Source organism: Lathyrus oleraceus, chromosome 3, assembly GCF_024323335.1.
Source record: "Lathyrus oleraceus cultivar Zhongwan6 chromosome 3, CAAS_Psat_ZW6_1.0, whole genome shotgun sequence".
Lineage (NCBI taxonomy): Eukaryota > Viridiplantae > Streptophyta > Magnoliopsida > Fabales > Fabaceae > Lathyrus > Lathyrus oleraceus.
The window spans coordinates 303323827-303395915 of NC_066581.1; the positions used below are offsets into that span (position 1 = coordinate 303323827).

Below are 72089 nucleotides of genomic sequence, written 5' to 3' on the forward strand. Positions count from 1 at the left end.
TAATAGCAAGTTCCCAGTCTCGGGGTCCTCAGATTGATCAGCGAGAATGCGCCCACCAGAGCTAACATAATCACGTCTCGGAGGAGAGGCCTCGACTGAGTTCTCAGGAAATGGTCACCAGAGTCGACGATTTCTAGAGGAACATCTGTCGTTATGGAACACCCATAGGACAGAATATATCCAAAAGAAACCTCGTCTGGATGTGGGTCTTCATGAACGACTTAACGTAGCAACACGCCACGCAAGCCTCATGACTATCCACTCTAAAACCTGTGTGTACACTCAAGCCTGGGTAATGGGCTTATCTCTCATAGAACACCCCATCCCAACAAACAAACAAACCAACAGTAGAGCCAACAGATACAGCAATGATATGTACACAATGCAATGAAGCAGGTAAATGCTGAAAAATAAATAACTGTACAAAAAGACTGAACACCCAATAAACAAACAACCTACAAAAGCTAGGAGGGACTCACTCAGGGAAACCAGGTTCCCCAGCAGAGTCGCCAGCTGTCGCAGCCTGAAAAAAGGAAATACGAAAAAACAACCGGCGAGGAAGAAATGACAGAAGAGTGGCCACCTCGCGTTATTTATCCCAAAGGAGGGAAAGGAAACGCTCGAAGTAAACCTGGAAATAGGAAAGGAAAAGACGAGGTCTCGCAACCAAATCTTGGGTTCGGGTGCCGATTATGCGAAGGGAAGGTATTAGCACCCCTACGCATCCCTAGTACTCTACGGGATCCACTTTTGTTGTTCTTGTCTAAAGGGTGTGGGGTTATCTAATGTATTGTTTACTAAAAGAGGGGTTAAAATAAAATGACTCGCACGGATGTCGCATCCACTGCATACGTATCTCATCTGAATATGAGAATCAGAGTCTTCGTAGCTCGGCTACCTATGGGTTAAAGAGGAGTGTGCTCGCTAAGACATCGTGTCTTATGCCTACGTATCTCATCTGGAATGAGAATCAGAGCAAGCCGTAGTTCGGCTACCTACGGGTTAAGGGTTGTGTTTTTTAGGTGAACGACATTACTACGCAATCTACCGGATGCTCGACCTTTGGAGACTTACTCGCTTGTAGTAGAAGGAGTTAACGTGTTCTTAGGAGAAGAAAAATCAATGAGTTTGTTTGTGTTTTAGGAATGCTCATGCAAAAAGAAAGTCCTAGACGAAGGAACAGTGCTACCTTAATTGACATGCAAACGAGAGACTATACGAAGCCTATCAATCCTATGGGGAGACGATCACACCACACAAAACATGTATCATGAAGGAAACACACCAACAAGGGGGCTCAAACATACATGGGTAGGGCTTTAGTCAAGAGGGGTCATATCAACCTCGACAAACAAGCCATGAAAAAGGTAATCAAATGGGCTCTTAACCACTGACATTGAATGTCAGGGTGAGCAAATCAAAAGGGTAATGAGGATAAGACCTCATAGCTCTTAACCCTGGCCAGGGTGAGCTCATGACAAAAAGTGGGGATTCAGAAAGGTGGAACCCTCTCCACTGACTGACCGGACAAAAGATCTTGGGATTTTGTTCTGAAGCATCGACACGTAGTGTGATCTTAAAGAACGACACACTGAATAACGGGGGATTGACTACTAATCCCTTTAATCCGTCAATTGCCTCTTCAAGGAGGTCTTTAGCACTGATGCCTCTTCTTGGAGGTCTTTGGGCACAAAAGTAAACAAACAAAAGAAAACATTGCCTCCTATTGAGGTCTTCCAGCTAAGAAAGCAGTAAAATGCGGGAAAAATAAAGGGATCAAGAGGTCTACCGCACGGATAAAGATCCGAAGTAATAACAGCTAAAGAAATAAGAAACCCAGAGATCTCTCGAGCTGGCACCATCAAAGAAAGCAAGTCAATACATGTAATCGGAATAAATCTCCAAATGGTATCCCGCAAATAAAGTGGAATGCCAAGCAAGCTATCCTTTCAGGAGTCATGTGAGCCCTCACAAAAAACTCAACAAACAGGTTAGAGTGACAAGATGGGGCACAATCAAGAGTTGCCCCAAATCAAAATGTAACCACATGAATCATGCCATTAAAATTCACAAAAAGAGCTCACAAAAAGCAACCAAGTGTAGGAGGCCTAAACCTCTTGTGAAACACATGCATCAAAAGGGTATCAAAATTCAAAGGTTGAAAGTATAAAGTAGTGGAAATAGGGCAAACCTGATTGGAGAGATCGAATGAAATTGAATTGCCCGGTTGGGTTTGCAAAGCAATCTGAGGGTTTATATGAGAGGGAATTGGTTCTTTGCAGATGAGTTCCCTTCAGTCTCTGGAGGTTGCTCTGAACTCTGTTAGCTCTTCTCTCACTATCTTTTTCCCCAGGGTTTTTTGGGAGATGGAAGTCTAGAATTTATAACCTGATTTTTGTGACTTTGTGGGCTCAAAAGAGAGAGGTTCAAGTCCAAGATTTTTCTGTTATATTTTATTTATTTATTTATTTATTTTGTTTTTTTTTTGTTTTTTTTGTTTTTTTTTTAATTATTATTTTTAATTTTTTAATTTTTAATTTTTTTTTTCGAAACGCGTGGGCTTCGCCTAGCGAGCATGACAGTTCAAGAAATTCCTCTGAGTGTAGGTGATTCTGGTGGCTTTTCTTGGGACTCGCTAGGCGACCCATTCTGCTCGCCTAGCGAGCATGACAACTCATGACCAAACTTTTGCTCCTTCAAGATTAACGTTTTGACTAATGAATAAACCCAATTTGAACATGTTAGAAGTATCTCAAGACATTCCCTTGTGTTGACTGATCACCCAGATAGGGCCCACAAAGTGTCTTGGATGATATTCAAGCTTCTTGGATCTAATTCCGATTGACATGATGAAATGCAATATGAAATGTTAAATGACCTAAAAATGAATGCATGAATGAGGGGGGCAAATTTTGAGGTATTACACCAAGGCCCAACAACACAAGTCAAACTTCCAAAGTCAATCAAAATGGCTCTACACAATTTATTTGGCATTTATTCAATTAAAAATACTAAAAAGAATACATTAAATTAAATACGGTTGGTCAATTTCCTAAAACCTCCTCAAAACACCAAAGAAATGGCCACGAGATTTGTCATAGGTCAAACAAGGTCAAAGGACCTTGGAGAAAATTTTTCAGAATTTTTGGTAACTTAAAAGTATTTTTAAACAATTAAAAATATTCAGAAAATCAATTAAATCATGAAAAATATTAATAATGACCCAAAAAATCATTTTAATTCATAATATGAAAGAGGATTTTATTTAAATTTTTTTGGTGAAACTCTCATATTTTTTGGATCAATATTACAATTAATATGAATTAATGAAATCAAAGGAATAAAAAATTAAAATAAAAAAATCAAAAAAACGTGGACCACTTGATCTCCCTCATTAATTGAGGTGGCAGATCAAGTGGATCTGAGCGCGCGTTCCACCATGCACCAAGTCAAATGTTCCACACGCGTGGTAATCACTTTGGATGTCCCAAATTAAAACATTTTAAAATGAATCAATGGTTCTGAACCGTGCCACATCACTGTCGAAGCCAAAGGTTGGTCATCTTCTCCGATGACCCTGGCCGGACTGGTTCAATCATCACCATAACATAAATGAAAAAGGAGGACATGATCTGAAAGATAAAATGGCGTAGGTCACGAATATCACCTCAATTTCAACTAACTCCAAATATATAGAGAGATATGTGGAGTTGAATTTTGAGGTGTGTCAACTGAGTTGCTTAGATTTGAACTCAAAGCAACTCAATCTTCTTGCCTACATTGGTAGGACTTCAGACAACCAAAGATCCAAGAGAGTTGATGAGAATTGAGTGAGAATCGAAGAGAAGAAAAAACCTGGAAAATACCTTCAATGTTATGCAGAACTTGATCTCTCTTGCTTCAATTCGTGTTTGATTTTGCTCAGGTAGCTTGCAGAAGTGACTTAGGATTGGTACAAAGCTTTGGATCCTGGAGTTTTTGAATCTCCAAATTCAAACTCAATTTTCCAATGAAAATTATCAGGTTTTCCTTTCAAATGTGAGGGTTTCAAGTATGGAGGCAAAGCTGGCGCACAATGGTCCCTTGAAATGAGCATAGAGGGTCTCTATTTATAGCAAAATGAAGTGTTATTTGCACACTTGAAATTTTGTCCAAATTTGGCAATGTGAATGACACGCGTGCATGGGTATGTACAGGCCTATGAAGCATCTCAACAAGATCCAAAATCCAAGGAAATGAAGTCTGAATGAAGCTTGAATGGCAAGGCAAAGTTATTTGATCATTTGAAGCTTGAATCTTGCCAACTGATACAACCCTGATTACACCATGGGCAAACCCCTCAAACTTCATCCAAAATGAATGAATTAGGACTCTTTGGAAAGCTTAGATCAATAGGAACAACTATTATGTTGAACACTTTTCCATTTGGAACTTGTATCATGGTGAATTTTGAGGTGGAAGTTTGGAAATTTCAACATGTTGGAAAAATTTCTAAGTATCAAGTCACATACTTCATTATTCCACCTTGCTTAACTTTTTATGTGAGCTCCAAATGAGAAAAGTGTCTTCATCAAAGTTGTAGATATTTCAAAGACATTTAAAATGGTAACCAATTTGACATCATTTGGATTTGTAATGAGTGAGTTATGCATTTTTGAAGTTGAGGAAAATCACTTGTTCAATGGTATTGGTCCAAAATGACCTAAAATGTATCCTCATATCACATGCTCATAAAAGTTGAATTAGATTTTCCTCCAAACGTCAAAGTTGAATTATACACCTTGAATTTGATTGTGAAACTTGGAAATCTTTCATATCATAAAAATTGAGCAAGTTATGGCCTTGGGAAGTTGACTTTCAAATTAGGGTTTAGACAAAATGACCTATAATGTTTCAACATAGAAAATGACTTTCCAAGCAAAATTAGCTCTAGACCTAAACATGAAAGTTGTTTGGGATGTCATATAGAGTAACATTTATCTTGAAGTCATTTTCATATGATGAAAATTGTAAGAGATAGGGTCTAGGGAGACCCAATTTTGAACAAATGAATTCATCCGGCCAACTACCATCAACCAACTTGGTAACTTGCAATTCTCTTGACTTTTTAGGCTCATGGTAGATCATATATGCATGAGATGATGGAATTTTAAGTGTCCCTTGATAAATTTGATCAATTGGCGAGGAAGCTTGTGTTAGAAGTTACTCAAGATACCCAAATAAATTAGGGTTTCCAAGGCAAACCAACTCCAAACTCTTGAAGAAATCTTGATCAAAATAACATGTAAAGATCATTGGGACTCATATATGATTCTTAGAGACATTATGGATCAATCCTTGGTTGTGCTCTTAGCCATGAGGGTCTTAAACCCTAGATGTGAACTTGATAGATCAAAGGTGATCATGCCCTACCTACAAAAGAGTTAGACCAAGGCAAAGACATATTTTTGGTATTTTGGTTAGAAAAAATGATACTATACAAGTATGATACAATCACATGGTGCTTGGTGATCTCTCCCAAAACAAACCTAATGAAAGAGGAGTAAGGAGGATGCCAAGGTATGATCCCAATGCTAATGTATATGATGAAATTGCATGAGGGATCTTAGGGTCAAAATTGGGGTCTTACACCTTCCCATTTTGGTGACCACTTACCTTCGGGTTCGATCTCGACGATCCATAGGCAAAATTACTTTCAAAACGTAATCATTATCAACAAAGGTTTTTCCCTTTATTTTTCTATTGTATACCTTGGCTACACGTTCCTTTTGCCAGATCAGCATTTCGACCGCAACCAACCTTTCTTCGTCTAAATCAACCAACTCGTTGAACATCAAGTTCCAGTATGGCTCTAACTGAATATCATTCTGACGATGGACTCTTACGGACTGTAAGCATATCTCCACCAGCAATATGGCGTCATGACCAAACGTTAGTTGAAATGGCGTCGAATTTGTCGCCTCTTTGGGGGACGTTCAACATGCCCATAGAATTTGGTCCAAAGTCTTGTTCCAATTATTTGGCTTTTTAAAAACGTGCTTCTTAATCAGACTTATTATTACTTTGTTGGCTACTTTTACTTGGCCATTTGCTTGTGCATAGTAGGTGTAGAGGTAACCAGTCTGAAACTGTCTCGCCAGCAAATTCCTGCATCTTTTGTCCCACGAATACTGACCGTTGATCCATTGTAATGGTCTCTGAGATACCAAACATATACACGATGTGTCTTTGAATGAATTCGATCACCGCCTCTGTGTCCACCTTTACCAGAGGGATAGCTTCAACCCATTTGGTGAAGTAGTCTATCCCGACTAGGATAAACTTCTGTTGCTTCGACGAAGCCGGTCGAATTTCTCCAATGATGTCTAAAGCCCGTCCCCTAAAAGGCCATGGTTTGAATAATAGCATGCAACTCACTTACTGACATATGTTGGATACCCGTGTGCCTTTGACATTCCTGACATCCTTTGGAAAACTCGATGCAATCTTTTAACATGTTGGGCCAGTAAACCCCTTGTCGGAACAAAAACCATTTCATCTTATGGCCTGCCTGGTGGGCCCCACAGGCCCCGCTGTGTACTTCGTAGATGGCTAAATACACTTCGGTATCTCCCAGGCATTTGAGTAGTAACCCTTCTGGTGTCTTCTTTAGCAATTCGTTGCCTGACCACATGTAGCTCAAAACCTTATATTTGGTTTTTCTGTCAGTACTTCCGACTGGATTCTCCAAGTAGTCGATGATTGGCTTTCTCCAATCTGTCGGTGATGAACTGTTGATAGAAAAAACTTTATGTTCTCATGCCTCTTCGACTCCATGGGTTTCTTGACACTCTTCATCGGGCTCCCACCACGACTGATGTTCTCTTCGAGGACGTCCTCTATTGGGGGCATACTTGACACCATTTTTCCTCGAACCTCGATCATATCTTGTAACCTCAACTTAGATATATTATACCCTGAAGCGACTTGGGCCAGCTCGTTGGCCTCTTGGTTCCCGCTTCTGGGAACATGTCTTAGGTTCGCAACTTCAAAGTGTTCTAATAGCCGCGTTGCAGTCACAAAGTATTTCAGCAGACTCCTCTTGATGCACTTATATTCGTGTGTGACTTGCTTTATTATCAACTCCGAGTCCCCCCATCACTTTGATTCGACTGGCTCCCAACTCTTTCAAAAGCTGAAGGCCGAATATTAAGGCCTCGTATTCGGATTCGTTGTTGGATTACTTCTCACTGATCCTATACTTAAACTTCGTCGGACCTACCTGAGGGGAAAATATCAAAACCCTGACTCTTGTTCTGTCTTTGTGACTCGATCCATCAAAATATAGACGCCATGGTGTGGTGTCGACCACATTCAGGGATGATTTGACCATGGCATGATCCACTATAAAATTCGCCACGATCTAGCCTTTCATGGCTTTTAAAGGCTTGAAAGTTAGAAAAAAACTCTGCCAACGCCAGTGCCCATTTCCCAATTATACTATGTAGAAAAGGCTTAGACAACATATGTTTAATAATATCGTAATGAGACGAAACATAAACATAAACTGGTTTAATATATTGTTTTAATTTCATACAGGAAAAGTACAAACACATACATAATTTTTCTATGAGATCGTACCTAGTTTCAACATCTACCAACATTCTATTGAGGTAATATATGGGCCTTTCGACACCATTATAATCCTCTTGGGCTAACATGCTCTGTATAGTTGTATCAGATGCGGCAATATATAAACTCATACTTTTATTTCTACTGGGGGCAACATGAGAGGAGGCTTGGTAAGATACTCCTTGATCACATCGAAATCCTCTTGTTATTCAGGACCCTAATGAAAATCACTTTCCTTCTTAATTTTTATGGAAAAAAGACCTTTGTTTTACCACTTAGGTTCGAGATGAACCTTCTTAAGAAGTTTATTTTCCCCAACAAAGACTGGAGATGTTTCTTTGTAGGTTGGATTTTGAGGTCTAAGACCGCCTTCATCTTATTCTGATTGATCTCTATACCTCGTTTGTGTACCAAAAATCCCAGGAAGTCACCTGCGTGTACCCCGAAAGCACACTTCAATGGATTCATTTTCAATCCATATTTCCTCATTCTATCAAACGAGCGTCGAAGGTGATCCTGGTGTCCTTCTTGAGATGAAGATTTCACCATAATGTCGTTGATATATACCTGCATGAAATTCTCAATGAATTCATGAAAGATGGCATTCATGGCCCTTTGGTAAGTTTCTCCTGCGTTTTTTAAACCAAACGGCATGACGACCCACTCGTATGTCCCCAGCGCACCAGGGCATCAAAATGCTGTCTTGGGGACATCTTCTTCGACAATGAGAATCTGATTATAGCCGGAGTATCCACCAAGTAGGCTAAGATACTCAAAACCTGCGACCGAGTGGACCAACATTTCCGCCACTGGCATGGAATATTCATCCGTTGGCGTGGCATTATTTAGATCTCTGAAATCTATACAAATCCTAAGAGTTTCGTTTTTCTTGATGGCACTATGTTGGCCAGCCATTCGATGTACCTTGCCTTTCTTATGAAATGACTTTTTAGGAGTCTTTCGATTTCTTGCTTGATCTTCGAAGTAACGTTCGGATCAAACCGTCGAGGGTGTTGCTTCACCGACTTCTTCCCAGGTTGGATAGGAAGTCAGTGTTCTACTATGCTTCGATCCAAACCTGGCATTTCATCATAATCCCAGGAAAATCAGTCCTTGTATTCGGTCAATACCTCGAATAGCTTTGCCTTCATCTCTGACCCCACCTTAGTACTTATGTAGGTTGGTCTTTTTGTGGTTCCATTTCCCAGGTCGATCTCTTTGAGGGAATCTTTCGCTTTCATCATCTAAGACTCATTTTATGGGTTATTCTCGAACCCCAAAGGCTCATTGTCATAGATACAATCAAGCCTTCGGCTTTCTGAAGCTGTTGTTTGGTATAGTCGACCATCCTCTAGACTTTCGGCCTCACATGCCAAATTATGGAGTCTCTTCCTTTCTAGAATTGACTTCCTCTTGTTTTCAGCCAAATAGGCAGAAATTTGAGTCAGGCTTTTTGACTCAGCAATCATCTTTGTCGACTGCTGGCCACCCCATAGGTGGAATTCCTCTCTCTGATCCTGTGTCTTCCTCGTTATCCCAAATGAAACCATGATCAGGGTCCAAGTTCGGAACTCGACCAGTATTGACAGAAGTATAGGATCCCGATTCATCATCACATGGCGCTATGTTCGCCAAATGTTGTTCAAACAACTTCTTGGAACCCCTGTCATCGACCCGGTAATAGCTTTGGTTGGCTTCAATATTCTCTATGATGTCATCTTTTCTCCAGATTATAAGCCTCTAGTGGATCGTTGAGGGAACAACCCTTATCCCATGGATCCATTCTCGACCCAGGAGTAAGTTGAAATTGGCTTTTGAATCTAATACCATAAATAGTGTTAAACGTGTTGTCGTGCCTACCGCGAGGTCGACCTGAACCACCCCCATTATATTGTTTGTTTTCCCTTCATAATTTGAAAGGACCATGTTATGTTGTCGGAGATCTTCATCGATGTTTCCTGTCTCCTTGAATAGAGTATAGGGCATTAGGTTGACTGCAGCACCTCCGCCGACAAAAACCTTATTCACTGCCATTCCATCCACCTTAGCTCTTATGAACAATGGTTTTAGATGGTACATCATCCCAGGATTGAGCCTTTCAAACATTGCTTTTTGCTCCTCCACCACGTCGTTATTCATGACATAGTAGCATAAAGGCTCTCCTCCCTCTGTTTCGTCTGGTACAAAGTCTCCCTCTATTTCAGAAACTTCAGATACCATGTCGTATACGGATGGTAGTACCGACATAATGCCACAGTTTACGACGAAGTCATCGCCATAGATATCGTCGTTGTTTTCGTCGTACATATCCTCATCGAATTCCTTATCATATTAAGGAGAATATTCAGGCTCTTCTTCCTCTGGTTGGGGGGAATACTCTGGCTCCCCCGCCTTCGATTTTCCCTCACTTCGTGGCAGTCCTTCGATCTCTGATGAACATTCCACATTCTAAGTAGCTATCACCGCCTTCTTTCCCATCGAGTCGACGGTCATGGCCATTGTCTGATTGGCCACCATTTTTGCAAGTCCCTTGACCTTTGACATTTGTTCCCTCTGTCCAGCAGTCTCTGAAGTCTTCGATTATGGAGTGGTGACGACTTTACCAGCTTTTTTATCTCGCTGGTGGCGCCTCCACTATGTCCTAGTGTAGCACCTCAAATTTGCACCCCCCATTTGTACATTCATTTCATCTTTAGGTCATTGACATTACACTAACATCACATTAACATTACCTTGTAATTGCATATCATGTTGCATCTCATCAGTCAAGACTGGTATCAAGAGGATTCATCTGTGTAAGAGACCAAGCATTTCCATGAGATGAAGGCCCTATGTTTGTTCTAGAGACTTTGTGTGAATCAAGGATCATTTTGAAGCAACTTGACCAAAGGCTAGAGGCTCAAAAGTCATCAGTACATGTCCAAGTCATCTGAGGCCCATAAAAGTCAACTAAAAGTCAACTGAGGGCTAGGAGGTGGAGAAATGGTTTGAGACACTTCATTCATGTCCCAAAGAGGTTCATTCATCATGACAAGTGTCTACATTGAAGATTTTGAAGCCAGATCAAAAGTTTCCAAAAATGGAAAATGACCTATAATTTCAAGTTTCCAAAAATGGCAAGTTTTTAGACCAACTTCAACTCAACTTTCCAACATCAAAGAAGCTTCAAATGAAATTTTGTCCAACATGAAAGTTGAAAATCTTTCTCTTCCATTTCCAAAAAGTCCAAGATCATGAATTTATGATGAATGGTTAAGGAGTTATGATCAAATCATTGCAAAGTGTGCTTGAAACTTCAAAATGCCATATCTTTTGAACCAAAACTCCAATTTGAGTGCCTCTTCTTGCATTGTTCTCCTCATGACTCATATTTTCCAAATCATTCATTACATGGCATGAAATTCATTCACACAATCATTTGCTCATGCATGTTATTTTTGAAGGGAAATTGCCAAAATCAAAATTGGTTGATCACATGAACATAATTCCATTTCCAATGTGTGCATGGGCTGATTTTGAGTGAGTTTGGGCTTTGTTATGCACTGTTCACGTGGGTTTTTCATGCATGAGGTGAAAATGGCAATTGGTGCATACATCTTATATCTTCCTAATCTCCATTAACCTTGGCTTAGTGATAATTTCAGATTGATTAGGAGGACATATATAAGGTTAATTGTAACTGTATTGGAGAGAGGACAAGCTTTCAGATCTAGAAATCCATTTCCATTCTCATTTTTCTCTTCATTTTGATTTCTCAAATTCCATGCATAAACACCATTTTTCTTGGTGGATTGTTGATCCTGGTGAAGTTTAGAGCAAGAATCAACTGTTATTTTGTCCAATTCGCGCCAGAACCATACACACCACAAGCTTGAAGATGGAGATGAATTTTGAAGATTGAGCTCGTTTGAGTTGGTTTTAGCTGCAAAAATTCACATCAAGCTTCAGTATACTAGTTATGAAGAATATCTGGAGCTAGAGAGAGCTGTAGCACGCGTTTTCATTGCACTGTTCTTCAAGAAGGTGAAGTTTCGATCTCCATTATTTGCCAATTTATGTACATAGACGTGTAGAACTTTTAACACTGATGATTCTGGTATGAATTTCATGGAAAATGGTGAAATATTGCATGAGTTATGCTTAGTAGAAGTTTGTATGATCATTTTGTTTTTCTTCGATTTGACTTTGTTATGAGGTTTTAGACTGAATTAATCATTGATTTGGAATGTGTGATGTAAGAGCTTTCGATTGGTATGATTCTTTCGTGTTTCTGGAAAAATATTTTGAGCTTCGTACTGTTCATCATCGTCTTCGCGAGGAAGACGATGTAGCGTCCGCCTAGCGTCCATTTTGCGTCCGTCTGGTTCAAATCTGGGATGGCGCTAGGGTTCTTGATGAAGAACATGCTACAGGACTCGTTTGATCCATATACCTCACTTTGATTCCATGCTGTGACGTTTTTGGATTTCTTTTTATGCAGCGCGCTTCATTTAAATGTGAACACGGTTCGATCCCAGCGTGCAACATTTTTCAAATTCATTCACATTTATGCCTTTCCCTCCATATTTTCCATGCTATGATCATTTTGATTTCAAATATTTTTGCCAACTTCCAAAATTCATAACAATTTGAAAAATGCTCCAAATAATCCCTAGTTTTTTGCTACTTGATCATTGAGATGTCCTCTATTTTATGATGATAAATTCTGAAGTTGTGCATGGCTGGATTATGAATTGTGTTAGAATATGTGAACATGTGTACATTTGTGACCTTGCTCCATTCATCTTATCATGAAATGCTTAATATTGATCCAAATGCCATGAAATTTTGCATGATGATTCCTAACATGTTAATGGATGTTTGAGGCTTGATTGTGCATTTTTCTCATTTTCCATTTCTGTTTTACACACATGTTTGCATGGTGTGACAATGTGTGTCACACAATTTGATGATCAACTTGTGCAATTTCATTTCCATATCAAATGACCTCTGTTGATTCTAATTTTTTGTATGATGATTGTATTGGATGTGTTGAATGCTCATAAATATTTCCAGAATTATTTGAATCATTTTTGTTTTGATTTGGAATTTTCATTCTCAATGTCCAAATGTATGCCTTGAATTTGCCTTTGACTTCTCCTGCACATGAAATGGATTTGCTTGATGATTTGGACTTGGTCCTTTTTAGGACATGTTAGTATGTGTTTGAAGTTGCATTGTGTTGAATATTAGCTCCTGTTTTGAAATTTTCCTTCACCTTTGACCCTAGGCTTTGACCTAGTGGTTTGGACTTACATGTGAGCTTTGAATTTCAGGTTCAAGCATCCAATTTCCATGGTTGATGTTGCTTCATCATTTGAATGTTGATATTTGCTATTGATTGCTAACATTTGTTTGTTTTGTAGGCTTTGATGATAGCTCACTTGAGTTGTTTGGCTTATATGTTGTATATTGGGATTTCTGTTTGTTGCTAACTGTTGTCTGTTTGTCTGAACACTATACTGATTGTTTGGTTGTTTGCACAGATACTTTAGTAGCTTTAACTCATTACTTGAGTTGTGTTGCTTTGCTTGTGGTTGGCATACCACTTAGGTATTTTCCTTGATCTCCATGTAGTCTGGAAGACCTGTCATGTTATTTTGGCAGGCACCTGTCTGAAGCCCTCCTTAAGAGGCCATGTTCTTGTTTGTTTAATTTTGTGCCAAGCAGGTTAAGTCCTCTTAAGAGGCAATTGGCAGATAGAAGGGATGTACAATCCATACCCTTCTATTCAGTTGAGTCATTCATATTGCTCACACCATGTGTTGATGCACTTGAATAAACATCCCAAGATCTTGTATAGTCAGTCATGTGGAGTAGAGTTCCCCATTCTGGACTCCCACACTTTCATTGTTTCAAGCTCTCCTGGGCCAGGGATAAGAGCTGTGAGGTCTTACCCTCACTTCCCATTTCATCTGCTTCACCCTAACTATCAATGTTAGGGTTAAGAGCTAACAACACCCCTTTCTAGTTGGCTTGTTTGTCGAGGTTGATATGACCCTTTGACTAAAGCCTAACCTTGTATGAGCCACTTGTTTGCATATAGTGTGTGTGCTTGCTCTCTGGTGCTTGTGTGTGCTTGTTTAATTGTTTAGGCTAGCTTGCTCCCTGTGCAAGTTAGGATTAGAGACCTCAACATAGGGATCGTATGCATGACAACTTCTAGGCTCGAGTCGTAGTCTCCCTAGTAGTCTGTTAGCTCCCTAGTCTCTGGTTAAGATAGAAGTTCCTTCCCTGTTAAGGGGAACTACGTCGCCCTGATCCTCATACCAGATGAGGTACGCAGGCAGGAGATGAGCTGATCTCTTCGGGCACCTTTTTTCTTTTTTAACCCTCTTGTGTGTGTGGAGTCTGACGTAAGTCTAGCGATTGGCAGTTGGTTTCCTGTTTGTGGTTGTGTGTTTGGAGTCTGATGTAAGTCCAGCGATTTGCATTCGGTTTCCTGTCCGTGTTTCTTTGTTTGGAGTCTGACGTAAGTCCAGCGATTGGCAGTCGGTTTCCTGTGTGAGTTTTGGTTTGGAGTCTGACGTAAGTCCAGCAATTGGCAGTCGGTTTCCTGTTTGTGTTTTGTTTGGCGTGTGTTAGCCGAGCTACGAGTGCTCTGATTCTTTCTCTGGTTAGAGAAGATACGTATGCATAGGATGCGACATCCTAGCGAGCACGTTTCCCCTGTCCCCGAACTACGTCGACTCTGATGTTTGTGTCTGACAAACTACGTAGGCCCAAGATGCGACATCCTGCCGAGTCCGCTTCTGTCTTCTTTCATCTGTGTTCTACTCCAGTGTTGTGTGTAGTGTTTGAGCAGTTATCTATCAACCTTTCTTCTATTCTTTCTGAGCGTGGATCCCGTCGAGTACGACGGATGCGTAGGGGTGCTAATACCTTCCCTTCGCATAACCGACTCCCGATCCTATCAATCTCTGGTCGCAAGACCATTTCCTTTCCAGGTTTACTTCGAGCGTTTCCTTTCCCGCCTTTGGGATAAATAACGCACGGTGGCGGCTCTGTGTTTCTTTTTCCCGCCGGTTTTTCGCGTAATGCGACAGCTGGCGACTCTACTGGGGATTATCCCGAGAAGTTGACCTCTTGCTGGTCCATCTTCCCTAAGCGAGTCAATCCTAGCGCTCTTTAGGATAGGGTTTGGTTGCTTTTACTATTTTATTTATTGCATTTATGATTATGCTGTGATTGTCTATGTTTGCATTTATGTTTGCACGCATCATACTTTCGTTGTGCTGGCTGTGTATCTGTCTCTCTGTGGGGTGGGAGTTACAAGAGGTAAAAGGCCCAATACCCAGGCTATGAGTGAACTCTAGGACACCTAGGAATAGAGTGATTCATGGGAAGCGGGTGGTATCACGCCACCTAGCGGAACATGATATCACGAGCAGTTCAGATCCTGATGGGGTATTATCGTTGCATACATCTGGTGTGTATATGATGATATTCTTGAAAGGATCGTTTATCCTGCGTTTCTCTTGACCTTACCCTGGCCTAGATGACACCCGTGAGTGGGGAGGGAATGGATCATTACAGGTACCGTTGGTGACTTGATCTATTGGTGACTCTTGGTTCCTGTTGGTGACTTGGTTCTGAAGTATGGGTTCCAGATGACTTTGGGTGCCAGATGACTCTGATTTGTGGTTCCAAATTCATGCCGAAGTTCTGATCCTGTGCTCCGTGATACACAGCCAACCAGTCATCATTGCATCATTTGCATCATAGCATGTTTATTTTCAAAAAAAAATAAAAAAAAAGAAATGAAAAAAGAAAAGAGAAAAAGAAAAAAGCTAATCTCCTCATGCATATCATTTCTCAGGTTCATTCAAGAGTCTGTTCACTGTGAGAGATGGCAGCCATCCCAGAGTTGAAGAGGAAGACTTGCACCTACAGTTTTCACCGTGAACCACTGACATCATTGGTAGAGTTGAGCAATCTTGTGACCGGCGGTAATCAGAAGGTGTTTGATGATCAGTATGGGGATATTCTGGCATTGTTGAAGATATTGGTTGACCCAGTACCGTTGCAGACCCTCCTACAGTTCTATGATCCAGAGCTCCGCTGATTTACCTTTCAGGATTATTAGTTAGCTCCCACCCATGAAGAGTATTCTATCCTGATGAATGTCCCGATCAGATATCAGGTGCCCTTTCTGGATGTGCCAAAGGAGGTTAATTTCAAGGTTGTTGCTAAGGCTCTTTATTTGAGTATCAAAGAAGTGAGTGACAATTGGAAGTCGAGTGGTGATGTTGTGGGTTTGTCTTTGAAGTTCTTGGTGAGAATGGCTAAGGAAGAAGCGAAGAAAGGAAATTGGGAAGCTTTCAATGCTAAGTTAGCTGTCATGATCTATGGAGTTGTGTTGTTCCCGAGTATGCCTAATTTTGTGGATCTTGCTGCTATCACTATTTTCATTGGAGGAAACTCGGTTCCTACCTTGTTAGCTGACACTTATTATGCTATACATAGCAGGCATGGCAAGGGTGAAGCTATCAGGTGTTGTCTCCCATTGCTGCTCAGATGGTTCTTGTCTTTCCTGCCAACCGGTGGACCTTTTATGGATACTCAGAACACTCATAAGTGGACTCAGAGGATCATGTCTCTCACATCCTATGATATCAGGTGGCAAGCTTACAGGTTAAATGTGCGTAATGTCATCATGAGTTGTGGAGAGTTTCGTAATGTGCCACTCATAGGGACTAAGGGTTGCATCAATTACAACCCGGTTCTTTCTCTTCGTCAGTTGGGATTTGTTATGAATGGAAGACCGCTAGATGCTGAGATAGTTGAGAGTGTGTATTTTGAGAAACGGAGTGACCCAACTAGATTGGAGCAAGTGGGAAGGGCTTGGAAGACTATTGGTGTCAAAGATGGATCTGTTTTAGGGAAGAAGTTTGCTATTGCTATGCCTGCTTACATTGATTGGGTCAAGAATAGAGTTGAGACCTTGTTGTTGCCCTATGATAGGACGGAGCCATTGCAGGAGCAACCGCCTTTGATCCTTTCTGAGAATGTGCCTGCTGAGCATTACAAGCAAGCCTTGATTGAGAATCGCCGGTTGAAAGAGAAGGAACAAGATATCCAGATGGAGCTGTACAAAGCCGAAGCTGATAAGTTGAGTCTGGCCCATAAACTCAAAGGAGTGCAAGGTGAAAGTGCCAGCAGATTGGGAAGCAAAAAGAGGTCCTATGAGGAAGTAGAAGCAATGTTGGATGAAGAACACCGTGAGCGATTGAGGTTGCAAAGAGCGGAAGCCAATTACCAGAAGAAGATACGAGACTTGGAAAAGTAGCTTAAAGACAAGGATATTCAGTTGAAGAATGAGGTAGACCTGAGGCATGCATCAGAGAGCCAGCTTGGAGAAGAAGTTGTGGAGCTCAGAAGGCAATTGAAGGAGAAGATCACCCCTTTACCCGAGTGTTCAGAGTGTGACCGATTGGTTGATCAGTGCCAGTACCTGAAGACTCTCATTCCTGGAGGACGACTTTCTTAGTTTTTCTTGTTGTTTATTTTGAGAATCACCTCCAGGATTGTTGGATGGGATTCCTTGTACTCGGATGATTTGAATTTGTGATTGAACTATGTTGTAGGATCCTTGTTGGTCATGTATATAGATGAGATTGTTGATGTTTCACCTTGTGCACATTATCCTGTGTAGGTTGCTTCTTTGTTGTTTATGTTGCAGGTTGCCATTTTTCAAAAGTGAATAAGGCTCTTGAATGCTTGAGAAATGATAAAACATATCATATGCATCATACGCATCATAAGCATCATACACATATCATTCTTGCATTACAGGTATTCTTGAGGAAGACTTCTCATTCTGGTTCCTGTTTCAGGCAGGATTGTTGATCGTCGTCCGCACCGCTACGTGACCAGGTTGAATCAACAGAATCAACAGAGAGACATGGATCAAGTTCAAGCTGAGTTGGCTGAGATGAGGGCTAACATGGCCCAGTTTATGAATATGATGCAAGGGGTTGCGCAAGGTCAAGAGGAACTTCGAGCCCTGGTTCAGAGATAGGAAGCTGCAATTCCACCCGTCAACCATACTTTGCCAGAGGGAGGCCCAATCAATGACACCGTTACTGCTGTTGTTCCCATCAACAACTACGATGTGGGTGATGAGTTGAGGGGTATCAGAATCAACGAACAACCTATTGCTCTAGAGACTGCTAATGCCAGAGTGACCCGTGCTCCGGTTCGTCAGCCTGCTCCGTTAGTTGACAGACAGGAAGATATGTTTACTCTCCTCAGTGATGATGATGAGGTTGGAAGGATTGAAGAGAGGGATAGAAAGGTTGATGCCCTAGCTGAGAAAATCCATGCTATGGAATGTCAGAACTCTTTGGGGTTCGATGTTATGAATATGGGTTTGGTGGATGGATTGAGGATTCCTTACAAATTCAAGGCGCCATCTTTTGACAAATATAATGGCACTTCTTGTCCTCGCACTCACGTGCAGGCTTACTACAGAAAGATCTCTACATACACTGACGACGAGAAGATGTGGATGTACTTTTTCCAGGACAGCTTGTCTGGAGCTTCCTTGGACTGGTACATGGAGCTGAAGAGAGAATCCATTAGAAGCTGGAGGGATCTGGGTGAAGCCTTCTTGAGGCAATATAAGCATAATATGGATATGGCTCCAAGCAGGACCCAACTGCAGAGCTTGTTTCAAAAATCTGGTGAAAGCTTCAAAGAGTACGCCCAGAGATGGCGTGAATTGGCCGCAAGATTGCAACCTCCGATGCTGGAGAGAGAGCTGACCCATATGTTCATCGGGACCTTACAAGGAGTGTTTATGGACCGTATAGGGAGTTTCCCGTTCGGTAGCTTTTCTGACGTTGTTATCTGTGGAGAGAGGACTGAAAGTCTCATCAAAGCAGGTAAGATTCAAGATTCTGGTTCTTCATCTTCCAGTTCTAAAAAGCCATTTGCTGGGGCACCCAGAAGAAGGGAGGGTGAGACTAATGTTGTGCAACACAGAAGGAATACGAACAGAGCACATTATCGCCAGATTGCTGTTGTAACTATCCCAGCACCTCAACCACGACAACAGCAACAACAAAGAGGTCCACCACCACCACCACCACAACAACAACAGCAACGTCCATTTCAGCCGAGACAGAGAATGCCGGATCGTCGTTTCGACCCGTTGCCGATGACATATGCTGAGTTGCTACCCGAATTGCTCAGGTTAGGTGTAACACCTCAAAATTTGCCCTCCTCTCTTGGGACTAGCTTAGCATATTGCATCTCATCTTTTATGTCATTAGTCATTGCATTTTTGCATATCATATGGCAACATTAAGCAAGTCATCCTCCTAAGTCTTGATCAGAAGATAGGGAGGTTAAGAGATTCAAGCTGAGGGTCCTATAGAATTGATCAATAACCATCTGAGGGTGTGCTTCAAATTAGGGTTTCTTGGTTCCTCAAGGAGATTGATCATCATCTTGGTTGAAATAGTACATCATCATCATCATGGTCTTATCATCACCAAGAGATTCATTGTGTTTGACCAGATGCCTTGGGATTAGGGTTTTGACCTCTAGTCAACCCTAATCATTTGTATTGTGCCATTCAGGGCTTGTTAAGGAGATGAGGTCTTCATGGAAATGAGGGATCATTCTATGGTTTAATGAGCTTGTGGAAGCTAGGGTCATGTTTGGGCCATATCATCAGGAGTTTGAAGCTCAAGTTCATCAGTGCATAGCCCATTCATCTATCAGTCAACAAAAGTCAACCAGAAGGTCAACTGATGGATTTGGAGGTGGGAGAGGGTTAGAGACACTTCATTCATGTCCAAACAAGTTTCATTTGACATTTCAAACATCAAAAATGAAGAAAATAAAGTCAGATGAAAACTTTCCAAAAATAGAAAGTGACTTGTAATTCAAAATTGCCAAAAATGGAAAGGTCTTCTCCTTAAGATTACATGTCCAAAAATGCTTCAAATGAAATTTTGTCCAACATTAAAGTTGTAGATATTGCTCTCACCTTTCCAAAAAGTCCAAGGACATGAATTTCTCATGTGTGGTTGGCAAGTTATGGATCAATCTTGGTCAAGAAAATTTGAATTTCAAAAGTGCATAACTTTTGAACCACAAGGCCAAATGGAGTGGGATTTTTTGCCACATTCTTCTCTTGATATGCTCTATCCAATACATGCATCATGAACCATGACTTCTCATTACAAAAAATTTGGCATTTTCAATTGAATTGAATTTGAAAAGTGGAGGGAAAAAGTGAATTTGAAAATTATGCTTTGTATTCACTTGATTTCACTTGCATTTGCCTCTAAACATCATTTCCAAGTGATCCAAGACCAGAATATGCACTGTTACATTGGTTTTCATGCATATAGGGTGGATTGGCTAATTGGTCATAAAACTTGGTTTTCACTAATCACTTGCATTTTGCCTAATCATGATTAACAAACATGCTTAACATAACATATATAAACCTAATTCTAACTGTTTTCTAATTAAGCATAACAGAATTTGGAAATTGAGATCTAGATCCAAAACTTTTTCATTTTTTCTCTCACTTTTTCTGCAAATTCTCCAAAAACCTTGCCTGGTTCTTCATTGTTCCATCATCCACAAGCATTATTGAAGGTTTTAGAAGCAAGCATTCAAGGTTTTCGTGCTGTTTCAAGAACTGTTGCATCAAGCATTTTCCATGGCAGCTGAGGATTGGAGCTAGATCTTGCATGTTCAACACTCAAATCATCATCCATTCAACTACCTGAGCTTGGTAGAGCATCTGTTTTGCATTTCCAGGCCTTGAAACGAGCAAATCAACTTCTGCATCTTCATTGAGGTGAAAATTCGATTGCTCTAATTCTTCCAATTATCATGTGCATCTTGTAGATCGTGGAACATAGGTCATTCTGCATTTTAGATCTCTTGATTTCATTGAGTTTTGAGAAAGTTATCATGATTTGAAGTTTGGATGTTAAAACTTCTTCTACTCGATGCATTTGATATGGTTAGAATTAGGTGAAATTGATGTTGGATATGTGATGTACGATGCAAGATGAAGCGATTGATATACTTTTCATGAATTTCTGTGAAGTTTGGATCATGATGATTATGAACAGGATGAACATATGATGAACATTAGGGTTTTTAGAATCCAGATCGCGTTTGATCCGCCTGGCCGTGTTGTTGCATGCGTTTTTGTGTTTGTCTCCCATGCCACCAATCATAGCGCGCCACCTCACTTAATGAAACGGTGCGTTTCATTAAGTGAGCGCTCAATTTCAAATTGCTCGCCGGTTTGAGCCTGGACCAGAGCATTGTTCATTTTGCTTTTTTTTTGCATTTTGCCACTTATGTCATTCCATGTTCACATGCCTTCATCACTTTTTTTATCTTTTCTCCACATTTAAAAAATCATAACTCTCAAAATATTAGTCCAATTCACATGAGATTTTTTGTGCCATGATCCTTGTAATCTCTACTATTTCATGGTGTTTTTTCCAGAAATTGTGCACGTGTGGTTTTTAATGTGGCCTAGGGTTTTTGTGAACATGTGTTTGCTTGCACATTGGTTACTATTTTGGTTGTGAAATAATGATGCTTGATCCAAAATTCTTGAAATTTTGCATGTGTAAACTAGAGATCCTTAGGGACATTTTGGTATTAAGTTTGTGATTTTTTCATTTCTGGTTTGTGAGATATGGTCTGATCAATATAGGTGTGACAATGTGTGTCACACCATTTCTTGTCCAACTTGTGGAATTTCTTTACCATGCCATATAAACTTCAAATAATCTGAATTTTTGCATGTTTATTCTTCTGGATGTTAAGTTTGGGTATGAATTTTTGTGGATATTTTGAGTGCATTTCCAATTTGTTTGAGAATTTCCTTTCTGTTTGGCCTATTGTGGACTTTTTGTGAGTCATGATCTTAGATGATTTGTGAAATTCTTGATGTTTATTGGATGGACCTGAAATTTTGTGGAGTGATTCTAGACACATTGAAGTTTATCATGGCTTTGGTTTGAGCCATTTATCATGTGTAGATTCTGTTTTATGCTTGCTTGAAGTTGATGTATGTTTTTGTGCCTTGTATGAGCTTGTTTGAACATGCTTTGACTTAGGGATTTTATTTGACTTGCTTCCACTTGTCCAAATGACTTGAAATTTGGTATGATGATCATTTGAGGTGTTATGTTTAGACATGATTTTTCTTGAGATTTATTAAAATGTTTTTGAGTTGATGTGGATTGAATCATTCTGTTTGGTTCTATGAGCTTCAAATTGCATGTTTTGCCTTAGATGCCTTGTGAAATGAAATTGGTGTATGATATGAATGTGAGACCACTTGGACATTGTTCTAATTTGATTGAAATTGATTTGTGCCAATTTTCATGTTCTGTTTTGAATTATTTCTCCCTCCTTGACCCTAGGCCTTGTCCTAGGGTTTTGCTTCTCATGTTTGAGCATGGTTTGCAGGTTAAGAAGCATATGGCCTTGAGGAGTTTGATTCATTGGCTCATTTAGATTGATGTTTGATTGATGTTGATTAACATTAAGTTGTTTTGTAGGGGGCTTCTAAGTCATTTGAGTTGAGCATTGGCTTGTGCTTTGCTTGATGCATTGCTTGTGTACAGTTAACTGTTGACTTGTAACTATCTGTTTGACTGTTTGAGCTGTGTACTGATTATGTTAGATTGATTTCAGGTACATTAGTTGCTATAGTTCATTCTGAACTTGCTTTTGCTGTTGCTTGGTTGCTTAACCAATTGAGGTAGAACTCACTAACTCCATGTAGTCTGGAAGACCTGGCCTGTTATTTGGTCAGGCACCTGTCTGAAGTCCTCCTTAAGAGGCAATGCTTGTGCTTGTTTATCTTTGTCCCCAAGCAGGAAAAGACCTTGAATAAGGCAATTGGCAGACACAAGAGATGTGCAATCCATCTCCTGCTATTCAGTTGAGTCATCCCTTTGCTCACACAACTGGTGTTGATGCATTGTGGATATTAACCCAAGATCCATGTTGAGTCAGTCATAAGTGTAGAAGGGTTCCCACTTTCTGAACCCACACTTCCTTTGTCTGAAGCTCTCCCTGGCCAGGGATAAGAGTTGTGAGGCACACCCCTCACTTCCTATTTCATCTGCTTCACCCTAACTCTCAATGTTAGGGTTAAGAGCTAACATCACCCTGATACAGTTGGCTTGCTTTTGCAGCCTAACCCTTGCGTGAGCCCACTTTGTCTGTATATAGTGTGTGCTAATTGTGTATGTTTGCTTTGTTTTGATTATGCTTGCATGCTTTGCTTTGCCTGTTTAGGATTAGCTTGCTGCTGCGCAAGTAGATAGAAAACTCAACCTAGGACCATTGTGGAATACATGATAACTATTAGGCTCGAGTCAGTCTCCCTTCTAGTTGGTCATTTCCCAGTCTCTGGTTAGGAGAAAGTTTCTCCCCTGTTAAGGGGAACTACGTTGCCCTGATCCTCATACCAGATGAGATACGTAGGCAGGAGGTCGTACGAGATCTCTTCGGGCACCCTTTTCCTTTTTGTGTGTGTTTGTTTGACAGTTGCTAGGCTCGAGTGCCAGACTCCTTAGTAACTTGTTGCTTGTTTCTTCTTGTGTGTGTTAGGAGATGGATGTAAGCCCAGCGATTGGCATTCCGTATCCTATTGTTGTGTGCTTGGAGTCCGGTATAAGTCCATCAAGTGGCATCTGGTTTCCAGTGTGGTTATGTTTGGTTCGGAAGCCGATGTAAGTCCAGCGATTGGCGTTCGGGTTCCATGTTTGCCTTTTTGTGTTTTGTTTTGTTTCGGCGTGCGTGAGCCGAACTACGGTAGCTCTGATTCTCATTCCAGATGAGATACGTAGGCATAGGATGTGATATCCTAGCGAGCCCTCTCCCCTCTTCCTCCACTTGTGTTGTCTTTAGTGTGTGTGTTTGATGTTTGTTTTAGCAACCTTGTTCTATCTTTTGAGCGTGGATCCCGTCGAGTACGACGGATGCGTAGGGGTGCTAATACCTTCCCTTCGCATAACCGACTCCCGATCCCATTCTCTTTGGTCGCGAGACCATGTCTTTTCCAGGTTTACTTCGAGCGTTTCCTTTCCCTCTTTTGGGATAAATAACGCACGGTGGCGGCTCTGTGTTGTTTTGTTTTAGCCCGCCGGTTGTTTTTCGCGGATGCGACATTAGGGTTTGTTGAATTACGCACCATGGCTCCGTTAACGAAGATACCTGCTGGGTATGATGCCAATGTCCATTGTGACTTTCACTCCGGTGCGCCAGGACACCATATTGAAAACTGTAGGGCTTTTCATCATAAGGTCCAAGATCTGATTGATGCCAAGACAATCAACTTTGCGCCGGTGCCGAATGTTGTGAATAATCCTATGCCTCAGCATGGTGGGAATAGGGTGAATAATGTGGAAGATGGGGAAGCTGTGGATCTGGTAGTCAGTGTTGATGATGTTCAGACCTCGCTATTGGTGGTAAAAGAACGTTTGTTGAAAGGGGGAGTGTTCCCGGGCTGTGATGAGGGCTGTGCAGATTGTGTTAATTCAGAGAATGGTTGTGAAAAGTTGAAGAAAGGTATCCAGGGACTGATTGATGAGGGTTGCCTGCAGTTTACTCGGGCTGAGAAAGGTCGTGGGGTGGTCTCAACTGTCACCATTTATTTCAAGTCGTTCGAGGATCCTGGACGTGCCCCGAGAATTGTTAATGTGCCCGCAACTGTTGGTACTCCGGTGACCATATCTGCACCAGTAACTGTGGGTGCTCCTACTACTATTGTTTCTTCTAATAGAAGACTTGTTGAGAATAGTAGGGTCGTTCCGTGGAAATATGATAATGCTTACAGTAACAACAGAAGGGAAGAAAGTCCGGCAAGGCCAGTGAATCAGGCTCCAGTGACCATTGGTTTTCCAAATAGAGCTCCAGTAACCGTCGGTCCGGTTGTGGACAATGTGGGAGGACCTGGGGGTTTTACTAGGAGTGGGCGTCTGTTTGCACCGTAGACTTTGAGAGACAACAATGCTGAGGCTCTTGCCAAAGCAAAGGGAAAGCAAGTTGTGGTTGAAGAAGGACTTGTACAGAAGGAGGCGCCTGAGGGTTCATTTGAGAAAGATGTGGAGGAGTTTATGAAGATCATTAAGAAGAGTGATTATAAGATTGTGGACCAGCTGAATCAAACTCCATCAAAAATTTCTATCCTCTCATTGTTATTGTGCTCTGAGGCACACCGTAATGCCTTGCTAAAAATGTTGAATCTGGCGTACGTGCCTCAGGAGATTTCTGTCAACCAGTTGGAGGGTGTTATTGCCAATGTGAGCACGAGGCATGGTTTGGGGTTTACAGATCTGGATCTGACGTCTGAGGGTCGCAACCATAACAAAGCTCTGCATATCACCATGGAGTGTAAAGGCGCCGTATTGTCGCATGTGTTAGTTGATACTGGCTCCTCGTTGAATGTGTTGCCCAAGAAGATTCTGAGCAAGATTGATGTTGAAGGGGTTGTCCTCACTCCAAGCGATCTCGTTGTTCGTGCTTTTGATGGATCCAAACGGTCTGTTTTTGGTGAAGTCACGTTGCCAGTGAAGATTGGCACGGAGGTATTTGATATTGTCTTCTATGTGATGGACATTCAACCAGCATATAGTTGCTTATTGGGGCGTCCCTGAATACATGGGGCTGGGGCAGTTTCGTCAACTCTCCATCAGAAGCTGAAGCATGTATGGAATGGTCAGATTGTAACTGTGTGTGGCGAGGAGGACATTCTGGTGAGTCATTTATCCTCTTTCAAGTATGTGGAGGTGGATGGTGAGATGCATGAAACTCTGTGCCAAGCGTTTGAGACCGTTGCTATCGAGAAGGTGGCTTTTGCTGAGCAGAAGAAGCCAAGTGCCTCAATTGCGTCATACAAGCAAGCTGTGGAGGTTGTTAAATCTGGCAATGCAGAAGGCTGGGGCAAGATGGTTGACATGCCCGTGAAGGAAGACAAATTCGGTATTGGTTATCAGCCTCTTCAAGCAGAGATGGTTAAGCAGACAGGGCCGAGTACCTTCACCAGCGCTGGGTTGATGAACCATGGTGACGTCTTTGCAGCCAGTAGTGAAGATGGTGACAGTGACTATGATGTGGACAACTAGGTGCGCCCGTGTGCTCCCGGGGAGATGGTGAATAATTGGACAGCCGAAGAAATGGTCCAAGTTACTCTTCAGACAAAGTAATTTTCTTTTGTTTTTCATTCTGCATAAAAGCCCTACGCTCTGCCCGAGGTGTAGTGGTTCATTGTAGGGCCACACCATGTTTCAACTTTCAATGATTATCATTAATAAAGGATGTTTTGCAAACAATTTTGTGCTCACTGTCTTTCTGTTTTTATTTTTCACTTTCAAAACAATAAAAATGGCAATGTTTTTTGTTTTTCGTGACTTTCTTGAACTCTTTTCTAAAATAAAGCATTAAACATGCAGAATTGATCTTGCGGACTCCATTAAAAACAATTCTGTTATGGCTCAGTATGATTTCAATAATCCCATCTACCAAGCTGAAGAGGAGAGTGAGGAAGATTGTGAACTCCCCAAAGAACTGGTCAGACTATTGAAGCAGGAGGAAAGGGTCATCCAACCTCATCAGGAGGAGTTGGAAATTATTAACCTTGGTACTGAGGACGCCAAAAAAGAGATCAAGATCGGGGCTGCTTTGAAGGAAGATGTCAAGAGATGGCTGATTGAAATGCTAAGAGAGTATGTGGAGATATTCGCCTGGTCGTATCAAGACATGCCTGGGTTGGATACAGATATCGTGGTGCACAGGCTACCTCTCAGAGAAGATTGTCCTTCGGTAAAGAAGAAGCTTCGTAGAACTAGTCCTGATATGGCGGTCAAGATCAAGGAAGAGGTGCAAAAGCAGTTGGATGCGGGTTTTCTGGCAGTTACCAGTTATCCCCCTTGGGTGGCCAACATCGTTCCCGTGCCGAAGAAGGATGGTAAAGTCAGAATGTGTGTCGATTACCAGGATTTAAACAGAGCCAGTCCAAAAGATGACTTCCCATTACCTCACATTGATGTATTGGTTGATAACACTGCTCAATCCTCGGTTTTCTCTTTCATGGATGGATTCTCTGGTTATAATCAGATTAAGATGGCGCCAGAGGACATGGAAAAGACGACATTCATTACACCTTGGGGCACGTTCTGTTATAAGGTGATGCCATTTGGGCTGAAGAATGCCGGTGCTACCTATCAGAGGGCTATGACGACTCTCTTTCATGACATGATGCACAAAGAAATTGAAGTGTACGTGGATGATATGATTGCGAAGTCTCAGACAGAAGAGGAGCACTTGGTAAACTTGCAGAAGTTGTTTGAAAGGCTGAAAAAGTTCAAACTGAGGCTGAATCCAAACAAGTGTACGTTTGGAGTGAGATCCGGTAAGCTGTTGGGTTTCATTGTCAGTGAGAAGGGGATTGAGGTTGATCCAGCGAAGGTGAAATCTATTCAAGAGATTCCTGAACCAAAAATGGAAAAGCAGGTCCGTGGGTTTTTAGGGAGACTGAACTACATTGCACAGTTTGTATCTCACCTAACTGCCACGTGTGAACCGATATTCAAATTGTTAAGAAAAGATCAAGCAATCAGGTGGAATGATGATTGTTAGAAAGCTTTTGATAAGATAAAAGAGTATTTGCAGAAACCTCCAATCCTTATACCTCCAGTTCCTGGGAGGCCTCTGATAATGTACCTTTCAGTGACTGAGAACTCGATGGGGTGTGTGTTGGGACAGCATGACGAGTCTGGTCGAAAAGAGCATGCTATATACTACCTTAGCAAAAAGTTTACCGACTGTGAAATAAGATATTCGCAGCTCGAGAAAACTTGTTGTGCTTTGGCCTGAGCTGCTCGCCGACTGAGACAGTATATGTTGAACCATACTACCTTGTTGATTTCTAAGATGGACCCAGTAAAGTATATCTTTGAAAAGCCGGCTCTCACTGGACGTGTGGCTCGATGGCAGATGATTTTAACTGAGTATGATATCCAGTACACGTCGCAGAAGGCCATCAAAGGTAGTATTCTATCAGAATACCTTGCCGAGCAACCCATCGATGATTATCAGCCGATGATGTTTGAATTCCCTGATGAAGACATCATGTATCTAAAGATGAAAGATTGTGAAGAGCCTCTTGTCGAGGAAGGACCGGATCTTGATGACAAGTGGACACTGATGTTTGATGGGGCAGTTAATGTGAATGACAACGGTGTTGGGGCAGTACTTATTAATCCCAAAGGTGCACACATACCTTTTTCTGCCAGATTGACTTTTGACGTAACCAACAACGAGGCTGAGTATGAGGCTTGTATCATGGGGATTGAAGAAGCCATCGATCTAAGGATCAAAACTCTGGACATCTATGGAGATTCCGCTCTAGTGATTAACCAAGTCAATGGAGATTGGAATACTCATCAGCCACATTTGATTCCTTACAGAGATTACACCAGAAGGATCCTGACTTTCTTCAAGACGGTGAAGTTGTATCATGTCCCCCGAGATGAAAATCAGATGGCTGATGCCTTGGCTACTTTGTCTTCTATGATCAAAGTCCATTGGTGGAATCATGTGCCACATGTTGCTGTGAATCGACTCGAGAGGCCTGCGTATGTGTTTGCAACCGAGTTTGTTGTTGATGAAAAGTCGTGGTACTATGACATCAAGAATTTCCTCAAAGGCCAGGAGTATCCTGAAGGAGCGTCAAAGAATGACAAGAAGACCCTGAGAAGGCTAGCTGGAAGCTTTTATTTGAATCAGGATGATGTGTTGTACAAGAGGAACTTTGACATGGTTCTGCTCAGATGCGTGGATAGACACGAAGCAGACATGTTGATGCAAGAAGTGCACGAGGGTTCGTTCGGTACCCATGCTGGTGGTCATGCAATGTCCAAGAAGTTGTTGAGAGCCGGTTATTACTGGATGACTATGGAATCCGATTGTTTCAAGTACGCTCGGAAGTGCCATAAATGTCAGATCTATGCTGATAAGGTGCATGTACCACCAAGCCCTCTGAATGTCATGAATTCGCCTTGGCCGTTCGCAATGTATGGTATTGATATGATTGGGAAGATTGAACCTACTGCTTCTAATGGACATCGCTTCATCCTGGTTGCGATTGACTACTTCACCAAGTGGGTGGAAGCAACTTCCTATGCTAATGTTACCAAGCAAGTGGTTGCCCGATTCATCAAGAAGGAGATTATCTGTCGTTATGGGGTTCCCGAGAGGATCATTATTGACAATGGTTCGAATCTCAATAACAAGATGATGAAGGAGCTTTGTAGAGATTTTAAGATCGAACATCACAATTCTTCTCCTTACATACCAAAGATGAATGGTGCTGTAGAGGCGTCAAACAAGAACATTAAGAAGATTGTGCAGAAGATGGTCGTGACGTACAAGGATTGGCATGAGATGTTGCCTTTCGCTTTGCATGGGTACCGTACTTCAGTACGTACGTCGACTGGGGCAACCCCTTACTCCCTTGTGTATGGTATGGAGGCAGTCCTACCTGTTGAAGTGGAGATTCCCTCTCTGAGAGTCCTGTTGGATGTCAAGCTAGACGAAGCTGAGTGGATTCGAACAAGGTTTAATGAGTTAAGCCTTATCGAGGAGAGGCGGTTAGCAGCTGTGTGCCATGGGCAATTGTATCAGAGAAGGATGAAGAAAGCCTTTGATCAGAAAGTGCATCCTCGAAGCTATCAGACAAGTGATTTGGTTTTGAAGATGATCGTTCCTCCCGGTACAGATAATAGGGGCAAATGGACTCCGAATTACGAAGGTCCATATGTTGTTAAAAAGGTTTTCTCTGGTGGAGCCTTGATGCTTACAACTATGGATGGTGAAGATTTTCCGTCCTCTGTGAACTCAGATGTAGTCAAAAAATACTTCGCATAAATTGACCCGCTGAACGAAAAGAATAAAAGAGTCCAGGCAAAAAAGGGCATCCCGGCGAACCAGAAAAAAAAAGGAAAAAGGTTCGGGCAAAAGTTAGAGATAAAGAATAAAAAGAATATGTACACCCGGTAAGTCGGAAACCCGCAAGGGCGGCTTAGGCAAAAATGGGTATCCCGGTGGATTGAAAACCTGAAAAGACGATCCAGGCAAGAGAGGGATTAAAGCGAAGACTACAATCTGAGTTATCTGTACTTTATCGCACTTCATCGTCTACCATCTCAAAGGATATGACCAGTCCAATCATTCTTCTCAGAAGGCAAGGAATTTGGGGGAATTGAGGATCTGTGAGTCATAACAGGAGTGGAAAATAGTGGATGCCGCATTCACATTGCCATTAGGATAGATTTTTTCCTTTTGTGCGCAATTACCTCTTCCTAGGAATTGCTTCCTGATGTACTTAGCCTTTTCAGGCCCATTTCAATCAATAAAAGTCGTTATTCAGTTAAATTGCTCTCTTGTTTTTATTTTACTATTTTGTTTGCAAAAACGTCCGAATTTTTGATAAACATTGCATATGAAAAATATGAAGGCTAGACAATAACGTGTAGAAAGATGAAACATTTGAAAATCATTTTGAATGTTGAGTACACTTGGGTGTATCTTGTCCATACCATCCCCTGGGGCATGTATGTCTTGCTGTTTTGCAGGTCACTATCTTTGATTGCTGGCTGAAGCACATAAGCCGCGGTTTGTTCAGAGATGTTTCAACACTGTCCAGTAGTGTGAGAGGTTGGGTCGTCCAAAGCAAGTTCAGAACTTGTCTCCTCAACAGTTTCAAGATCAGTGTTGCCCCGACAGTCAGGTTTGAAGTTGATTGCAATCCCCAGCAAGGTTGAGGATGTTTTCCAACCAGGTCTGCAAGTGGCAGTTTTCCCCAGCAGGTCTAAGGATTGTTAGTTCCCCAGCGAGCCTGAAGGTTACTATTTCCCCAACAAAGGTATCTGTGGATAGTTTGTTCCTCAGCAGCCAGGTCTGAAGTGCTGTAATCCCCAGCAAGGTTGAGTGGCAGTTCCCCCAGTGGAGGTGGAATTGTTTGTTTATTTCCCCAGCGGAATCCCCAAGCGGATCGGGTTCAGTAGAGGTCATCCCCAGTGAGGATCATCTGTTCCCCCCAGTAGCAGTGTTATTCCTCAACTTGATTGAGAGGCGGTTGTTTTGCTCAACAGTTGACTCCCCAGTTGAGTTGGTTTCTCTGTCGTTCCCAGAGTGTCAGATCAGCAAGTATCCGCAGCAGATTTGTTGTGACTCCCCACAGAGTTGGAGAATCTAATCAGAATTGTGTGCTCAGCGAAGCGATCATTTACTCCCCAGCAGGAGTTTTCATCATTTTGCATCTTGCATGTAGTAATCATTGCATCCTCAAATCGCGTAGCATTTCCATTCGGTATGGAGCATTACGCTATAAAAACTCAAACATATGCATACATGTGTTACAACAGATTGGATGGTATCCCCAGCAGAGACGGATCATATTTCAACATCTGTATGGCATATTTACAGCAGTTGTTCCTGAAAGCATTCAGGACTGATAATCCCCAGAGAGATTTATTTCCTCACCCGTCTGTGAAAGGAAAGCGTGACTCCCCAGCGTGGTCCCCGACAAGTGACTGGCCTTGTCTTGACACGTGTAGATGTCATCCTTGTGATACCGGTAAGTGTCATGTTAATACCCAAATGTCTGGTCGTCCTTTTTGATGTCGGTAAGCATCATCTTTCGATGTCGGTAAACATCGAGTTTCATCCCAGTCATCCGTTGATGTCTGATTGTGTATCTTTTTCCCAGTCATCGGTAAATGTCTGGTTGTGTTTGTTTTTCCCAGTCATCAGCAAATGTTTGGTCGTCCTTTTTGATGTCGATAAACATCATCTTTTGATGTCGGTAAACATCGAGTTTTTTCAGTCATCGGTAAATGCCTGGTTATGAAGTGTTTTCTTTATCAAATCCCCAGTAGATTCGTCGGTAAACGTCTTGTCTAGTTCCAGTTGTAAATATCTTTTTTCCTCCCCAGTTGGAGTTTTCATCGGTAAATGGCCTCGCTTTCTTCGATATCGGTAAATATCGAATGCCCAGCTTAGTTGCCATCGGTAAATGGCCTTGATTTCTGTAACATCTATTTCCCAGCTGCCATCGGTATATGGCATCCTGACTTTGATATCGGTAAATATCAAATGTTGTTTTGAAGCTACCATCGGTAAATGGTCTCGCTTCCTTCGATATCGGTAAATATCGAGTGCCCAGTTTAGCCGCCATCGATAAATGGCCCCGCTATCTGTGATCCGTTCCCCAGCCGCCATCGGTAAATGGCATCGCTGACTTTGATATCGGTAAATATCAAAGGTTGTTTTGAAGCCCCCATCGGTAAATGGTCTCGCTTCCTTCTAGTATCGAATTCCCAGTAGCCGCCATCGGTAAATGGCCTCGCTTTCTTAGCTTTACCCCCTGCAGAGTGCAAATTCCAGGTTCTTTTGGTATTCAATCCCTGTTTACCTTAAAGGTCTGATAGTCGTTGCTCTCATCCGTTCAGGTTCTCAGTTGATTGAATAGTGGTAGCTGTAGCACCTCAAATTTGCACCCCCCATTTGTACATTCATTTCATCTTTAGGTCATTGACATTACACTAACATCACATTAACATTACCTTGTCATTGCATATCATGTTGCATCTCATCAGTCAAGACTGGTATCAAGAGGATTCATCTGTGCAAGAGACCAAGCATTTCCATGAGATGAAGGCCCTATGTTTGTTCTAGAGAGTTTGTGTGAATCAAGGATCATTTTGAAGCAACTTGACCAAAGGCTAGAGGCTCAAAAGTCATCAGTACATGTCCAAGTCATCTGAGGCCCATAAAAGTCAACTGAAAGTCAACTGAGGGCTAGGAGGTGGATAAATGGTTTGAGACACTTCATTCATGTCCCAAAGAGGTTCATTCATCATGACAAGTGTCTACATTGAAGATTTTGAAGCCAGATCAAAAGTTTCCAAAAATGGAAAATGACCTGTAATTTCAAGTTTCCAAAAATGGCAAGTTTTTGGACCAACTTCAACTCAACTTTCCAACATCAAATAAGCTTCAAATGAAATTTTGTCCAACATGAAAGTTTAAGATCTTTCTCTCCCATTTCCAAAAAGTCCAAGATCATGAATTTATGATGAATGGTTAAGGAGTTATGATCAAATCATTGCAAAGTGTGCTTGAAACTTCAAAATGCCATATCTTTTGCACCAAAACTCCAATTTGAGTGCCTCTTCTTGCATTGTTCTCCTCATGACTCATATTTTCCAAATCATTCATTACATGACATGAAATTCATTCACACAATCATTTGCTCATGCATGTTATTTTTGAAGGGAAATTGCCAAAATCAAAATTGGTTGATCACATGAACATAATTCCATTTCCAATGTGTGCATGGGCTGATTTTGAGTGAGTTTGGGCTTTGTTGTGCACTGTTCACGTGGGTTTTTCATGCATGAGGTGAAAATGGCAATTGGTGCATACACCTTATATCTTCCTAATCTCCATTAACCTTGGCTTAGTGATAATTTCAGATTGATTAGGAGGACATATATAAGGTTAATTGTAACTGTATTGGAGAGAGGACAAGCTTTCAGATCTAGAAATCCATTTCCATTCTCATTTTTCTCTTCATTTTGATTTCTCAAATTCCACGCATAAACACCATTTTTCTTGGTGGATTGTTGATCCTGGTGAAGTTTAGAGCAAGAATCAACTGTTATTTTGTCCAATTCGTGCCAGAACCATACACACCACAAGCTTGAAGATGGAGATGAATTTTGAAGATTGAGCTCGTTTGAGTTGGTTTTAGCTGCAAAACTTCACATCAAGCTTGATTGGATGTTTGAGGCTTGATTGTGCATTTTTCTCATTTTCCATTTCTGTTTTACACACATGTTTGCATGGTGTGACAATGTGTGTCACACAATTTGATGATTAACTTGTGCAATTTCATTTCCATATCAAATGACCTCTGTTGATTCTGATTTTTTGTATGATGATTTTATTGGATGTGTTGAATGCTAATAAATTTTTCCAGAATTATTTGAATCATTTCTGTTTTGATTTGGAATTTTCATTCTCAATGTCCAAATGTATGCCTTGAATTTGCCTTTGACTTCTCTTGCACATGAAATGGATTTGCTTGATGATTTGGACTTGGTCCTTTTTAGGACATGTTAATATGTGTTTGAAGTTGCATTGTGTTGAATATTAGCTCCTGTTTTGAATTTTTCCTTCACCTTTGACCCTAGTCTTTGACCTAGTGGTTTGGACTTACATGTGAGCTTTGAATTTCAGGTTCAAGCATCCAATTTCCATGGTTGATGTTGCTTCATCATTTGAATGTTGATATTTGCTATTGATTGCTAACATTTGTTTGTTTTGTAGGCTTTGATGATAGCTCACTTGAGTTGTTTGGCTTATATGTTGTATATTGGGATTGTCTGTTTGTTGCTAACTGTTGTTTGTTTGTCTGAACACTATACTGATTGTTTGGTTGTTTGCACAGGTACTTTAGTAGCTTTAACTCATTACTTGAGTTGTGTTGCTTTGCTTGTGGTTGGCATACCCCTTAGGTATTTTCCTTGATCTCCATGTAGTCTGGAACCTGTCATGTTATTTTGGCAGGCACCTGTCTGAAGCCCTCCTTAAGAGGCCATGTTCTTGTTTGTTTAATTTTGTGCCAAGCAGGTTAAGTCCTCTTAAGAGGCAATTGGCAGATAGAAGGGATGTGCAATCCATCCCCTTCTATTCAGTTGAGTCATTCATATTGCTCACACTATATGTTGATGCACTTGAATAAACATCCCAAGATCTTGTATAGTCAGTCATGTGGAGTAGAGTTCCCCATTCTGGACTCCCACACTTTCATTGTTTCAAGCTCTCCCAGGCCAGGGATAAGAGCTGTGAGGTCTTATCCTCACTTCCCATTTCATCTGCTTCACCCTAACTATCAATGTTAGGGTTAAGAGCTAAGAACACCCCTTTCTAGTTGGCTTGTTTGTCGAGGTTGATATGACCCCTTGACTAAAGCCCAGCCTTGTATGAGCCATTTGTTTGCACATAGTGTATGTGCTTGCTCTCTGGTGCTTGTGTGTGCTTGTTTAATTGTTTAGGCTAGCTTGCTCCCTGTGCAAGTTAGGATTAGAGACCTTAACATAGGGATCGTATGCATGACAACTTCTAGGCTCGAGTCGTAGTCTCCCTAGTAGTCTGTTAGCTCCCTAGTCTCTGGTTAGGATAGAAGTTCCTTCCCTGTTAAGGGGAACTACGTCGCCCTGATCCTCATACTAGATGAGGTACGTAGGTAGGAGATGAGCTGATCTCTCCGGGCGCCCTTTTTCTTTTTTAACCCTCTTGTGTGTGTGGAGTCTGACGTAAGTCCAGCGATTGGCAGTCGGTTTCCTATGTGAGTTTTGGTTTGGAGTCTGACGTAAGTCCAGCGATTGGCAGTTGGTTTCCTATTTGTGGTTGTGTGTTTGGAGTCTGATGTAAGTCCAGCGATTGGCATTCAGTTTCCTGTCCGTGTTTCTTTGTTTGGAGTCTGACGTAAGTCCAGCGATTGGCAGTCGGTTTCCTGTGTGTGTTTTGGTTTGGAGTCTGACGTAAGTCCAGCGATTGGCAGTCGGTTTCCTGTTTGTGTTTTATTTGGCGTGTGTTAGCCGAGCTACGAGTGCTCTAATTCTTTCTCTGGTTAGAGAAGATACGTATGCATAGGATGCGACATCCTAGCGAGCATGTTTCCCCTGTCCCCGAACTACGTCGACTCTGATGTTTGTGTCTGACAAACTACGTAGGCCCAGGATGCGACATCCTGCCGAGTCCGCTTCCGTCTTCTTTCATCTGTGTTCTACTCCAGTGTTGTGTGTAGTGTTTGAGCAGTTATCTAGCAACCTTTCTTCTATTCTTTCTGAGCGTGGATCCCGTCGAGTACGACGGATGCGTAGGGGTGCTAATACCTTCCCTTCGCATAACCGACTCCCGATCCTATCAATCTCTGGTGGCAAGACCATTTCCTTTCCAGGTTTACTTCGAGCGTTTCCTTTCCCTCCTTTGGGATAAATAACGCACGGTGGCGGCTCTGTGTTTCTTTTTCCCGCTGGTTTTTCGTGTAATGCGACACCTAGTCATTGGATTCTTTCCTTTGTAGTTAGGAGAGATTATGTAGCATCTTCTCTTCTACGGAGATGTTGCCTCGTTTTCCAACACCCTCCATTTTGGCTTCTTGTGCCCCTTCTGATTGACGGACTCTATCCATTTCTCTTGTGGAACATCAGTTGGAGGAATGAATGTCTTTGGGCGGAGATGTTGAAATTGTCTTTTGTACTCTTCGTTCCGTCGAGGTGCTCTATCCATTTCTCTTGTGGAACATGAATTGTGGGACAATAGGTTTTTCCTCCTTCACGACCTTGCTGTCGGCCTCCAGTCTTTCGGCGGTTTACTCGTCGAATACCGTGATGCACTTCGAGCATAATAGAGCTCTTGATCCCTTCTCCTGGAAGTCAGACAAGCTTTTTCCAGGCTAGGGATAGGCCGACTCAGGCCTCCTTTGGTCCTCGGCTCCGAAACCTTCAGTAGTTTTGACCATCATTACTTCAAATGGTTCAGCTAACGAGTCTGCTTTGAGAACCTCAATGAGACCATCAGTAGTCTCCACCATCATGCATTCTAGAGGCTCATCATATAACGCTTCTTCCACCTTCAAAGGGTCAGAATCCAACTGCATTTTTGGCCTTTCGCCAAACTAGAGCCTTCCTTCTTTCAGAGTTTTCTACAGCAAATCCCTGAAAAGAACACAATGGTGAGTTTTGTGACCAAGGAAATTATGAAATTTACAAAATCCCCTTTTCTCTTTCTGTTCTAGGGGAGGATCTTTTAAACCCTGAGGGACGATAATTTGTCCATCTTTTACCAATAGATCAAAGATCTCGTTGCATTTAGACACGTCGAACGTATACGTCTTAGCGGCGTATTTATCTGTTCTTTCTAGTTCGACCGGGTTTTTCCCATTCGATGGTTTCAAAACCTTGCACGCATATAGAGGTCCGGGCTTAAGTTTTGCCACGTTAACCTCACTCGTGTAGACTATATCTTCATCGTCGGAAGAACTTCCTTCGACTGCGATGTAGGACACTTTTTTTTTATGATATCGACTTGCCTTAGACTTTTCGGCTTTCAAGCGTTCGATACGACGAACCCTATCGGCCAACTGTGCCATATTCCTAAGATACTGGGTATCCAGCTTCTTCCTTATAAAATAATCTAGACACCTAGCCTCCATTTGGACTAGTTCGTGTTCAAGGACTTGAGTAAAGCATCGTGCGTTCAATAGTCTAAACCTGTTCAGGTACTGATCAATTGACTCAGCGACCTTTCTCTTAACGCTACCTAGTTCCTTAAGGTTAATCTTTGATTGTCCCATGTAAAATTGTTCATGGAAAAACTGTTCCAACTGTGTCCATATTTGGATCAACTGTGGAGGTAGCGTTGTGAACCAGGTAAACACATTTTTCGTGAGAGAACTTGGGAAGTATTTTAACTTCAAGTCCTCGTTGTTTGCTATGTCACCAGCCTCGGTTTGGTACCTCGCCACATGTTCGATGGTGGATTCTTCAGTATCCCCCGCGAACTTAGTAAATTTAGGGACTTTCCATCCCCTTGGCATTTCTGTCTGTAAGACAAAATCTGGTAGAGGCGAGGAGTATGTCGGTCGTTGGAGGCAAGAACTGACTCTGTTTCACACTATGATCCGTTCAACGATAGCCTCTAGGTTTTGTTCCCCTATGGTTGCGTCGTGTCGAACTTGTTGAACCACATGGTCGGGATCATGGTTATGGTTAACCAGTACCACGGGGGGCCTTCGTGCCACCCTTGGGATGTGTTCAAACTCCTGATATTCTTGTTCGACAGTATCGTCTGTCATCTCTTCTTGTCGAACCGAAGTCTCTGGTCGAGGATGAGGCGTGGGATTTTGACGCACTTGAGCCCTTGGAGCTCCCAAAAAGTCCTAAATCCTGGGCATTTGGGTCGCCAATTGTTGATAACTCTGCGTCGAATCCTGGATCAAAGGCCTTAAAATAGTACCCATTTGCTAAGTTAGCATGTGTACCATTTCATGGTTACTTTCATCCATTTACTGTCTCATAACGACAACGGAGCTTGACATAAATGTTGGGACTGATTGAGATGTTAATCCGAACCCTGAGGGTCAACCAAATGGGGTTGCCAAAGGTCCAAACCCCTGATAAAGAGGGAATGACGATGACGAGGTATCGCTGTAACTCGAACTGAGGTTATGCATGTTTGCCATAAACTCCGTCGGCATTCCCTATGTTTTGTGTATGGGAGCCGTGTAACTGGGCATATGTTGCCCCATAGTTCCCATGGTTGTCAGTGTCGGAATTTATGGCTGACACAGCATCAGAATTGGTCCTACAAACGTTGTTGAAACCGTCGACGCCATACTAGAGTCGGTGTCAGCGGCCTGGGGCGTCGTTGTGTCTCCCGTCGAAGACGTTTCTTCGTGGGGTCTAGGAGATGTCATTTTTTCACTTTGCAATTTCATACAACTTAACATTGTCGAGGTCCCACCAGGTGTGCCAATTGTTGTTTTGCGCAACAATTTCTAGCCCTCTATAACACCTCAAAATTTGCCCTCCTCTCTTGGGACTAGCTAGCATATTGCATTGCATTTCTTAGGTCATTAGGCATTGCATCTTTGCATATCATGTGGCTACATTGAGCAAGTCATCCTCCTAAGTCTAGATCAGAAGATAAAGAGGTTAAGATGCAAGCTAGGGTTTCATTGGATTGATCATTAACCATCTGAGGATGTGTGATTCAAATTAGGGTTTCTTGGTTCTCAAGGAGATTGAGCATTATCTTGGTTGAAATGGTACATCATCATCATCATGGTCTTGTCATCATCCAAGAGATTCCTTATGCTTGATCAGATACCTTGGGATTAGGGTTTTGACCTCTGGTCAACCCTAATCATCTGCATTGTGCCAATCAGGGCTTGTCAAGGAGATGGGGTCTATATTGAGATGGGATATCATCATATGATTATATTGAGCTTATGGAAGCTAGGGTTTCATCATTGAGCCATTTCATCAGGAGTTTGAAGCTCAAGATCATCTATGCATGGCCAATTCATCTATCAGTCAGAAAAAGTCAACCAAAGGTCAACTGGTGGATTTGGAGGTGGGAGAGGGTTAGAGACACTTCATTCATGTCCAAACAAGTTTCATTTGACATTTCAAACATCAAGAATGAAGAAAATAAAGTCAGATGGAAACTTTCCAAAAATAGAAAGTGACTTGTAATTCAAAATTGCCAAAAATGGAAAGGTTTTCACCTTAAAGTTACATGTCCAAAAATGATTCAAATGAAATTTTGTCCAACATGAAAGTTGTAGATCTTGCTCTCACCTTTCCAAAAAGTCCAAGAACATGGATTTCTCATTTATGGTTGGCAAGTTATGGATTGATCATTGTCAAAAAAAGTTGAATTTCAAAGGTGCATAACTTTTGATTCACAAGGCCAAATGGAGTGAGACTTTTTTGAGCAAATTTCTTTTGATGTCCCCTATCCAAAACAAGCATTACATGTCATTGAAACTCATCACATAAAAAGTCCATTTTTCAAGTGAACCTATTTTGAAATTTGGAGGGAAAAAGGTGATTTTGAGAATTAAGCATTGTTTTCACATAATTCCACTCACATTTGCTTCTAAATATCATTTCCAAGTGATCCAAGGCATTACAAACCTGCAGTGGTACTGTTACATTGAATTGCACTTGAGGCCAAAATGCTAAAATGCACCAAAACTTGATTTTCACTAATCACTTGCATTAGCACTAAATAGGATTAGAAACATGATTAAGCCATGCTATATATTGCTAATCCTAACTGTTTTTCAGATTAACATTCATTCATCTCAGATCTAGATCCAAAATAGCAAATTCTCTCAATTTTTCTTCTTGATTTTTTCTGCAAATTTTCCAAAGAGCTTGTGCTGTTCTTCATTGTTTCATCATCTACAATCATTGTTGAACCTTCTGCAAGCAAGGATTCATCCACATTCGAGCAAATCGAGGACTGTAGCAAGAAGCTCCATCAATGGCATTTGGAAATTGGAGCAAAATTCAAGGCAATTGAGCTGAAGTCTTTCATTCATTCATCAACCTAAACATCAGTGATCGTCTGTTTTTGCCTTTGGAGACTTGAAACTCACGATTTCACATCTGCATCTTCATAAAGGTCAGATCTCGAATCCTATAATTCTTGAAATATTGATGTGCTTTCTATAGATCGTGCCATGCTGAGCGTACTGAACTTTGTAGAATTGAATTTCATCAAGTATTGAGTGAGATATTGTGGATTTAAGTTTGATGTTCAAATCTTCTTTTGATCGATCCGAGCTTGTTAGTGAAAGTTAGGGTTAATTGATGTCATATTCGTGTTGTGCATTGTGAGACCTTTCCAATGATATGCGTTTTGTTGATTTTGGTGGACATTTGTTCTTGACGCATGAATGTATGAAGAACACATGATGAATGTGATGAAAATTTTCCAGAATGCTGTTTTGATCCAGTTTTTCGCATTTGGCATGGCTATTAGGTGTTAGCGCGCGTTTATTTTTGAACATGTACAGGCTTCGATCCTTGCCTATGTCATCTCCATTTTTTGCTTTGCATTATTTCTCACACATGCCTTGCCATTCATGTTTGCATTTCACATCATTTTTTAATTTTCTTCCACATGAAAAATTTCATAAATCACAAACCATTAATCCAATTGAGATGAAATTTTTTGTGCTATGATCCTTTCCATGTATAGTATTTTTTGATGATTTTTGTGGAAATTGTGCACGTGTGATTTTTGGAATGGCCTAGGGTTTGTTTAGATGTGTTCTTTCATGCATATTGCTTGGTATTTTGATCATGAAATGACGATGCTTAACTGGATGGAGCTGAAATTTTACATGTGTAATATAAACACCTTGAGGAGCATTTTGGTATATAGTTTGTGATTTTTGCATTCCTGGATTGTGAGATATACTATGATCATTAGAGGTGTGACAATTTGTGTCACACCATTTCATGTCCAACTTCCTGATTTTATTGCCATGCCATATGAACATGAGATGAGCTGAATTTTTGCATGATGATGCTTAGGGATGTTAGGATGTCTTGTGATTTTTTGTGGATTTTTTTAGTTCATTTCCAATTTAATTGAGGTTTTCTCCCCTGTTTGACCAAATGTGGACTTTTTGTGAGTCATGATTTTAGATGTTTTGTGAAATTCTTGATATGTATTGGATGGACTTGAAATCTTGTGGAGTGATTATAGACACATTGAAGTTTGTCATGGTTTTGGTTTGGTGCATTTATCATGTTCCTACTCTGTTTTGTGCTTGCTTGAAGTTGATGCATGAAATTGTGCCTTGTATGAGCTTGTTTTGCCTTGCTTTGACTTAGGGAATTTAATTGACTTGCTTCCTCTTATCCAAATGGCTTGAAAATTGGTATGATGATCATGATATGAATGCTGTTTAGCCATGAATTTTCTTGAGATTTATTGATTTATTTTGGATTGAGTTTGGATTGAGTCATTCTGTTTGGTCCAATGAGCTTTGAAATTGCATGTTTGGCCTTAAATGCTTCATGAAATAATCTTGGTGTAATTGGATGTTGTTCTAATTTGATTGAAATTGATTTTTGATAATTTTCATGTTCTGTTTTGAAATATTTATCCTCCTTTGACCCTAGGCTTTGTCCTAGGGGTTTGCTTCTCATGGTTGAGTTGTGTTTTCAGGACAAAAGGCATATGGCATGGAGGAATTAATTCAATTGGCTTGAGTTGCTTGTTTTGATTGATGTTGATTAACATTAAGTTTGTTTTGTAGGTGGCTTCTAAGTCATTTGTGTTGAGCATTGGCTTATGCTTTGCTTGATGCATTGCTTGTGTACAGTTAACTGTTGACTTTTAGTTTGTCTGTTTGACTTTCTGAGCTGTGTACTGATGATGTTAGATTGTTTTCAGGTACCTTAGTTGCTATAGTTCATTGTGAACTTGCTTTTTGCTGTTGCTTGGTTGCTTAACCAATTGAGGTAGAACTCACTAACTCCATGTAGTCTGGAAGACCTGGCCTGTTACTTGGCCAGGCACCTGTCTGAAGTCCTCCTTAAGAGGCGATGTTTGTGCATGTTTATCTTTGTCCCCAAGCAGGAAAAGACCTTGAATAAGGCAATTGGCAGACACAAGAGATGTGCAATCCATCTCCTGCTCTTCTGTTGAGTCATCCCTTGGCTCACATTACATGTTGATGCCTTGAGGATAGAAACCCAAGATCCTTGTACAGTTGTACAGTTGAGTCAGTGTCATAAGTGTAGAAGGGTTCCCACTTTCTGAACCCACACTTCATTGTCTGAAGCTCTCCTTGGCCAGGGATAAGAGCTGTGAGGCACATCCCTCACTTCCTATTTCATCTGCTTCACCCTGACTCTCAATATCAGGGTTAAGAGCTAACATCACCCTGATACAGTTGACTTGCTTTGGCAGTCTAACCCCTGTTTGAGCCACCTTTGTCTGTATATAGTGTGTGCTAACTGTGAATGTTTGCTTTGTTTTGATTGTGCTTGCATGCTTTGCTTTGCCTGGTTAGGATTAGCTTGCTGCTTGTGCAAGTAGATAGAAAACTCAACCTAGGACCATTGTGGAATACATGATAACTATTAGGCTCGAGTCAGTCTCCCTTCTAGTGGGTCATTTCCCGGTCTCTGGTTAGGAGAAAGTTTCTCCCCTGTTAAGGGGAACTACGTTGCCCTGATCCTCATACCAGATGAGGTACGTAGGCAGGAGGTCGTGCGAGATCTCTCCGGGCACCCTTTTTGTTTTTCACCCTTTTTGTTTTTCACTCTTTTTCTTTTTGTGTGTGTTTGCTTGACAGTTGCTAGGCTCGAGTGCCTGACTCCTTAGTAACTTGTTGTTTGTTTCTTCTTGTGTGCGTAGGAGATGGATGTAAGCCCAGCAATTGGCATTCTGTATCCTCTTGTTGTGTGCTTGGAGTCCGGTATAAGTCCATCAAGTGGCATCTGGTTTCCAGTGTGGGTTTGTTTGGTTCGGAAGCTGATGTAAGTCCAGCTATTGGCGTTCGGGTTCCATGTTTGCCTTTTTGTGCGTGTGTTTGTTTCGGCGTGCTTGAGCCGAACTACGATAGCTCTGATTCTCGTACCAGACGAGATACGTAGGCATAGGATGCGACATCCTAGCGAGCCCTCTCCCCTCTTTTCCACCTGTGTTGTCTTCAGTGTGTGTGTGTGATGTTTGTTTAGCAACCTTTTCTTTTCTTTAGAGCGTGGATCCCGTCGAGTACGACGGACGTGAGGGGTGCTAATACCTTCCCCTCGCGTAACCGACTCCCGATCCCGTTCTCTTTGGTCGCGAGACCATGCTTTTTTTAGGTTTACTTCGAGCGTTTCCTTTCCCTCTTTTGGGATAAATAACGCACGGTGGCGGCTCTGTGTTGTTTTGTTTTTGGTCCGCCGGTTGTTTTTCGCGGATGCGACAGCTGGCGACTCTGCTGGGGACATAGAAGTTGACCTATTGCTGGTCCATCTTCCCTAAGCGAGTCTCTCCTAGCGTTCTAGGATAGTTTAGGTTGCTTGTTGCTCTATTTATTGCATTTATTATTCTGATTGTGTATATATTTGCATAAATATTTGCATGCATCATACTATCCTGTTGTCGTCCTCAGTGCAGGTGGTTCCTCTGTTTTGGGGTGGGTGTTCTGAGTGGGGCTAAAACACAGGCCCGAGTATACACCTAGGATTAGTGTGGTCTCATGTTGCCTCTTTCATGTTAGGTCAACATGTGTTTGGCAGTGTGATATACTACAAGCCGGACGAGGTTCTTTTGAAGGAACTTTTCCTTTGTGGAGTATCCACTTTGGTTGAGTGACTTCATCTGAGCTATTGACTTCGGTGACCAATCATTTCCCGGATCTTTGGTTTAGACGATCTTAAGGGAGCTACAATGGCACACCCGAAAGGGCAAACCCATTGAGTATCTCTGCCCAATTGTCGAGACTATTATCCGCCTTAGGATGACATGATTAGAATTTACCTGTGAGGGGAGGGTGATTCGTACAGGTGCATGTTCAGATGGTGATTTTGATGGTGACTTTTGGTTCCGTTGATCAGAGTCCTATTTATAAGTTGGATTTATGGGCATTTATTGCTGAGACGCCGAAGTGTTGTCCGTGTTATTTATCAGTGGGGATCCGTTTATTTCAGGATTCCCCGGGCCGATTCAGAGGTTTTTGTGGTTATCTGCACAGAGATTGTTTGGTGATGATGATGGTGTATCTTTCAGTTCCGTTTATTTCGGAACCCTTGAGTTGGATTTGTGGTTACATATTCCTTCAGATGGTTGTGATTAGTTCAGAGATCAGGGCTGTGACTCAGAGCAACAGATGATCAGATGACTTGGAGGATGGCAATGCATTGCATTCATTCATTAACATCATCGCATTTTTCATTTACCTGCATCTAACACATGTTTATCCATATGCAGGGACATTTTTTATCGAGATCCTGGTTGAGAGACTTTTTGCTCAGATATGAGGACCGGTTTGAAGGACGATGTTGTTTACAGCTTCTTCGATCCAGAGATCAGTGTGCTGAGAGATATGATAGCATTGATTATGCCCGACCATGTGGGGATGTTCAGAGAGTCATACTGTGGTATTCTGAAGTTGGTTTCTAGGCTCACGGACAGTGACAGAAGCGCCATTCATACTCTTCTCCAGTTCTATGACCCGGGTTTGAGGTGTTTTGTCTTTCCAGATTATTTGTTGGGACCTCTGATGGAGGATTATGCTAGCATCTTGGGTATTCAGATTCGAGATCAGATTCCTTTCTTTGCCACTAAGGTGGAGCCTGACATCCTTGGGATTTCCCGTGCTCTTTATTTGAGTCCAGAGATGGTCAAGGAGGGTTTGAAGGAGAAAGGAAAATTACCCGGTTTTCATTTGAGTTTCTTGGAGGCCAAAGCCAAGGAACATGCTGCTGCGGGTAATTGGAAGATGGTATGTGCCTTGATTGCTGTGAGCATTTATGGTGTCATTCTGTTTCCTAATCAGAAGAGCTTTGTGGACCATAATGCTATCAGATTGTTCATACAGAGGAACTCTATTCTTACTCTGGTTGGAGATGTCTATTACTCGGTTCATAACAGGAACGAGAAGCGGCATGGTGGCTTGATCCGGTGCTGTGCTTAGATGCTATTCAGATGGTTCATGGGGTATTTGCCTTCCCGAGGTACTTTTGCTTCTCTTGATCCTTCGGTCAAGTGGTCAGTCAGATTGATGGGTTTGCGGGCCACTGATATATCTTGGACTCATAATGGTATGGCAGGACGGGATTTCGTATGCAGTTGTGGGAGTCTTCCCAATGTGCCTCTTGTGGGAGTTCAGGGTTGCATCAATTACAACCCGGTGCTTCTCAGGAGACAGATGGGGTTTGCTGTGGAGGGTCCTCCTCTCAGTCGAGAGATTCAGAAGTCTTTCTACTTCCCGATTGATGGCAATCAGGCCAAGCTGAGGCAAGTATTGGATGAGTGGCGTGACATTCAGAGAAAGGGCAAAGTTCCTTATGGCAAGGTCAATAGCCGGTATTTTCCTCTATTTGATGATTGGCTTCAGAAGAGGATAGAGCTTACACATCTACCATTTCCGGGAGGTGATCCTTGGTGTCCTATGATTGAGGGTCCGCGTTCTTCTGTCAGTATGGAAGAATTCCTCGAGATGAAGAGAGCCAGAGATCAGTTGCTTGCAGAGAAAGCTGAATTGGAGATGAGTGTTGCTCATATTCAGATGGCTAATCAGGAGATCAAAGTAAGGATGGAAGATCAAGACAAGCGACATGCCCTGGAAGCAAAGCGCTTTGAGATGGATACTGCCTACTATGGGAAGATCAGCCAAGCCTTAGCGTCATCCACAAGGGAGCACGACATCACTAAGGAGAAGCTAGCTAGAGCTGCAAGGGTCATTGAAGATCAGAAGAGGAGGCAAATTCTCGTAAGGGATCAGAGGGATGACAGAGTCAGAATCCTCGTCGCTGAGTGGGAAGCAAAGCTGAAGACCAAGGAAGCAGAGAACATGAAGATCATCGCCGAGAGAGATCATTGTATCGCCGAGAGAGATCATTACATTGCTGAGAGAGATCATTACTTCAGGCAGATGAAGATTCACCAGAAGGAGGTGGGGAGATTACAGCAGGAGAACACCGAGCTCAGGTTCGCCGCAGAGTTTGCGAAGATGGTTGATGATATAGGGCCTTCTGTGGGACCCTCATCAGGCTAGACCTTTATCATTTGTGTTGGATTACCGTCAGGCATGTTGACGAAATTCATTTGCTTGTGTTTCTTTCCCGATTCTGGAGAATTGTATCAGCTTTGATGTATGACTATGGCACTTATTGTGCATTTTGCTATGTGATGATTGTTTTCATTCAGTGATAGATCTTCAAGCTTTATTTGCTTTACCGTATGCACTCACACAGCACACACATGGTTGGGGGTATTTTGCTAAATCATATATCTCTGATCCGTATGATGAAATCAAATACTGAATGTCAGAATATTGCTGCCGGATTATTATTTATCTCGATGAAGCCAGGATCGAGAGACAAAGTGCTCCTCATGTGGATAAACACTGCATTCATGCATGATCATAATAACGTGTTTTGTTTTGCAGGTATCAGTTCTAACGTGCTTGATTGTTTCAGGAATCATTGCTCGTGCTCGCAGAGTTGTACCTTTGCACTCAACACGCCCTCACAGATATTTCACTCGACGCAATACTCCCAGACTGATGGATCTCCCAAACACTGATATTCTCGAGCTGAAGGACAAGATAAATGAGCTGATCAATATCATGCAGGGTTTTGCAGTTGGTCAGAAAGCCCTGACTGATAAAGTCGAGAAGCTCGAGCGGGCTTCAGCTGCTAATAGTGGTGGCAACCTGGATGGTGTCTCCAACCAGGGGCTCGGGGGTTCTAGAGATGGTGGCAAGAGAACAACCGTGGGCGTAGTGAACAATGTCGGTGGTTTTGGTGCTGCTACTAGTGGTCAACCTGGTCAGATGGGCCATAATATGAAAGACAGTCTATTCCCGCCTTTCTTTGGGGTTGATGATGACAGAGAGGAAGACAGGGAGGCTGATCAGTTCTCTATGCACAACGAACCGTTTGGTCAGTACGGTGCCCAGCCACAAAATAAGGAGATTCAGTTGCTGGCAGAAAAGATCAGAGCTTTGGAGAGCTATGCCACTCCCGGGGTCGTAAACATGTCAAACATGGGGCTAGTCGAGGGGATTGTGATCCCACAGAAGCTCAAAGCGTCCGCTTTTGATAAGTACAATGGGAATTCCTGCCCGGAAACTCATCTGCAAGCATTCGTCCGTAAGATCTCGGCATACACCATGGACCAAAAGCTATGGATGTACTTCTTCCAAGACAGTTTGTCTGGAGGCTCCTTGGAGTGGTACACCAAGCTTAAGTCTTCTGATATCAAGAGCTGGCAAGATCTTGGTGACGCTTTCTTTAAACAATATCAGTTCAACACTGATATGGCTCCGAGTCGTACCCAGCTGCAGGGTATGTCTTAGAAGAATAACGAAGGGTTTAAAGAATACGCTCAGAGGTGGAGGGAATTGGCTGCCAAAGTGCAACCTCCACTGGTGGACAGGGAGATGTCTGATCTCTTTATGGGTACCATGCAGGGGGCATTCGCGGAAAGAATGGTGGGATGTCCAGTGACAAACTTTGCAGATATTGTCGTGGCTGGAGAGAGGATAGAAAGTTGGCTGAAATTGGGAAAGATTCAGGGTGGTAATGCTTCGTCTTCAGGATCGAAGAAGCTCTTCGGTAACGGCCAGAGGAAGAAGGAGGATGATACCAGTGCAGTGTACACCCAGAGAGGACCCAGTAGGGATCGTTACTTCCAGCACACCGCTGCGGTAACTATTCCTGCTGACAATCAGCCTGCACAACAGCAACAGCAGCAACCGCAACAACAAAGACAGCCATTTCAGCAGAGGCCACAAAGGGCTGGATACCAGGTCAGGGGGAGGATGAATGACCGGCAATTTGACAGGCCTCCTGTGACTTATTCTTTCTTGTTGAAAAAATTGCAAGATCTGGGGTTGGTACAGTTGAGAACTTTGGCACCTTTGAGACCTTATTAGAGGCCAGCCAATTATGATGAGAATGCTAAATGTGAATTCCATTCGGGTGCTCCCGGACACAACATAGAGAACTGCAAAGCTTTTAAGCACGTGGTTCAAGACCTGGTGGATTCGAAGGCGATCAACTTTGCGCCGTCTCCCAATGTGAATGCTAATCCCATGCCCGCGCATGGTCAAAGGGGGGTGAATGCTATCTCTGAGGAGAACATAGTGGGGTTGTTGTCTGTTAATCAGTTGAAGACTCTGTTGGCTGAGGTTAAATGGCAGTTGTTGTGGCATGGGGTTTATCCGGGCTGTGATGATGATTGTGCTGCGTGCACTATTTCTGTTGAGGGGTGTATGCTCTTGAGAGAGGTTGTCCAGAGGCTGATGGACGACGAAAGTATTCGGGTTGAGAAGGTTGATATGGGAAAAGATGAGGTCTCCACCATAACAATTTACTTTGATCCGGTGGATTTGTCAACTCTAGCTGAGGCGGCTCCAGTTACCATCACGGTACCTGGACCAATTCCCTATGACAAAGATGATGCCGTGCCGTGGCATTATGGTGGAGAAGTGTACTGCAATGGAGAGAAGGTAGAGGATCAGACTGCAAGTGAAACCACCGTTTCAAAGGTGGATAATGCTGGTACCAGTGGTTTCACTCGCAGTGGAAGGCTGTTTGCTCCCGATACATTGAGGGGGGAGAAGGAGAGAAAGAGAAAAAAGAAAAGGCTGAGGCTTTAGCCAGGGCGAAAGGAAAACAAGTGGTGAATGATGGTACTCCCGTGGTGACACCGGCGCCGGTTGGGTCGGAAGAAAAACTTGATGATGATGCAGAAGAATTCTTAAGAATCATCAAGAAGTCTGAGTACAAGCTTGTAGACCATCTACAGCAAACTCCTTCCAAAATCTCAATTCTATCTTTGTTGTTAAGCTCTGAGGGGCACAGAGAGGCTCTGTTGAAAATTTTGAAGAAAGCCTATGTTCCTCAGGAGATAACGATCAACCAGTTAGAGACGGTAGTGTCTAATGTGCATGCCAGCCATGGGCTGGGTTTTACCGACATGGATCTGACTGTAGATGGGACGAATCACAACCGGGCTTTACACATCGCAATGGAGTGTAAGGGGGTCGTGCTTTCGCATGTGCTGGTTGATACCGGCTCCTCATTGAATGTGTTGCCAAAGAAGGCCCTGGCTAAGCTGAATTGTGAAGGGTTGATCTTGACGCCCACTGATCTGATAGTGAGGGCCTTTGATGGGTCAAAGCGGGCTGTGTTCGGAGAAGTTGAGCTTCCGGTGAAGATAGGCCCTAAGGTGTTTAAGTCGACATTCTACGTCATGGATATCCAGCCAGCATACAGTTTCCTGTTGGGTCGCCCATGGATCCATGCTGCTGGGGCAGTAACCTCGACTTTGCACCAAAAGTTGAAGTATATCTGGGAAGGACAGGTTGTCACCATCTGCGGAGAAGAGGATATCTTTGTCAGTCACCTTTCATCTTTCAAGTACGTGGAGATGGACGGTGAAATATGGGATACCCCGAGTCAAGCATTTGAAACCGTTAAGGTGGAGAATGCTCTTTTTGCAAAGGAAGAAGAGAAACCGTCCATATCTTCGTATAGACAGGCCGCCGAGGTGGTGAAGAATGGAAAGGCTCCTGGTTGGGGTAGGATGATGGATATCTCCGCCAAAAAAGACCGCTTCGGAATGGGGTATCAGCCGAACAGAGGCTCATCTGGACAAGGCAGAGGACGCCGTACGTCAGTCACGTTCACTATTGCCGGAATGCTGGATCCGGATCACATCCGCATGATGGGTGATGAAGCTGATAGCGAATGCGAAATTGACCGATGGATAAAGCCGTGCGCGCCAGGGATGGGAATCCAGAACTGGAAGGCTGAAAAGATCATCACGGTCACTCTGCTCGAAGAGTAATGATTTCTGTTTTTGATTTTATTTGCATGAAAGCCATGCGTGTTGCCCGACACGTAATGGTTCATTGTAAGGGCCACCTCATGTTTAAAATTTGCAAGTTTGCATCATTAATAAAAGGATGTTTTTTCAGTTAAAAGCGGTGTTCCCTGTTTTTCATTTATTTTTGCAGTTTAAAAATAAAAACAAAATAAAAATGGCAATGTTTTCATTTTTCTTTTCGATTTGTCTCGCACCGGTTCTAAAGCAATGCATGAATCCACATTCATGCAGATGCGATCATTCTCCGAATCTCATTGATAACAATCCTGTTACACCCTCGTATGACTTTGACAATCCGATCTATCAAGCCGAAGAAGAAGGCGAAGAAGATTGTGAACTGCCAGGGGAGTTAGCCAGGTTGTTAAAATAAGAGGAGAAGGTGATTCAGCCGCACGAAGAGCAAATTGATGTTGTGAATCTGGGTACCGATAAGGTCAAGAAAGAAGTGAAAATCGGGGCTGCTTTGGAGGCTAGTGTCAAGAGCAGAATGGTGGCGTTGTTGAAAGAGTATGTCGACATCTTTTCCTGGTCTTATCAAGATATGCCAGGGTTGAACAGAGCTAGTCCGAAGGATGATTTTCCACTACCTCACATTGACGTGTTGGTAGATAATACAGCTCAATTCTCGGTGTTTTCCTTCATGGATGGCTTTTCTGGCTATAATCAAATCAAGATGTCGCCAGATGATATGGAGAAAACAACGTTCATTACACCATGGGGCACTTTTTGTTACAAGGTGATGCCATTTGGTCTCAAGAACGCCGGTGCTACCTATCAGAGAGCTATGGTGACTTTTTTTCATGATATGATTCATCATGAAATCGAATGCTATGTTGATGACATGATAGCAAAGTCCCAGACAGAAGAGGGGCATTTGGTAGATCTGGCCAAGTTGTTCGACCGGCTGAGACAGTTCAGACTGAGGTTGAATCCGAACAAGTGCACTTTCGGGGTGCGGTCCGGTAAATTGTTGGGGTTCATTGTAAGCGAGAAAGGAATCGAGGTTGATCCTGCTAAAGTGAAAGCAATAAGAGAAATGCTTGAACCGAGGACAGAGAAAGAGGTTCGTGGTTTCTTAGGTAGATTGAACTACATTTCACGGTTCATATCTCATCTAACAGCCACGTGTGAACCAATATTCAAGTTGCTAAGAAAAGATCAAACGGTCAGGTGGAATAATGATTGCCAAGCGGCATTTGAAAAGATAAAAGAATATTTGCAGGAGCCTTCGATTCTGATGCCTCCTGTGGAGGGAAGACCGTTAATTCTGTACTTGACGGTCCTCGAGGGGTCTATGGGGTGTGTATTGGGGCAGCATGACGAGTCTGGTCGAAAAGAGCATGCCATATATTACCTTAGCAAAAAGTTTACCGACTGTGAAACAAGGTATTCACCGCTCGAGAAAACTTGCTGTGCTTTGGTCTGGGCTGCTCGCCGACTGAGGCAGTATATGCTGGTTCATACCACTTTATTGATTTCCAAGATGGATCCAATCAAGTACATTTTTGAGAAGCCAGCATTGACCGGACGGGTTGCGAGGTGGCAAATGATTTTGACAGAATATGATATTCAGTATACCTCTCAGAAGGCGATCAAGGGGAGTGTATTGTCTGATTACCTCGCTCAGCAACCCATTGATGATTATCAACCGATGAAGTTTGAATTCCCTGATGAGGACATCATGTTTCTCAAATCGAAAGATTGTGAGGAACCGATCCCGGAGGAGGGGCCTGACCCTGAGTCCGAATGGATTCTGATGTTTGATGGGGCCGTTAACGTGAATGGTAGCGGTGTTGGTGCTGTTTTGGTTACGCCGAAAGGATCCCACATTCCTTTTGCTGCCCGGCTAACATTTGAGTGCACCAACAACGTGGTTGAATATGAAGCTTGTATATTGGGGATTGAAGAGGCGATTGATTTGAGGATCAAGAACCTTGTCATATATGGAGATTCAGCTCTGGTTGTAAATCAGGTTAACGGAAAATGGTATACGCATCAATCTCATTTAGTTCCATACCGGGATCATACGAGGAGATTGTTGACGTTTTTCACCAAGGTGAAGATGCATCATGTGCTCAGAGAAGAGAACCCTTTGGCAGATGCTTTGGCTACTCTGGCCGCCTTGATTAAGGTACAGTGGTGGAATCAGTTCCCCAGTGTTGAGGTGGGACGCCTGGATAGACCGGCTTATGTGTTTGCTGTTGACACAGTGCCTGATGATGAGAAGCCGTGGTATTACGATATCAAGCGCTATCTGGAGACTCAAGAATATCCTAAGGGAGCATCTAAGAAGGACCGAAAGACTCTGCGGAGGTTGGCCATGGTGTTCTATCTGAATAAGGATGGGGTTCTGTACAAGAGGAATTTCGATTGGGTCTTGCTCCGATGTGTTGATGACAAAGAAGCAAGCCAATTGATGAAAGAGGTTCATGAAGGATCGTTCGGTACCCATGCCAGTGGGAATGCGATGGTAAAGAAGTTGCTGAGGGCAGGTTATTATTGGATGACAATGGAGGCCCAATGTTTCAATTACGTGCAGAAGTGTCATAAATGCCAGATTTATGCTGACAAGGTGCACGTGCCTCCAAATCCGTTGAGTTTAATGTCGTCTCCATGGCCGTTTGCTATGTGGGGCATTGACATGATCGGAAAGATTGAGCCTACGGCTTCGAATGGGCATAGGTTCATATTAGTGGCTATTGATTACTTCACCAAGTGGGTGGAAGCAGCCTCTTATACGAACGTAACGAAGCAGGTCGTTGCCAGATTCCTCAAGAGAGACATCATTTGCCGATATGGGGTTCCCGAGAGAATCATTACTGATAATGGTTCTAATTTGAACAATAAGATGATGGCAGAACTGTGCCGGGAATTCAAGATTGAGCATCACAATTCTTCTCCCTATCGTCCGAAGATGAATGGGGCGGTTGAGGCAGCCAACAAGAATATAAAGAAGATTGTGCATAAAATGGTGGTAACCTATAAAGACTGGCATGAGATGTTGCCGTTTGCATTGCATGGGTATCGAACGTCGGTGCGTACATCTACTGGGGCAACGCCTTTCTCGTTGGTATATGGAATGGAAGCGGTGCTACCAGTCGAGGTTCAGATTCCCTCTTTGAGAGTCCTGATGGACGTGAAGTTGCAAGAGGCTGAATGGGTAAGGACCCGGTATGAAGAGTTAAGCGTGATTGAGGAAAAGAGGCTGGCAACCATCTGTCATGGGCACTTATACCAGCAGCGGATGAAGCGTGCTTTTGACAGAAAGGTACGACCTCGTGTGTATCACGTAGGTGATATGGTGTTGAAAAGGATCCTTCCTCCTCAAAACGATCGTAGGGGCAAGTGGACACCCAATTATGAAGGTCCATTCGTGGTCAAGAAGGTTTTCTCTGGTGGAGCCTTGTTGTTAATGACCATGGATGGCGAGGATTTTCCATCCCCTGTGAATGCAGACGCAGTTAAAAAATACTTCATATAAAGAGATCTGCTAGACGAAAAGAATAAAATAGTCCAGGCAAAAATGGGCATCCCGGCGAACCGAAAAAAAGGAAAGGTTCGGGCAAAAATTAGGGATAAAATGAAAAATGTACACCCGGCAAGTCGAAAACCTGAAAAGGCGACTTGGGCAAAAAAGGGTATCCCGGTGGACTGAAAACCCGAAAGGGCGGTCTAGGCAAAAGAGGGATTGAAACGAACAACTGCGTCTAGCATGATCATTGGCGTTTTGGTTAAGGCACATGGATAATCCCCGGTAGGGATCAATCAGAATCGTCTTGTTCAGAAGGCAGAAAGCACGGAGAGTCTGAGGACATATGGGGTGTAACCGAGTTGGAACTCGATGAGATCGCGGTTTCACATTGCCATTAGGATAGATTTTTCCTTTTGTGCGCAATTACCTCTTTTCAGGAATTGCTTCCTTTGTATTGCTCAGTTTGAGCCACACTTTTTCAATCAATAAAATGCATATTCAGTCAAATAATTTTTGTTTTTGTTTTTCATTACCACTTTGATTGCAAAAACATCCGATTATTTTTGATAAAGAATCTTGCATTTTAAGACATAAAGGTCCCTTCCAATGCATGCTTATAAGATTGAAAATTTGAAATCTTATTCGGAAGGTTGAGTGGCCCAAGTGTTGAAATCTTGACACGCCTGGGGCACGGTTTTATCTAACGATCTCTTTTGCAGGTACTGTTAGATATTTTCACTCACTAGCAGGTTGTGATGTGGAAGCTTTTGACGAAACAATCCCCATGGAGTCCAATCAGGGACGAATGAATAACAGCACGATGAAAAGGCGACGAGACGTACGACGATCCTTGAGAATTAATCAAGAAGACTCTTCAAAGTCGGAGGATTGAAAAGTCTGTGTAAATCCCAGGAGTTTGCTCTCCGTCGAGTACGGAACAGTGGGGAATATAAGATGATGGAGCAGAAAAGGTCCAGACGAGTCTGGGAGTTCTCAAAATTGGAAAGCTGACATGGGAGTTGGATATGAATACCGTGGTTCGACGAGTCGTCGCGTGTTCAGTACCGGACTGTCCTCCTCCCCAAGCAGAGTCTGAACGACTAATTCCCCAGTAGATTCAAGGTCTGTGGATTCCCTAGCAGGGTCAGGATGGTTATCCCCGGCAGGTTTCAGATCGATGCTTCCCCAGCAGCTAGGCCTGAAGGTTGCTGTTTCCCAGCGGAGGTATCTGTGGGTGGTGTCTCTCCAAACAGAGTCTGGAGTGTTGCATCCCCAGCAAGTCAAAGACCGTTGTTTCCCCACAGAGTGCGTTGGTGGTTCTATCCCCAGCGATTCCCCAAGCGGATTGGGTGCAAAGGAGGTTTTTCCCCAGCAAGGGTTGCCTTTTCCCCAGCAGCAGTGCTATTCCCCAGCGGGGGTGGAATCGGGGTGTTGTCGAGTTCCTCAGCAGAGTATCTCGAGTTCCCCAGAAGAGTCCCTTGAGGGGGATACTTTTTATACATCCATCATGGAAAAAATAAGCATAGAATAATGCATAATAAATCGCGTAGCATTTCCATGATTATGGAGCATTACGTTGGAAAAATATCATGCATCATATTGCAAGCATAAGCTAGTCTCAAACCGTGGTCATCGTTTGAGAGGTGGTTTTGCCCAAAGGTGAAGATGCTACTCCGAGGAGTTTGGTACTGTATCAACAATATTCCCCAGTAGTGCGATACTAGAGGAGATTTCTGTCGTGCGAGACAGGAGTTGGAAGATGTTACTCTGAGGAGTTTAACATTGTGATGTCAGGTTAACAATATTCCCCAGTAGTGCGATACTGGAGAAGATTTCTGTCGTGCGAGACAGAAGTTGGAAGATGTTACTCTGAGGAGTTTAACATTGTGATGTCAGGTTAACAATGTTCCCCAGTAGTGCGATACTAGAGGAAATTTTTCCGTCGGACGGAGATGGAAATAAAATCAGAGGACGTTACGCGATCAGCGCGACAATCGGGGTTCAAACGGAGAAAGGGAAATGTTGAGGCATTTTCTGGAGATCGGGGTTCAAATAGAGATTGGAGTTGAAGATTATATCCGGGATGAGGTCCTCAGGATTATCTTCTGTTCATGTGTCACCTTAGACTTTGGCTGAGGCCAATGGAGGTCGTTATGGGTATCTTCTGAGGAAGAGATGCACATGTTACCTTCCTTTTGGGAAGGTGTACCCTCTGATATGTCGCCCTCAGAGTGGTGTTTGGTGTTATTTCCGACGTTGCCAGCGGAATTATCACAAGAAAGCGGAGAACGGGGTTCAAACGGAGAAAGGGAAATGTTGAGGCATTTTCTGGAGAACGGGGTTCACACGGAGAAAGGGAAATGTTGAGGCATTTTCTGGAGAACGGGGTTCACAATGGCGATCACAAGTTATCGTCAGGCGACTGGGGTTCAAATGGAGAATGGGGTTCATTATTTTGGCAAACAAGATGTCGGGGTTCAAATGCGGTGATCCGGGATCATTTGTGCGAAAAAAAATTTCGGGGTTCAAGAAAACGGAAAAAAGAGAAAAATTTCGGGGTTCAAGAAAAGCATTAAAAAGAAATAATAATCCCTAGCGGATGTGGTGTTCAGGCCATGGTTATCCCTGCGTTACCATTTATTTTGGTATACAGGTCGACGTTTCTGTTTCGGTATTCAGGCCGACTTTTTCCGTACCCGACGGATTTTTCTTCAAGATTGTTTCTTTGCCGATTCTGACAGGCACTGTTAATTATTTTCCCATCAGAGTGCAAATTGTTCGTCTGTTCTTGGTATTCAATCACTCTTCATCCTGGTCATCTGAAAGCCGAGGCTATTCATATCGACAGGTTCATAGTGGATTGAATAGGGGTAGCTGTAACACCTCAAAATTTGCCCTCCTCTCTTGGGACTAGCTAGCATATTGCATTGCATTTCTTAGGTCATTAGGCATTGCATCTTTGCATATCATGTGGCTACATTGAGCAAGTCATCCTCCTAAGTCTTGATCAGAAGATAAAGAGGTTAAGATGCAAGCTAGGGTTTCATTGGATTGATCATTAACCATCTGAGGATGTGTGATTCAAATTAGGGTTTCTTGGTTCTCAAGGAGATTTAGCATTATCTTGGTTGAAATGGTACATCATCATCATCATGGTCTTGTCATCATCCAAGAGATTCCTTATGCTTGATCAGATACCTTGGGATTAGGGTTTTGACCTCTGGTCAACCCTAATCATCTACATTGTGCCAATCAGGGCTTGTCAAGGAGATGGGGTCTATATTGAGATGGGAGATCATCATATGATTATATTGAGCTTATGGAAGCTAGGGTTTCATCATTGAGCCATTTCATCAGGAGTTTGAAGCTCAAGATCATCTATGCATGGCCAATTCATCTATCAGTCAGAAAAAGTCAACCAAAGGTCAACTGGTGGATTTGGAGGTGGGAGAGGGTTAGAGACACTTCATTCATGTCCAAACAAGTTTCATTTGACATTTCAAACATCAAGAATGAAGAAAATAAAGTCAGATGGAAACTTTCCAAAAAATAGAAAGTGACTTGTAATTCAAAATTGCCAAAAATGGAAAGGTTTTCACCTTAAAGTTACATGTCCAAAAATGATTCAAATGAAATTTTGTCCAACATGAAAGTTGTAGATCTTGCTCTCACCTTTCCAAAAAGTCCAAGAACATGAATTTCTCATTTATGGTTGGCAAGTTATGGATTGATCATTGTCAAAAAAAAGTTGAATTTCAAAGGTGCATAACTTTTGATTCACAAGGCCAAATGGAGTGAGACTTTTTTGAGCAAATTTCTTTTGATGTCCCCTATCCAAAACAAGCATTACATGTCATTGAAACTCATCACATAAAAAGTCCATTTTTCAAGTGAACCTATTTTGAAATTTGGAGGGAAAAAGGTGATTTTGAGAATTAAGCATTGTTTTCACATAATTCCACTCACATTTGCTTCTAAATATCATTTCCAAGTGATCCAAGGCATTACAAACCTGCAGTGGTACTGTTACATTGAATTGCACTTGAGGCCAAAATGCTAAAATGCACCAAAACTTGATTTTCACTAATCACTTGCATTAGCACTAAATAGGATTAGAAACATGATTAAGCCATGCTATATATTGCTAATCCTAACTGTTTTTCAGATTAACATTCATTCATCTCAGATCTAGATCCAAAATAGCAAATTCTCTCAATTTTTCTTCTTGATTTTTTCTGCAAATTTTCCAAAGAGCTTGTGCTGTTCTTCATTGTTTCATCATCTACAATCATTGTTGAACCTTCTGCAAGCAAGGATTCATCCACATTCGAGCAAATCGAGGACTGTAGCAAGAAGCTCCATCAATGGCATTTGGAAATTGGAGCAAAATTCAAGGCAATTGAGCTGAAGTCTTTCATTCATTCATCAACTTAACATCAGTGATCGTCTGTTTTTGCCTTTGGAGACTTGAAACTCACGATTTCACATCTGCATCTTCATAAAGGTCAGATCTCAAATCCTATAATTCTTGAAATATTGATGTGCTTTCTATAGATCGTGCCATGCTGAGCGTACTGAACTTTGTAGAATTGAATTTCATCAAGTATTGAGTGAGATATTGTGGATTTAAGTTTGATGTTCAAATCTTCTTTTGATCGATCCGAGCTTGTTAGTGAAAGTTAGGGTTAATTGATGTCATATTCGTGTTGTGCATTGTGAGACCTTTCCAATGATATGCGTTTTGTTGATTTTGGTGGACATTTGTTCTTGACGCATGAATGTATGAAGAACACATGATGAATGTGATGAAAATTTTCCAGAATGCTGTTTTGATCCAGTTTTTCGCGTTTGGCATGGCTATTAGGTGTTAGCGCGCGTTTATTTTTGAACATGTACAGGCTTCGATCCTTGCCTATGTCATCTCCATTTTTTGCTTTGCATTATTTCTCACACATGCCTTGCCATTCATGTTTGCATTTCACATCATTTTTTAATTTTCTTCCACATGAAAAAATTCATAAATCACAAACCATTAATCCAATTGAGATGAAATTTTTTGTGCTATGATCCTTGCCATGTATAGTATTTTTTAATGATTTTTGTGGAAATTGTGCACGTGTGATTTTTGGAATGGCCTAGGGTTTGTTTAGATGTGTTCTTTCATGCACATTGCTTGGTATTTTGATCATGAAATGATGATGCTTAACTGGATGGAGCTGAAATTTTACATGTGTAATATAGACACCTTGAGGAGCATTTTGGTATATAGTTTGTGATTTTTGCATTCCTGGATTGTGAGATATGCTATGTTCATTAGAGGTGTGAAAATTTGTGTCACACCATTTCATGTCCAACTTCCTGATTTTATTGCCATGCCATATGAACTTGAGATGAGCTGAATTTTTGCATGATGATGCTTAGGGATGTTAGGATGTCTTGCGAGTTTTTGTGGATTTTTTTAGAGCATTTCCAATTTAATTGAGGTTTTCTCCCCTGTTTGACCAAATGTGGACTTTTTGTGAGTCATGATTTTAGATGTTTTGTGAAATTCTTGATATGTATTGGATGGACTTGAAATCTTGTGGAGTGATTATAGACACATTGAAGTTTGTCATGGTTTTGGTTTGGTGCATTTATCATGTTCCTACTCTGTTTTGTGCTTGCTTGAAGTTGATGCATGAAATTGTGCCTTGTATGAGCTTGTTTTGCCTTGCTTTGACTTAGGGAATTTAATTGACTTGCTTCCTCTTATCCAAATGGCTTGAAAATTGGTATGATGATCATGATATGAATGCTGTTTAGCCATGAATTTTCTTGAGATTTATTGATTTATTTTGGATTGAGTTTGGATTGAGTCATTCTGTTTGGTCCAATGAGCTTTGAAATTGCATGTTTGGCCTTAAATGCTTCATGAAATAATCTTGGTGTAATTGGATGTTGTTCTAATTTGATTGAAATTGATTTTTGATAATTTTCATGTTCTGTTTTGAAATATTTATCCTCCTTTGACCCTAGGTTTTGTCCTAGGGGTTTGCTTCTCATGGTTGAGTTGTGTTTTCAGGACAAAAGGCATATGGCATGGAGGAATTAATTCAATTGGCTTGAGTTGCTTGTTTTGATTGATGTTGATTAACAGTAAGTTTGTTTTGTAGGTGGCTTCTAAGTCATTTGTGTTGAGCATTGGCTTATGCTTTGCTTGATGCATTGCTTGTGTACAGTTAACTGTTGACTTTTAGTTTGTCTGTTTGACTTTCTGAGCTGTGTACTGATGATGTTATATTGTTTTCAGGTACCTTAGTTGCTATAGTTCATTGTGAACTTGCTTTTTGCTGTTGCTTGGTTGCTTAACCAATTGAGGTAGAACTCACTAACTCCATGTAGTCTGGAAGACCTGGCCTGTTACTTGGCCAGACACCTGTCTGAAGTCCTCCTTAAGAGGCGATGTTTGCGCTTGTTTATCTTTGTCCCCAAGCAGGAAAAGACCTTGAATAAGGCAATTGGCAGACACAAGAGATGTGCAATCCATCTCCTGCTCTTCTGTTGAGTCATCCCTTGGCTCACATTACATGTTGATGCCTTGAGGATAGAAACCCAAGATCCTTGTACAGTTGTACAGTTGAGTCAGTGTCATAAGTGTAGAAGGGTTCCCACTTTCTGAACCCACACTTCATTGTCTGAAGCTCTCCCTGGCCAGGGATAAGAGCTGTGAGGCACACCCCTCACTTCCTATTTCATCTGCTTCACCCTGACTCTCAATGTCAGGGTTAAGAGCTAACATCACCCTGATACAGTTGACTTGCTTTGGCAGTCTAACCCCTGTTTGAGCCACCTTTGTCTGTATATAGTGTGTGCTAATTGTGAATGTTTGCTTTGTTTTGATTGTGCTTGCATGCTTTGCTTTGCCTGGTTAGGATTAGCTTGCTGCTTGTGCAAGTAGATAGAAAACTCAACCTAGGACCATTGTGGAATACATGATAACTATTAGGCTCGAGTCAGTCTCCCTTTTAGTTGGTCATTTCCCGGTCTCTGGTTAGGAGAAAGTTTCTCCCCTGTTAAGGGGAACTACGTTGCCCTGATCCTCATACCAGATGAGGTACGTAGGCAGGAGGTCGTGCGAGATCTCTCCGGGCACCCTTTTTGTTTTTCACCCTTTTTGTTTTTCACCCTTTTTGTTTTTCACTCTTTTTCTTTTTGTGTGTGTTTGCTTGACAGTTGCTAGGCTCGAGTGCCTGACTCCTTAGTAACTTGTTGTTTGTTTCTTCTTGTGTGCGTAGGAGATGGATGTAAGCCCAGCAATTGGCATTCTGTATCCTCTTGTTGTGTGCTTGGAGTCCGGTATAAGTCCATCAAGTGGCATCTGGTTTCCAGTGTGGGTTTGTTTGGTTCGGAAGCTGATGTAAGTCCAACTATTGGCGTTCGGGTTCCATGTTTGCCTTTTTGTGCGTGTGTTTGTTTCGACGTGCGTGAGCCGAACTACGGTAGCTCTGATTCTCGTACCAGACGAGATACGTAGGCATAGGATGCGACATCCTAGCGAGCCCTCTCCCCTCTTTTCCACCTGTGTTGTCTTCAGTGTGTGTGTGATGTTTGTTTAGAAACCTTTTCTTTTCTTTAGAGCGTGGATCCCGTCGAGTACGACAGACGTGAGGGGTGCTAATACCTTCCCCTCGCGTAACCGACTCCCGATCCCATTCTCTTTGGTCGCGAGACCATGCTTTTTCCAGGTTTACTTCGAGCGTTTCCTTTCCCTCTTTTGGGATAAATAACGCACGGTGGCGGCTCTGTGTTGTTTTGTTTTTGGTCCGCCGGTTGTTTTTCGCGGATGCGACACCCTCCTGTATGAGGTTTACTTGCAGGACCGGCTAAGGAGTCCCGGACTTAGTGTTTTGGGTGTATGGCTATTTGGTAAACAATGTTTCTGACTGGTTGAAAGGGTGTAAACGAGACTCTTGACGAGTCAGGGAAACAATAAAGGTAAAATGAAAGTAGAAATGATAAAGTACTGAAAGAAAGATGATAAACGATAAAGCGAGACAAGACAAAAGATAAACTTTACGAAGATTAAATGACTTGTAATTATAAAGTGGAGGCAAAATACATTGTTTGTGAGGAGAATAACTTTTTTCTCGTAAACCCTTTGGTACTTCAGGATTTACCCCTATTACAAATGTTTAAATTGCCACCTTTGAATTCTCACCTAACATTGGCTTAAATACTAGGTCAAAATAACTGTCGGGAGGTTACAAAGCCCTCTTGAGGTGCCACGTGTCGGTCCACTTCCCTCACTTTGGCGCATAACTACCCATGACCTCTTTACATGCCCATAATCCCAATTTCCATTCAGAACCTTTCAACTTTGACCCAAGTTTGCATGTGTCGATCGGCAGCCTCATCCACCTTTCTGTCGAGGAGCTTCCGACAGACCCCTGGTCGAAATTGGCTTTTCCCTTAGCCGAAATTCGCCAACTAACACCTACATCAACTGAATACACACTGATGCAGAACACAACCCACTGATCCGCATGCTCCATAATTCATTCCTAAAACCTGCAATGCACATGACCATTTCCAAACCCTATAGCAAACCCAGTTGGATATTGTGAAGGGAAAAGGAAATCAAAACATGCATGTATTTGGTTGTAAGACATAACAGTGAATTAACATAACATTGCATAAGACAATGAGTGAACCAAATTGACATTAGAGGGTGAACCTGCTCAGCAAATCATCACTCATGTTAAGGTCATTTCCACTTGAAGCCCAACTGTATTTGCTAGTCAAAGAAAAACAAGTTCAGGTTCACTCACCCAATTCATTAACTAACAAACCCAATCACTTAGCAATTTCTAGATCATTAACTAACTCCCCAACTCAGTGAGTTAACTGCAAACTCATTGAGTTCATTCCAACTAATTCCTAAGCTAATTCCTAACCTCCTAATAACTAACTCCAAACCTATCCTAATCCAAAGCTAACCACTATATATCACCATCACCTCCATCATTTTCAAGCCTTGGCAATCATCACCCTCAACCTTCTGAAAGAATTTCGAATCTCTCACCCTTACCACACACACTCTTCAGAAGCAATTGAATCTCACCATTAGAGCTTCAATCACTGCTTGTACTCAACCTTCACGAAATGCTCTCAATCACTTATTCCCGGATCCAAAAGAAGAAGAATCGAAAGGAAGGAGAAGAAGTGACAACGAACTAGAAGCAATGATTAGAAGTCATTACCTGTTTCCGTCGAAATCTATGGCCACAGTGAGTTCTTTGCTTCTTTGATTTCTTTCAATTCTTGTGCTTAGATGGTAGAGTTTTAGGAGAAGAACCAAATCCCCAATCCCAGGGGATTTGAATCAGCGTTTCCAGGATTTAATTTAGGTTTAGGTGGCTAGGGTTCTTGATTTGTTTGGCTTCGGTTAGAGTCCTAGGGCAACCATCGCTCGAAATTGGCAGCGGATTCGGATAGAGTATGGAGAAAGGAGTTTACCGATGGTTTCAAATTTCACATTGGTAGCCACTGCCGCCAGGAGCGACGTCCGGCGCGGTGGCCAGAGCGTGAGTCCGGTGAGTGCTTTAGAGGGAAGCTTCATTTCAGTTCAAATGGTGGACTTTTGGGCCTGAGTTGGCCCAACCTGTTAGCACACCTTCATCCTTCTATTTGCACCCCCTCCTAGTTCAGTTTAAGGCTTGGTCTTGGAATTGGAAGCCCACACGAAAATAGCCTTCACACCACTAGATTCAGGCATACACCCCCTGGCCATAAACTATTTCCCATGGGCTTTTCAGCCAAGGCCCATGCGCCAATTTCACTATCCATACCATTTTCAGGGTCTGCACCCCCTTGGCTCACTTCCTTTTAATTGCATTTTAATTTCCATATTATTTTGTCATTTGTTTTTTAGTATTTTTTAATTAGAGATTAATTAGGCTAATTCTAATTATTAAGATTAGGTTTTAATTAGGCTTTAGAATGTTAATTAGAATTTAGGATTTAATTAGATTTTAAACTAGTTTAGTTTTAATTAGATTTTCAATAGTAAGTTAGAATCAAGCTTTAGGATTTAATCGATTTTAGGCTATAGTTTGATTTTAACTAGAATTTAATTGATGCTAATAATTGAAATACTTTTGCAATTTGACCATTTTACCCTTTAGGAGTAATTTTGGGTATTTTATCCATATAATCACATGCTCCCTTAGGAATGAAATTAATATAGAATTTTTAATCAAGATTTTTGACTAACATTAACATGCTTCCTTAGGATCCCACGTACTAGTAAATGCCTATCTTGCTCTTTGATTCAAAGTCTGTCTCCGTTTTGCATCCAAGATACTATTCTTATTTGATCTCGAACTATTTGTTTGTCATCCAGTCATATACTATTCCTTATACTATACAATACTATAATCATTCTTTGAAGTGGTGTTTGTCTTGTGAGTCCCTATTGCTTAGACAAATATCTCTCTCTCATTGTTTCATGGCAGTTAGTCTTTGAAATTGGGTTTGTCTTGTGAGTCCCCGTTGCTTGGACAAATACCTTTTGATACCATTCTGTTGGTACAATTCATACTCTTCATCACTGTATATCTCTCCCTCTATTCTCATGGTTCCAAAATACGATTGCTCTGACTTTCCCATTGCATAATGAGAATACATAGGCACGAGGATGCGAATCCTTGGCGAGCATACTTCTAATTATTCCTCCTTCGCCTTAGGGCATAATTCATATCTTTCACTATCCATTATCTACCTTCGATCATAAATCGTTCACTCAGTGACATATCATTCCTTTGACATCGAAATACAGTTTTCTTTGGATATCCATATACACCCTTTTAGGACGCTTAACAAATAGTTTGCATTTATACCTAGAGTTGTTTGGGGGACTATACCCGAACACTTAATTCCTTCTTTTTTTATAATCACCTTATAGTGGCGGTCCTACTAGTCCACATATCGGTTAAAGCTATTTCCCTCTATGGTACAAATCTCATTTCTCTTATGGATTCCAATACACTTTCACCTTTCGATTTCAAATAATACCTCTTCAGTCACTTATCACCAAATATTCAATTTTGTGACTTTGGTCACTTCATTCCGTTCATTCTCACGATACACTCATATTCTACCTTCCTTCACTCCATCTAATATACCGGTTATTTGAGCCAAGTACACTACATCTTTGTGCTCCTTCTTGCATCACCTTGTGAACCAAGAGGTGTTTGGGACTATGCCCAAACACCTATTTCTTTGTATTTTCGGCTTTACCCTATAGTGGCGGTCTTACTAGCCCACGTATTGCTAATAGCCACCTTACTCTTTGATTCATCTTTTCACCCTCGTTGGAGTTCAAAACACTAGTCTTTGGTTCAAACCATACTTTGATCACCATTTTGTCCATCTCTCGCCTCTAGTTCCTTGAACTACGAAGCTCTGAATTCCTTATTGCACTATGAGGATACGTAGGCATGAGGGCCCCAATCCCCACCGAGCACTGTATCTATTTATTTTCCTTTTCCCATTCTTTTGTGAGTAATCTTTAGATATAACACTTATTCGAGCGAGAACAGTCAAAATGGTTCCCATGGAGTACCATGGATGTTAGGGGTGTTAATACCTTCCCCTTGCATAACCGACTTCCTTACCCAGCATATCTCTTTCCCTCAGGTTTTATCGATGTTTTCCCTTTTCTTCTGGAATAAATAAATTTTGATGGCGACTCTGTTGTATGTTCGAGCGTGCGATATGTTCGGGTATATTTCCGCTAGCTTCCGTTATTGTGGATCAGTCTGACCATATTGTTGCCAATATCACTTCTTATAACAATCTGAGCTTTTATGACGAAGAACTTCCCGAGGAAGGTAGGAATCACAATTTGACACTCCATATTTCGATGAATTGCAAGAAAGACGCTTTATCCAACGTGTTGGTTGATACGAGATCATCATTAAATGTGTTACCAAAATCAACTTTGTCAAGACTCTCCTATCAAGGCTCCGCAATAAGGTATAATGGTGTAATTGTCAAAGCGTTCGACGGTTCTCGTAAAACTGCCATTGGAGAAGTGGACCTTCCAGTGAAGATAAGCCCGAGTGATTTCCAAATGACTTTCTAGGTAATGGATATCCACCCGGCCTATAGCTTCTTGTTGGGAAGACCATGGATCCATGAAGTTGGAGTTATGACGTCTACTCTACACGAGAAGCTGAAACTTGCGAAGAACGGAAAGCTTGTCGTTGTTGGTGGAGAGAAGGCATTATTGGTGAGTCATTTTTCATCTTTCATGTATGTTGATGTCGAGGAGGAGGTTGGAACGTCGTTCCAAGCCTTATCTATTGCTGATGAGTTAAAGAAAACTGGGGCACCCATGTCTTCTTTGAAAGATGCGCAAGAGGCTATTCAGGCTGGCAGTATTGACAAGTGGGGTCGTGTTGTGGAGATCACTGAGAACAAGAACAGAGTCGGGCTAGGATTTCAACCAGGGTCATTCAACGTCAAAGCCAAATTTATGCAACGAATTGAAGGGTTCATTCATGAGAATGATCAACACTCAACTGCCATTATTGAAGACAGTGGTGATGAAGACGAAGCTTGCGCCAACTTTGTGACGCATGGCCAGACTTGCAACAACTGGGTTGTTGTTGATGTTCCTGTTGTCATTCATCGTTCTAAGTAATTTGTTTTACTATTTTAAGAAAATTTATTCTCCTATGCTTAAGGGAGAAGTGAACATTGTTGGGCATTTTCTTTATTATCATCAATGAAATACAATTTTACTCATCCATGTCTATGATGTTTTATTTTTGCTTTTTGCTTTTTTCTGAATATGGTCATCATAAAAAATGTAAACAAATAATAATCCCCCATATGCATAATATTTTTTTGCACTCCATTTCTCTAAAATCAAAATATCAAATCATTATGCAGGTTGATTCTCAAACCCATTGAATACAATGATCATACTCCCTCTCCAAACTTTGATTTCCCTGTGTTTGAAGCTGAGGAAGAGAATGATGATGAAGAAGTATCTGATGAATTATCCCATTTGCTTGAGTACGAGGAAAAAGCCATTTATCCGTTTGAAGAGCAGATTGAACTAGTCAACTTGGGTTCTGAGGATAGTGTGAAGGAAGACAAGTTTGGGTCTCAACTGTGTCCAAAAGCTAAGAAAGGGTTGGTTGATCTTCTTCAAGAATATTCTGATGTTTTTCCTGGTCCTATCAAGACATGCCTGGTTTAGATTATGAGATTGTGGAGCATAGATTGCTGTTGAAGCCAGAATGTTCGTCGATCAAGCGGAAATTGAGAAGAACGCATCATGATATGGCAGTGAAGATCAAGGAGGAAGTGCAGAATCAGATTGACGCTAGTTTTCTTGTTACCTCCGAGTATCTGCAGTGGGTGTCCAACATTGTGCCTGTGCCTAAGAAAGATGGAAAAGTCCGCATGTGTGTTGATTATAGAGATTTGAATAAAGCTAGTCCAAACGATGATTTTCCTCTGCCACGCATTGATATGTTGGTAGACAATACAACTAAATTCAAAGTCTTTTTGTTTATGGACCTGAAGATATGGAGAAGACCACATTCATTACACCCTGGGGAACATTCTGTTATAGAGTGATTCCTTTCGGTTTAAAGAATGCTGGTGCAACATACCAGAGAGCTATGACCACTCTTTTTCGTGATATGATGCATAAAGAGATTGGAGTCTATGTTGATGGCATGATTGCCAAATCAAGTGATGAAGAAGAACATATTAAGCATTTGTTGAAATTATTCCAGCATTTGAGGAAATATAAACTCCGCTTGAATCCCAATAAGTGTACTTTTGGTGTTTGTTCTGGTAAGTTGTTGGGCTCTATTGTCAGTGAGAAAGGTATTAAAGTTGATCCTGCCAAGGTCAAAGCGATACAAGAGATGCTTGCGCCTAAAACTGAGAAGCAAGTCAGAGGTTTTCTCGGACGCTTGAACTATATCTCAAGATTTAAATCGCATATGACTGCCACATGTGCGCCTATATTCAAGCTTCTTGGGAAAGATCAGTCTTGTGATTGGACCGAAGATTGCCAGAAAACTTATCTGCTCGAACCTCTGATTTTGTCTCCGCCTGTTGAAGAAAGACCGTTGATCATGTATTTGATTGGGCTTTATGAGAGTATGGGTTGTGTTCTTAGTCATCAAGATGAATCTGGAAAGAAAGAGTATGCAATTTACTACCTCAGTAAGAAGTTCACTGATTGTGAGACTCAATATTCTATGCTTGAAAAGACATGTTGCGCATTGGCTTGGGCTGCTAAGCGTCTGCGCCAGTATATGTTGAATCATACTACTTGGTTGATATCCAAAATGGATCCAATCAAGTACATTTTTGAGAAGCCTGCTTTAACTGGGAGGATTGCCCATTGGCAGATGTTCTTATCTGAGTATGATATTAAATACCAATCTTAGAAAGCTATTAAAGGTAGTGTCTTGGCTGACCATTTGGCTCACCAACCAATTGAAGATTATCAGTCAGTGCAGTATGATTTTTTTGATGAAGAGACTTTGTACTTGAAGATGAAAGATTGTGATGAACCATTGCTTGAAGAAGGTCCAGAACCTGGTTCCCGTTGGGGCATGGTATTTGATGAAGTTGTTAATTAGTATGGTAATGGCATTGGGGCAATGATTATTACTCCTCAAGGCACTTATTTTCCATTTACGGCTAGATTGACCTTCAAGTGTAAAAACAATATGGCTGAGTATGAAGCTTGCATTATGGAGCTTGAAGAGGCCATTGATCTCAAAATTAAATATCTTGATGTCTATGGAGATTCAACTTTGGTTATGAATCAAATCAAAGGTGAATGAGAGACGAATCAACCCAGTTTGATACCATACCGAGACTATGCGAGAAGTATATCAACTTTCTTTACAAAGGTTGAGTTTCAGCATATCCCTCGAGATGAAAACCAGATGGCAGATGATCTTGCAACGTTGGCTTCAATGACTGTGGTGAAATTTTGGAACGAAGTTCCCAATTTGACTGTGATGCGTCTTGATAGGTCAGCTCATGTATTTGTTGTTGAAGAAATCAAAGATGAAAAGCCTTGGTATTTTGATATCAAATGTTTCCTTCAAAGCCAGATTTACCCATCTGGGGCATCTTTGAAAGATAAGAAGACTTTGATAAGATTAGCTGGAAACTTCTATCTGAATGGTGATGTGTTTTACAAGAGAAACTTTGATATGGTTCTGCTCAGATACGTGGATAGACACGAAGCAGACCTGTTGATAACTAAAGTCCATGAAGGTTCCTTTGGTGCTCATTCCAATGGACATGCTATGGCAAAAAAGATGTTGAAAGCAAGTTACTATTGGCTGACAATGGAACCTGACTGTTGCAAGCTTGTGAAGAAATGTCATAAGTGTCAAGTTTATGCAGATAAGATTTATGTTCCTCCGACACTATTGAACGTCATTTCCTCTCCATGGCCCTTTTCCATGTGGGGAATTGATATGATTGGTATGATTAAGCCCAAAGCTTCGAACTGACATCGTTTCATTCTGGTGGCTATTAACTACTGCACAAAGTGGGTTGAAGCAACATCGTACGCAAATGTAACTAAGCAAGTTATTGTAAGGTTTATCAAGAATCGGATTATATGTCGTTATGGTGTGCCGAGTAAGATCATTACTGATAATGGATCAAACTTGAACAATAATATGGTGGAAGCTCTTTGCAAAGACTTCAAGATTGCGCATCATAATTCTTCTCCCTACAGACCTAAGATGAATGGGGTTGTTGAAGCTGCGAATAAGATCATCAAGAAGATTATTCAGAAGATGGTTGTGACGTACAAAGATTGGCATGAGATGCTCCCATTTTCTTTGCATGGGTAACGTACATCCATCCGCATTTCAATAGGGAAACCCATTTCTCTCTCGTTTTTGGAATGGAAGTTGTGCTGTCCGTGGAGGTTGAGATCCCATCATTGCGTGTTTTTATGAAAGCCAAGTTGACAGAAGCTGAATGGTGTCAGACAAGGTATGATAAGTTGAATTTAATTTAAGAGAAGAGATTGACTGCCATGTGTCATGGTCAGTTATATCAGCAAAGAATGAAGAAAGCTTTTGATAAGAAGGTCAAGCCTCGTGTGTTCCGAGAAGGTGACCTCGTGCTCAAGAAGATTCTATCTTTCAAACCTAATGCTATTGGCAAATGGACTCCTAATTATGAAGGCACGTATGTTGTTAAGAGAGCCTTCTCATGCGGTGCATTGATTCTTACAACTATGGATAGTGAAGAGTTTACACGTCCTGTGAATGTCGATGAAGTCAAGAAATAATTTGCCTAAAAAAGAAAAGAACAGATCGCTAAGTTGAAAACTCGAAAGGGTGGCTTAGGAAAAAATGAGCATCTCGGTGGATTGAAAACCCGAAAGGGTGATCCAGGCAAAAATTAGAGACATAAAACAGAAAAATTTATCGCGGTAGATTGAGTACTCCACCTTGGGGAAATCTAGGCAAAAATTAGGGATTATGGCAAGTAACTACATCCAGTTGGTCCTGATTTTTGAAACAGTTTGGAGTAATTCATTTGGTTCTGGTTCATCATTCTCAACCAAAGACAATAGCACAGTGGATTTCAAAAGTTCGTAGGGAGAGTAGTGATCATTGTCTTCATTGTAGCCTTTTTCCATGTAAATTACCATTCTCAAACTTTGTAAAGATCCATGGAGTCCCGTCATTTACGGACTACCATTCTATTAAATAAAGTTGAGATTTTTATCCAATTATTTTTATTCTTATTTACTTCTGTTAAATAAATATTTTTCTTAAATTGATAAAAACCATTCACTTTAAGAATAATCGATTTCAGCAAGAAATGTCAACAGCAATCTAAGGACAGATAAGTCTTAAAGTGTGAAGCATTATTGGTCTCCCCCAAGTATTTGGTTTGGTAACTATTTTCCTCCCCAGCAGTTCGCCATTTATCCCCATATTAATTGATGGGTTTCTCCCCAAATATTTCATCACCCCCAATAGAGTTGGTGGGTCTCTTTCCCGATTGAGTTGATGATTGGTCCCCTTTGCAAATCCATATTCCCCAGCTGAGGTGCTCATGATTTGTATACCCTAGTTTGTGACTTGGATGGTCGTACCTTGGGTACTCCGGAACCTTTATTTTGTTTCCAGATCCCCATTTGCATCTGATTGTGTTGTATAACTTCGGTAGTTTCTCCTTTGTGTGAGTCAGATCCGGTTATCTTTACCTTGGAATTGGTTTATTTCGCAATTTCCGAGAAGAATTTGATGATTATTGAGGAATATGACGGTCTTTGTCACATCATCCCCAACATTTGCTTGATTCCTCATTCAGAGTTTTATCTCTTGTATTCCGCGGCGGAGTCCATCTTTCGATAGAAGATCCCTTATTCCCGGCAGTGTTTGATTCTGAGAGGTATTTTGATTTTGTCCCCTACAAGGTTGTCTCCCATTTAACATGGTGTTGACTTAAAATTCCCCGCAATGTTGATTTGTTTGAATCCTTAGCAGATCCTTCTCTACCCTCGGAATATTTAGGTTGATCATCCTTCAGCAACGCTCTCTCTCCGCAGAGTTTGCCATGATTGATTGGAAGCATGTTCTCCATGAATTTCCCTGCCATAGTAGATTCATTCGGAGCTAGATGATTTATTTTCATCCCTAACATTTTCTTCAGTTGGTGTTTCCATATTTTCGAGATTAGCCGAGTATTGTAATGATGATTCAAATCTTTGTTATTTGTATTCTTTGCGCTATTTGTCAGCATAATCATAATCATATACATGCATATTCACGCATAAACATGACATAAGATATTTCATTGTGCACTTTATTGCATCAATTTTTCTTCTGATCCCCTGCTTTGATGATACTATTTTCCCATGCGGATTTAGTGTGTCTGTCCTCATTCAATTATAGAGTGTAAGCCCCTTTAAGCACAAAAAGTTTATCCTTTCTCATTCCCCACGGAGTTATTCCCTTGTGGGTGATGATTATTTCAGTCCCCCCCCCCCCCCAGTTAATTATCTGGATGGAACCACTCCCCTTGAGTTATATCCTTATTGGGTTGAGTCCTTGTTTGACCATTTCTTTCTAGTTTTTACCTAGATAGATCTTTTGATATCCGAGAGTCTATTACCCAATAACTGGTAATATTCTTCTTGATGTTGAGTACATTACTTTTGTCCAATACCTGGTAAAATGTAATCTACTTCCTTTGTGTTTCCCAGCGGGTTTGTTTTCACGTTTCCCCGGTAAGTTTATCCTTGATATGTTCATCCTAACCGGTGACGGATATTCTTCCTTTTTAGTTTTCTACCCAGTAAAAAGGTTGTTGTAATCCCTATTCTATTCCCCAGAGAGTTTATCCTTGATATATTCACTTTAACTGATGACAGCTTTTCTCTTATTTGTGGTATTCTACCTGGTAACCAGTAGTTGTAATTCCTACTTCCCCCTGTTGAGTCTATCCTTGATATGTTCATCCTAACCGATGACAGATATTCTCTATCTTTGGTATTCTACCCAGTAACTGGTAGATATAATTCCTATTTTCCCAGGCAGTTTATCCTTGATATGCTTACCCTAACTGGTAACGGATATTCTTCCTCATTCCCCAGGTAGTCTATCCTTGATATGTTCATCCTAGCCGATGACGGATATTCTTCCTTTGATTTTATCCTTGATATGTTCACTTTAACCAATGA

At 41.7% G+C, this 72089-nt stretch overlaps 1 protein-coding gene across 1 annotated transcript; it reads right to left on the reverse strand.

Moving 5' to 3' along the window:
* Positions 1–36371: 36371 nt before the first annotated feature.
* LOC127130974 (uncharacterized) lies at positions 36372–37327 on the reverse strand. Its single transcript, XM_051059923.1, has 2 exons — positions 36575–37327; positions 36372–36446 (listed from the first exon to the last, which is right to left on the reverse strand). The coding sequence occupies exons 1-2, from the start codon at positions 37325–37327 to the stop codon at positions 36372–36374; spliced, it is 828 nt and encodes a 275-aa protein (XP_050915880.1).
* Between the last annotated feature and the right edge of the window lie 34762 nt (positions 37328–72089).

Bases quoted from the DNA above. Each gene is read 5' to 3' on its own strand.
- LOC127130974 (XM_051059923.1), bottom strand. From the start codon at position 37,327: ATGCCAAGGGGATGGAAAGTCCCTAAATTTACTAAGTTCGCGGGGGAT. The intron at 36,447-36,574 runs GTAAAAGATGGA...TGTTCTTTTCAG, and splicing joins ACGAGATCTTTGATCTATTG to GGATTTGCTGTAGAAAACTC.